This window comes from Oncorhynchus clarkii, chromosome 20, assembly GCF_045791955.1.
Source record: "Oncorhynchus clarkii lewisi isolate Uvic-CL-2024 chromosome 20, UVic_Ocla_1.0, whole genome shotgun sequence".
NCBI classification, from domain to species: domain Eukaryota; kingdom Metazoa; phylum Chordata; class Actinopteri; order Salmoniformes; family Salmonidae; genus Oncorhynchus; species Oncorhynchus clarkii.
Window position 1 is genome coordinate 77402237 of NC_092166.1, and position 59769 is coordinate 77462005.

General features: G+C 40.4%; 2 protein-coding genes across 6 annotated transcripts; one reads left to right on the top strand and one right to left on the bottom strand.

The window, feature by feature from the left end:
- Positions 1–2469: 2469 nt before the first annotated feature.
- On the bottom strand, positions 2470–41018 carry LOC139376934 (myomesin-2-like). The gene is made up of 36 exons (XM_071119946.1): positions 39639–41018; positions 37146–37257; positions 34835–34892; positions 34107–34261; positions 32344–32430; positions 30966–31054; positions 30422–30472; positions 29605–29769; positions 29323–29484; positions 28259–28400; positions 27762–27961; positions 27605–27658; positions 26475–26602; positions 25989–26172; positions 25548–25722; positions 23793–23914; positions 22333–22520; positions 21837–21963; positions 21339–21520; positions 21150–21264; positions 20258–20420; positions 19758–19864; positions 19345–19389; positions 17444–17580; positions 16828–16972; positions 16666–16728; positions 15731–15798; positions 15386–15499; positions 9281–9368; positions 9138–9176; positions 8491–8596; positions 7381–7544; positions 5138–5174; positions 4868–4890; positions 4717–4772; positions 2470–3612 (listed from the first exon to the last, which is right to left on the bottom strand). Exons 2-36 carry the CDS (start codon positions 37235–37237, stop codon positions 3151–3153), a joined length of 4293 nt encoding a protein of 1430 aa, XP_070976047.1. The 5' UTR covers positions 37238–37257; positions 39639–41018; the 3' UTR covers positions 2470–3150.
- Positions 41019–42342: 1324 nt separating this feature from the next.
- LOC139376935 (ribonuclease T2-like) lies at positions 42343–54367 on the top strand. Of its 5 annotated transcripts, none has more exons than XM_071119950.1 (11): positions 42343–42416; positions 42608–42661; positions 50784–50867; positions 51171–51225; positions 51360–51409; positions 51508–51565; positions 51698–51762; positions 51869–51982; positions 52103–52148; positions 52723–52794; positions 53041–54367. In XM_071119950.1, the coding sequence occupies exons 3-11, from the start codon at positions 50797–50799 to the stop codon at positions 53233–53235; spliced, it is 726 nt and encodes a 241-aa protein (XP_070976051.1). In that variant the 5' UTR covers positions 42343–42416; positions 42608–42661; positions 50784–50796; the 3' UTR covers positions 53236–54367. The 5 variants fall into 5 exon arrangements, with proteins under 5 accessions (XP_070976051.1, XP_070976050.1, XP_070976052.1 ...); XM_071119949.1 differs by having other exon boundaries at positions 42372–42429; XM_071119951.1 differs by having other exon boundaries at positions 42375–42416; positions 50790–50867.
- Positions 54368–59769: the final 5402 nt, after the last annotated feature.

Here is a 59769-nt window from a genome sequence, read left to right on the forward strand (position 1 = left end):
GTGCCCATGGGGCTATGTTTCAGACGTGTGGAGCATTACAAAATTAACACTGATATGATTTATCTTCTTTATAGAGTATCAGTTCTGTAAGCCAGTTACTTCTATCAAATAACACTGATGTCTTTCCTGGCATGTGCCAAGTCGAGGGCCTAAATCCTCCATTGTCTGGATCTATCCATCACTATGGATATTAAAAAAGGTTCTGGGACACTTATCGTAGAAGGAAAAAGGTATTAACCCTCGTGTCCTGGCCATATTCCAAACCAGATGTATTTAATTTACTGACCACATAGTCATTCCCTGTGATGACTACACACAGTACAGCCAACTCCCCAGGGGGCAGGTGAACAATACAATACAATAAATCCATTTCATGTTTAAATACAATACATTGACGTATACAGCAAAGCAAAGCAAGGCATAGAATAAGCTATGACTTTAAATGTAGTCAGATCAAAAAAAAATCTGGTCAAGTTCACAATATTAAGACTTTTCATTTCAAAATAGTTTGTCGTTTTGCTGTTGTATTTATGAAAGACGGTTGGCAGCACTCCTTTGTTCTGTATAGAGAAAGTTAGCATATCATCAAAGGGATATCACCCACACTCACTTTATCTGAAAGTGAAAAATGCATCCAATGATAACAATGGCAGTTTCTACTTCAAAGTAATCTCAAATCCTATTTTCTTTACTCTCATGTGCCGAGAACCAAGAGATACTTCTGTTCTAAACCGAACTGTATCACAGACTCAATATAAGTTACTACAGTAGATATGCTCTCTTTGTTTGGGATAATAAGTCAAAGAACACATATGGCCATTTTGAAATCATTGATAATGACCAGTCATTAAAACAATTTAGTAGCATCACACTGTATGGTACAGGAAGGACCAGGTATTCACTTGATTTAAATCAAATTAAGAAAATACATAATAAAATTGTAATTATACATGAATAACATGGATTATATATTTCTTTGGGATTGACCCAGCACTGTTTTGTTACAGGTAGTTAGTTACCAATTGTGTTGTAAAACGACCCAGAAACAACCCAGTGTTAACACATACTTTCTTAGTAAACACTTGGTAAATACCCATTTAAACGGAACCATTAAGAAGAAAGTTCTACCCACAATTCTTATAGATAATTCCCATATTCCAATATTTTTGGTCAGCAATCACTTGTGTTTGATGATTGTGTCTGTTGAAAAAAAGAACCATTCCAAATGTAAAAATGTATGATTTAAACATTTATGATTTAATGTGCTTATCTTCACGTTTGTTGAATAGCCCCTTTGGGAGCAGCAATTACATAAATCCCTTGCTTTTGTGTGTATTTGGGGTGGTAATTTGTACACATTGTAGTTTTGTAATTCATCCACCCACAGCAAATCGATGTATAAAAGTAAGCCACATGATTCAGTGTCTTGACTGGTGGCTCCTATCGGGTTTAGTGGTTGTACATGGGCTGTGACTGTATGAAGCACCAGTGTCACCATGTGGTCATGTGTAATGAAATCGCTATTCAAAACTGTATTTCGAGGAATGGCTACAGTATTATACTGTATTTGACTTGAAATGAAACATTTAGGTTATTGATGGGATTTAGAAAATACAGTTCTTCAGCTTGTCCATTTAGCCCGTTTGCGAGTAGCAATAATCAATATTATTAGCATTTCTCAGGGTAAGACGTTTGAGTGATAGAGGGGAACTACAATAGGTACTGAGTTGATTAATATAAGCTGCTATATAAAACTATGATTTATATAGGAAATAATGTTCAGTGATTAAATATGTGTGATTTAATTCAAGTCACATGTAGAATGATTTCAAAAGCTAAATAAGACCAATTTCCTCCATTTTAATTATTCCAATCAACTCCCAACTCCAGTGTAATGATTACTGGAGCCAGTTTATCACTGAAATTAGAAAAAACTGTGCCGTTGAAAATTGACTTTTTGACAGAACAGGGCTTTGAAGTATGTCAAGCTGAAACAGTTTATCAACTATGAACTTGGAAAAAGGACACAACCCAGAAAGTGTATGATGCAAATAATTAATTGGCTTGCACTCATATTTGGCTTTTTGAATTGCACATACTCAATTAGGTTAGGAGTACACAACATGAATAAAGTGAATTCCTTTCCCGCCAAAACTAGACATGTGATTGTGATTTATTAACAATATCCTTGTGGAGATACTTGATTAACAACTACCATTGAATAGTGGGGAATCTGATGGCAAGTTGTCAGTGGGCAAACAGCCATAGGTGCTCCATATACATGAATTGATTTGTGGAGTTGAAAATAAGAGTGGGCAAAGAGGTAGGGAAAAGTGCTGATGTGATTCAGATAGGCCTATAGCCACTCTAATCGCTTACATATTTTACATTGCGACTGCATTCAGACACCTTGGGTGAGTGTACGCTGGAACCCAACAGTAAACAGCTCAGGGACCACACAGTGAGAAGTGATTTTTGCTCCTTTTTATTAGCACAAAAGCAAGCGGAGACATGCGGCGGCGAGAAGGGTAACGTGATTTATTGGGGACAGTGACTAGAATCGCCGCGCCTGCCGCTGTGGGCTAAGTGGAGGTCCAGCACTTTGGGGTTATCCATCCGTAGGGACAGCCAATACCTCAACATTGCACCAGCTAATTGAAAGTGCAGCTTTTAAAACAGAGATGTAATAAACTAACCATCAAAGCTGGTCAATTTTTACCAAAGCACCCAAAGTGAGACAGAGACAAGTTCATTAGAAGGGACATTCAGCTTAGTAAACCTTGATGACAACCCCCCCCCCCAGTGAAAAATGAGAGACATCTTGTCTTAACGTTGGAATCCTTAGTTGCAACATAAATTTTTGGACTTGTAAATTAATGATATATACCTGATTCTCGATGAAAATAAATTATAAATGCCTATGATATTAGTTTAACTGTCATACCCTATCAAAACACAAAAGCTTGTTTTAACACTGTATAACCAGGGCCATCCCATAGCTTTTTACCAAAACAGAGGCGGGGTGTTGCTATGTTATTGTTTCAATAAAGGATTCAAGCTTTAAATAAAGTTATATTTCATGACTCATGCAAAAAGATCAATCACTTTTCATCGTCTTGTCTCTCTTTGGAATTGAAGTGCTTCGGTTGTTTACTTTCTCCTTGTTGGGGTAGGGGACTTCATGCTACGAGCTGGGGTGGGAGACTTCAGTCCCTTAGGAGAGGTGGGGGACTTGGCACCGGCTGGAGAAGAGACATGGGAAGGAGCTGGGGAAGGGGCAGGGGTGACAACCTTGGGACCTGGGATCTCAATAGGACGTTTAGGTGGGATGATGGACTTGGGCGTTAGCGTTGGTTTGGCCTGTGGAATCGTGTCTCCATGCTTGTAGGCGCTCACAACGATATCCACGGACTCTCCTCCATATTTGTTCTGCACCGTCATAGTATACCTGCCACAGTCTTCCAGGGACACACGCTTGATGGTGAGACTGGCGAACTTCCCGGATTCGAGGGACACCAAGTACTGGTCATCGGTATACACCTCTGCACCATTTTTTAACCAGGTGACTTGAGGTTTGGGGTCACCGCACACTGTGCAGGTCAAACTCAGTGTCTACCAAGCAGGGCAAAGGAATTGAAACACCGTTGGTTACCCACACAGATATAACAGAAGAAGATGGAATGTTGGAGTGCTGTTGTTTGATTTAATCAGAGTTTACTATGCTTATCGTGTCTTGTTAAATCCCTAGTCTCTCCCCTCTTGCAGCCCCAAGGTAAAATAACCAATCACACTACAAACAAGTGTGTGTAGTCACTTTGGAGAGAGGTGCAGTTACAGTGACCTTTACAAGTAGCTCTATTCTGCCATTATGCAAACCATATGACATGTCTACACAATATTCCTATCATATACATCACGCATGTGTTTCATAAGGACCCCAGTTTATGTTTTCCCGCAATATATCATATGCTGTATGAAGTCTGACATGAGGAGGTGCTGTGAAATGCAATATAACTCCATAATCTTCCACCTAAGAGTGATTTTCCAGTGCTGTGCAGTGCTGTAAAGTACTTAAGTAAAAATACTTTATAGTACCTCTTGAGTAGTTGTATTGGGTATCTGTACTTTACTATTTCAATTTTCGACAACTTTTACTTTAGTACTTTCTTAAGGAAAATTATATACTTTTAACTCCATACATTTGCCCTGACACCCAAAAGTACTCTACATTTTGAATGCTTAGCAGAACAGGAAAATGGTCCAATTCACGCACTTATCAAGAGAACTTCCCTGGTCATCCCTACTGCCTCTGATCTGGAGGACTCACTAAACACATGCCCCTGGCTATCCGTAAATAATAAATAAACAAGAAAATGGTGCCATCTGGTTTGCTTAATATAAAGAATTTGAAATTATTTAAACTTTTACTTATGATACTTAAGTATATTTTAGTAATTACATTTAAAACCAAAACTTTTTTACTTTTCTCAAGTAGTATTTTGCTTACATTGACTCAAGTATGACAATTGGGAACTTTTCCCACCACTGGTGCTGTGTATAATGCAACAGTAGGTTACAGGGGACATCAGCTGCATCCATCTGGTTATGGTAGTTGACACTGACCTTCGCAATGTGTTAAACCATGTCTGGTTACCTGTTCTAGTGTTAAATATATTCCCATCATTGTATTCAATCACAAAATAAAAGGTAAATTACCTTCTTCTCCATGATGGTAACAACATCAGGGAGACCGCCCAGCACTTTGCCACGTTCTAAAAATGAAGATATTATATAATAACAATATTGTCCGAATCAGAAAATTCCCACAGAGCCACAATCTAGCATTATAACAAGAGAATGTACTCACTGGCTTCAGCATATGCTTCCTCTCTGGAAAACAAGGGGAAAATGGCAGTGAGTTCATTAGCACAGTGAGGCTTTGTATATTTCACCCCAAGACTGTAACTCCATACACATGCTCTGCATTACCACAATACATTAACACTATATAGGAATTCAAGCTGTGTTTTATCTGAAATGAAGATTAAATGTATATAGTATTATTGACCTGCATACATGTGCATGAAACAACACGGAAATGAATACACTGAACAGAATTATGACGTGATTATCTTACTTGAGAGTTGTGAATTCCGCAAAGGCTTTATCGTAGGCTGTGAAAAAGAAAGAAAAAAATTGGCTTTTCATGCATGTAGTAATTAAACCGCTCTAATTACATTATTTATGATTTATTATAGTTAATATGCACAATGCAATGCAGAGTGCCTGGACACAGCCATTAGCTGTGTAATACTGTGCAGCCGCGTTCATCGACCTTGCCAAGGCTTTCGACTCGGTCAATCATCGCATTCTTATCGGCAGACTCAACAGCCTTGATTTCGCAAATGACTGCCTCGCCTGGTTCACCAACTACTTCTCAGACAGAGTTCAGTGTGTCAAATCGGAGGGCCTGTTGTGCGGACCTCTGGCAGTCTCTATGGGGGTGCCACAGGGTTCAATTCTTGGGCCGACTCTTTTCTCTGTATACATCAATGATGCTGCTCTTGCTGCTGGTGATTCTCTGATCCACCTCTATGCAGACGACACTATTCTGTATACTTCTGGACCTTCTTTGGACACTGTGTTAACTAACATCCAGACGAGCTTCAATACCATACAACTCTCCTTCCGTGGCCTACAACTGCTATTAAATGCAAGTAAAACTAAGTGCATGCTCTTCAACCGATCGCTGCCTGTACCTGCCCGCCCATCCAGCATCACTACTCTGGACGGTTTTGACTTAGAATATGTGGGCAACTACAAATACCTAGGTGTCTGGTTAGACTGTAAACTCACATTAGAATCGGCTTCCTATTTCGCAACAAAGCATCCTTCACTCATGCTGCCAAACATCCCCTCCTAAAACTGATTATCCTACCGATCCATGACTTCGGCAATGTCATTTACAAAATAGCCTCCAACACTCTACTCAACAAATTGGATGCAGTCTATCACAGTGCCATCCGTTTTGCCACCAAAACCCCATATACTAACCACCACTGTGACCTATATGCTCTCATTAGCTGGTCCTCGCTTCATATTCATTGCCAAACCCACTGGCTCCAGGTCATCTATAAGTCTTTGCTAGGTAAAGCCCTGCCTTATCTCAGCTCACTGGTCACCATAGCAGCACCCACCCGTAGCATGCGCTCCAGCAGGTATATTTCACTGGTCACCCCCAAAGTCAATTCCTCCTTTGGCCGCCTTTCCTTCCAGTTCTCTGCTGCCAATGACTGGAACGAATTGCAAAAATCACTGAAGCTGGAGACTCATATCTCCCTCACTAACTTTAAGCATCAGCTGTCAGAGCAGCTTACAGATCATTGCACCTGTACATAGCCCATCTGTAAATAGCCCACCAAACTACCTCATCCTCATATTGTTTTTACTTTTTGCTCCTTTGTACCCCAGTATCTCTACTTGCACATTCATCTTCTGCACATCTATCACTCCAGTGTTAATGCTAAATTGTAATTATTTCGCCACTATGGCCTATTTATTGCCTTACCTCCCTAATCTTACCTCATTTGCACACACTGAAACATATCGCACCTCATTATTGTAATGTTGTTGTGTTTTGCCTGAAATAGCTCATCCTCGCTCACTCATTACTGTTTCCAGCCCACACATCGCATGACCTGTCAGGGACCAGCCCTTGATTATGTTTGTCATCAAACAGTCTGTTGACTAACTGAAGTCTGAGCCAGGATTGCACCTTTGATATTGTTGTTCCTGTTATTTCATCCAACGGATTAGCCTAAATATGCTGCTTGCTTCTGTGTACCCAGCTGCAGAGATGCCCTTTTCTTTGTATTATAAATGTAGAAATCAGTGTGAAACTGGACACTGCATGGGTTACCGTGGCAGGACTACAGTAGAGTGGCCAATAGTTGGTATGTGGTATGATAAAAACTACAACAGTTTTTAGTAGTTGGTCATTTTGATAAAAATGCGCAGTGTTCTCATTACTGTGGTCCAGCTGAAGACTCCACCTCATTGATATACTGCCAGAAAAAATGGTAATGATATACAACCTCCGTTTTTTTCAACATTTAGATGTTAGGTACACACACTAATGAAGACTGGGCTGGGAATCCAATGCATATGAATGAATGTGAATATCTAAAATGGTGAACTCCATTGATCAGGTGTATCATTTACAGGTTACCATTATCCTGGTATTGTTCTTGGGGTTCATACATGCTGAATGTGCTAATATCACTGCGTTCATGTGTTATGCTATTTGCAAGACGGTAGGAGAAGTAGGTTGTTAAAGGACAAGTACGACGGCATATATACGGTCTATATGATCTGGCTTACCGTTTCCAGAGAGGTCGATGGTGCGAGTATAGGTCTTATCCGTATCTATTATCTGGATGTGGTAAAGACCCTTATCCTTGTCTGTGGGTTCAATGATCTCCATAGTGGCCATGGCTGGGGTACCTCCAATATGCACCTTCTCAGAGTGAGAGAGTTTCCTTTCCCTGGAATGGTAAAGGGGAGGAACAGATGGAGCATAATAATTATTGTTTTGGGATTGAAAAAACACTGCTATTGAAGGTATCCATTGTGTTGGATTGAGTAGGCCCCTAAAGAGCAGTCAATGAAAAATTGTATAAACTAATTCACAGGTAGCTCAATGAGGACCTAATTAGGATCATACAAACATAACATGAAATTGTGATTGATTCTAATGAAAATGGTAGAATTTCCTAATTTCTCTCATAATAAGTGTCATTTTCTAGTAGTTTATCAAATAATGACCAGCTGCAGTTGCCTTTCTGGACCATTTGAGCATCATCATTATGTTATTTATGTGCCATGGCCCTTTTGGCAGGCAGGGAGGACCTGAAATTTGCCAAGCTCAAATTTGTGAGGAATCATGGGAAATGGTGAGCTTTGTTCAGTCATTGCGTGTGAAATTGTTGCCGTGCTGTGAAACATGCTCCCCTTGTCTATGCCATGCACGCCAGAAGAAAGAAAAACCCGAAGCAGCTACTTCAAAACGTTCATACAGGGATGAGAAGACCCACGCATGGTTTAGCTGAAACTGGCTTGCCTTACACAAGCTGCTGTAACCGATGACTTCCCACAAGTGTTTTTTTAATTATCCTGTAGCTATTCTGCTAGGTAGGCCTACTAAATATTTCCTTAGGACAGAGCATTAGTGAGAGTTTATATTTGTTTTGTATTGTTTGTGTGTGAAGAAAGGCTCTGGTGTCACTGTTGTTGTACATTTTTACTAAAGAGTCACAATTTTTGACAAAATCTCAAATCATGTTTACATGCCTGGCTCATGTTACGCCTTGGGATAAAACCTTGTGTGGATTCTATTTACATGAACATTTCCATAATTTCGCATTCTCTGCATAATTTAAGAAAAGAAAAGACCCCCACCCCCCCATATTTAAATACTTAGCATATGCTTACACGTGCAGCCAATGGATTTTCATCTCCTCTGTGTAGTATTTCATGTGGCATTGGAGCTGAATGCCTGTTGCTGTGCAGTGAATTGCCAACTCAGTTGCAGAGGATCCTGGTGAGCGAAAAGGAAAACCCAAGCGTCCTTTAGTGTACATATGCTGACATATATGTTCTATACGTCTCTTAAATTAATAATATATCTTCTTAGATAGACACAACTTGGTGACTTGCTGTGGTTTACTAATTGGTTGGCGAGTGCAGGGAATTGGAAATCAGCACAACAAATGCTGTAATGGGGATAAGATTTCAGGCTAGGACGACAGGTACAGATTTGTTACTTCAGCCCAGTTCATGAGGGTAGAGTAACAAGACCCTTGATATGCCCACTGGCTGTGTTATCCGCCTCATTAGTTTTGCTGCACTGATTTAGCTGCACTGAGAAAAACCACAGAACTGTGTGAGGAACACATTATCTGTAATCTAACAATCAAGTCCAACTGATTTATTGCCCTGGTTGAATAATGAGTAGAATAAACTGAAATACGTTTTTAAAAGTATGCTAAAGTATGTTAAAGCATGCTAAGATATGCTAAGTATACTAAAAAAGGGAAGTGGCAATCAAGCCAGCTAAACTTGAAGATATTTGTACCTACCAGCAAGTTTAGAAAGCTTGTTGATAATTTCATCAAAAGCTGTAAGAGAGATGTTGATAGAACAAAATTACATTCAAAGTATGTTCACAGTAAGACAATATATTTCACATACAACATGGTATCATTTTGATAATAGTATTTACCATGGCCAGATATTTCAATTTGGGACTGATGCTTTCCTCTGTCGTCACTGATGGTAGCTTTGTAAATGCCAGTGGAAGCCTTGGAGAACTAGGTCGGATAAAAAAAAACTTTTCAGGAATCAAATTAGAATAGATATGTCTCAAATTAGTATAGATATGTCTCAGTAGATATGTCTCAAATTAGTAGATATGTCTCAAATTAGTATAGATATGTCTCAGTAGATATGTCTCAAATTAGTAGATATGTCTCAAATTAGTAGATATGTCTCAAATTAGTATAGATATGTCTCAGTAGATATGTCTCAAATTAGTATAGATATGTCTCAGTAGATATGTCTCAAATTAGTAGATATGTCTCAAATGAGTAGATATGTCCCAAATTAGTAGATATGTCTCAAATTAGTATAGATATGTCTCAGTAGATATGTCTCAAATTAGTATAGATATGTCTCAGTAGATATGTCTCAAATTAGTATAGATATATCTCAGTAGATATGTCTCAAATTAGTAGATATGTCTCAGTAGATATGTCTCAAATTAGTAGATATGTCTCAGTAGATATGTCTCAAATTAGTAGATATGTCTCAGTAGATATGTCTCAAATTAGTAGATATGTCTCAGTAGATATGTCTCAAATTAGTAGATATGTCTCAGTAGATATGTCTCAAATTAGTAGATATGTCTCAGTAGATATGTCTCAAGTTAGAATGCAGTAGATAGGCCTCAAATTAGAATAGATATGTCTCAAATTAGAATAGATATGTCTCAAATTATAATAGATATGTCTCAAATTAGTAGATATGTCTCAGTAGATATGTCTCAAATTAGTAGATATGTCTCAGTAGATATGTCTCAAATTAGTAGATATGTCTCAGTAGATATGTCTCAAATTAGTATAGATATGTCTCAGTAGATATGTCTCAATAGATATGTCTCAAATTAGTATAGATATGTCTCAGTAGATATGTCTCAAATTAGTATAGATATGTCTCAGTAGATATGTCTCAAATTAGTAGATATGTCTCAGTAGATATGTCTCAAATTAGTAGATATGTCTCAGTAGATATGTCTCAAATTAGTAGATATGTCTCAGTAGATATGTCTCAAATTAGAATGCAGTAGATAGGCCTCAAATTAGAATGCAGTAGAAAGGCCTCAAAATCGAATGCAGTAGATACCCCTCAAATTAGAATGCAGTAGATAGGCCTCAAATTGGAATGCAGTAGAAAGGCCTCAAATTGGAATGCAGTAGATAGGCCTCAAATTAGAATGCAGTAGATAGGCCTCAAATTAGAATGCAATAAATAGGCCTACCCTCTGTAATAGTAGCATTGACCACGTAAGCATGATTAACATCCTTACATTGAGATTAGAATTGTTTTGCTTTAGTCAATTCCGGTTCATACACTGTCTCTAACCACATTTCCATCCACAATTTTTACATGAGTAAAGTCAAACCATATTTTGTAAAAACAGCTGTGATGGAAACAGGAAGTTTCAGTACAATTTTATAAATGCTGACAGATCATTTGTTAGTTCAACATTGGTGCTTTCTTTTTCTGCTGATAAAATGTATCACGCACGAAATGGCAGTGGAAGGCCTTTATGCGCAAATATTGATATAATAACCATCATATCGAAGTATCATTCCGCGATGATATGGTATGTAGTCTACTTCTCCCACTACAACTGGGGAAACCATGCAGTTTATTAGGCTACAGATGAAATAAGTTATGATGAACTTCACAGGGTGATGAAAGGGCACAGTGATGAGCGTGATGCTCCTTTCCAATAAATACCAAGGGTCTTATTCTGATGAGATGGTATTGATGCTTGACTGCCATTTGATAGATAAAAATATTCTCGCTATTATCCATAATAATCTCAACATGTTGACTAGCCTACCCGCACAGCCTACCCGCACTGCATCTACAAGCTGTTGGCTAGTGTGCACACCAGAGTAGACACATTTGCAAAACTATCGCTAGAGTTGTAAATACGATGGAAACACATTGAACTTTACATTTGTATTTGGTACGTCACAATTTAAGCTGACTTTTATCTGCAACGAGTCAGTTTGGTGGAAACACACCACTGGTGAAAAACATTTTTGAATATTTTTTTTTTTTAATATTCGCATGAAAATCTATTGCCAATTGGATGCAAACCTAGCTATTGTCTCAATTTCATATAATTTTTCTCACCACTACTGGCATTTACATGTGGCCAATGTCAAACAGGCTGTATATCAAGCACAGGATCAGAGTAACCTCTTCCATCTCATAGCTTTGTGAGGACATTGAGTAGTACTTTGTGAGTACGATTGCAGGGTGTGAATATTTATAATGACATAATTGGAAGTGACTGCTTTCTATGACAGTGGAGCTTTACTGAGGATCGAGCTGCTTATCTTCTTCCCCTCAGGGTTATTCCTCTTGTTTCCTATAAATGACTGGTGCCCCTAGGACCTCAAGTCAAAATTCACCTCGACTGCACCTCTTACTTCCCTTACATTACATTACATCACATTACATCACGCATGTTTTGCTGGCTGTTTGTCTCTTGTCTTTTTGTGTGAAACAGTGGAGGCTGCTGAGGGCAAAATGGCTCATAATAATGGCTGGAACGGCGCGAATGGAATGGCATCAAACCATGTGTTTGATTTACTTGATACCATTCCACTCATACCGCCCCAGCCAATACCATGAGCATGTCCCCCCCAACTAAAATGCCACCAAAAACCAACATCCTGTGGTATAAAGTAGGCGGATAAAACCAACATCCTGTGAACTGACAGCATGACTGTGTAGGCGGATAGAACCCTCCAACAACACAAACAAGGGTAATACAGTATTAGAGTATTAGTATGACTAACTTTGGCTTGTCCTGATCATGTCTAGATGATATGGAAAGTCACAGGACTGCTCAGAAATGTACTCAACAACAATTCTGTTCTCAATGACTGCCTTGAGATTTCCAGCAATGAAGTCATAGGATGAATGTGCCTAACCCGGTTTACCAGACTGCAAGGTCCTTTTACTGTAGACTACTATCCAAACTACTGGGTTTCCAAGAAATGTAATTGTGCTTCTGCCTATTGTCCACATACAGTAACACCTGCTATTATATGTACAGGTAAAATAATGGAAGCACTTGAGTAAATGAGGGATGCAAAGTATGTTGAAAGCAGGTGCTTCCACACAGGTGTGGTTCATGAGGTAGTTAAGCAATTAAAACATCCCATCATGCTTAAAAGCTCTGCATGGTCAATCTGATGTCTGCAGTGGCTGTACAGAATGGTGTCACATCCCTCGAATAGAGTTCCAGACACTTGTAGAATATATTCCAAGGCGCATTGAAGCTGTTCTGGCGGCTCTGGTGGCTCGTGAGAGCCCAACACCCTATTAATACACTTTATGTTTATGTTTCCTTTATTTTGGCAGTTACCAGTCTTTTGTTCAATCTTTATACAACAGGTGAGTCTAATCCTGAATGCTGATTGGTTAAAAGCGCATTCCAGCAGGTGTCTATTCCATAAATTACCACCGGCTAAATCTATGACGTTAAAATGCAAATATATACAGTATATATTTTTTTATGTTTAAAACATACCGTATACTTGCAGTGAAGCCGCTCAACAGCTACATCACATTAATCATCTAACCAACTCCCACCCAGAGCGACACACAGAAGCAACCAGGGTGGCTGCTGAGGGGAGGATGGCCCTGGTTGCTTTTGTGTGTCGCTCTGGATGTGAGTCTGTTAGATGACTAATGTGATGCAGTTGTTGAGGAGCTTCAGTGCAAGTATATTGTATGTTTTAAACATGGATCGATGGAATACTCAGTACTTTGTTGAAGCACCTTTGGTAGCGATTACAGCATTGAGTCTTCTTGGGTATGATGCTACAAACTTCGCACACCTGTATTTGGGGAGTTTCTCTCATTCTTCTCTGCAGATCCTCTCAAGCTCTGTCAGGTTGGATGGGAAGCGTCACTGACCACCTATTTTCAGGTCTTTCCAGAGATGATAGATCGGGTTCAAGTCCGGGCACTGGCTGGGCCACTAAAGGACATTCAGAGACTTGTACCAAAGTCGGTCCTGCGTTGTCTTGGCTGTGCTTAGGGTCGTTGTCCTGTTGGAAGGTGAACCTGTCTGATGTCCTGAGCGTTCTGGTGCAGGATTTCATCTAGGATCTCTCTTGGTTTCATCAGACCAGAGAATCTTGTTTCTAATGGCCTGAGAGTCTTTAGATGCCCTTTGGCAAACTCCAAGCGGGCTGTCATGTGCCTTTTACTGAGGAGTGGCTTCCGTCTGGCCACTCTACCATAAAGGCCTGATTTTTGTGCTGCAGAGATGGATGTCCTTCTGGAAGGTTCTCCTATCTCCACGGAGGAACTCTACAGCTCTGTCCATCTGGTTCTTGTTCACCTTCCTGACCAAGGCCCTTCTCCCCCGATTGCTCAGTTTGCCCGGGTGGCCAGCTCTAGGGAGAATCTTGGTGGTTCCAAATGTATTCTATTTAAGAATGATGGGACCTTCAATGATGGGACCTTCAATGCTGCAGAAGCGCTCAGAGCTCTACAGACAATTCCTTCGATCTCATGGCTTGGTTTTTGCACTGTCAACTGTGGGGCCTTATAAAGACAGGTGTCTGCCTTTCCAAATCATGTCCAATCAATTGAATTTACCACAGGTGTAGAAACATCTCAAGGATGACCAACTGAAACAGGATGCACCTGAGCTGAATTTCGAGTCTCATAGCAAAGGGTCTGAATACTTAAGTAAATAAGGTATTGCTGTTTTTCATTTTTTATAAATTTTCAAAAATGTCTAAAAACCTGTATTTGCTTTATCATTATGGGGTAAAGCTGTAACTTACCAAAATGTGGAAAAGTCAAGGGGTTTGAGTTCTTTCCAAAGACACTGTACAAAGAAATGTCATTTGAAAAAAGGTCAAACAAAACGAAGTGCAGCTAGTTTGCAGTCTTTCCAGCTTCAATTTGAAGTGATTGTGTTGTTGGCTAGCTTCTCTGAACAACAGCGTCCTGAAGAGATATTACATGTTCTACGCCAGGCAAAACCGCTCCTCAATAGCTCATTGTTATGTATGTATCCAAATAAATGTCACTTAGACAAATGCAGCTACTTTTGTTATTCTTTTTTTTTAACGTTTGACGTGATTCTAAGTTCGTTGTAGTTGGCTAGCTAGCAAGCAGTACGGCAATGGAAAATTTAGAACGAACGTCTGGGTCGCGTCCATAGATACAGAACAAAAAGACTGAACGACTGGGTCGCGTCCATAGATACAGAACAAAAAGACTGAACGACTGGGTCGCGTCCATAGATACAGAACAAAAAGAGAACGACATAGATACAGAACAAAAAGACTGAACGACTGGGTCGTGTCCATAGATACAGAACAAAAAGACTGAACGACTGGGTCGCGTCCATAGATACAGAACAAAAAGACTGAACGACTGGGTCGTGTCCATAGATACAGAACAAAAAGACTGAACGACTGAACGACTGGGTCGTGGAACAAAAAGTGAACGACGCGTGTCCATAGATACAGAACAAAAGGACTGAACGACTGGGTCGCGTCCATAGATACAGAACAAAAAGACTGAACGACTGGGACGTGTCCATAGATACAGAACAAAAAGACTGAACGACTGGGTCGTGTCCATAGATACAGAACAAAAAGACTGAACGACTGGGTCGCGTCCATAGATACAGAACAAAAAGACTGAACGACTGGGTCGCGTCTATGGCAACCGAATCAATAAAATGAACAACCAGCAGGCTTGGGTAGCAACCCTAGATTTGTGTTGGGACTATATCTTGTGGAAGGATGAAATAGTATTAATAAATTAATCTAAATAACGTTTTTTTTAATGAAAATATGTCAATCATTATTTTAATATGTTGGTAACCTCTTGTATAAAAGTGAACATGTCCTTGAAGCCGGTGTTTGGAGGATATATTGGCACAGTTCGACTTCGTCTCGGGCTTAACAACACCCGTGCCAATATATCCTGCAAACACTGGCTTATCGGGCATTATCACTTAATTAGAAGGTGTGTGTCTGTGTGATACAATTACCAGGGAAATAGGAAGCTTGCAGGTTCCAGATGCCAGATTGACTGGCCCTTCAGGGGTAATCTCAACGCCATCCTTAAACCAGTGCAGCGCAGTTTCCTTCTTCAGATTATCCACCTGCATTATGAAACAACAGAACCCATACCCCACAGGTAGGTGAACCAGCCCAAACAAAGACGCATGCCTGCATTACAACAACACCATCTGTCAACGCAGGAGAACAACGACTGAGGTGAATCATGCTGACTGTGTTTGTCGTTTAGATTGGCAGTAGCGATAACTCATGCCATCATTTCCATTTAATCTCTTGGCTTAATCTAATTGTACTTTCGGTGAATGTTTAATTACCTTGCAGATGAGTGCCACAGAGCAGTCATCCCCGACATGGACTGACAAAAACTCACTGAAGTGGGGGCCTGGAAAGAGGGCAAGAGAGACAGAAAGGGTGGGAGGGAGAGAGGGGGGGATAGAGGGAGGGAGGGTGAAGAGCGGGCATATGAAGGTCAGATTTCATCAATTGTTTTGCTAATAACACCCTTGTGTCTTTGTAATATCCTTGTAACAATGGGTGGCTTATGGATTTGCAGGTGTGATAACAGTGTGTGGCTGCCATAAATAATGTCAACCATTTTGAAGGAAAAAACCATTATGATATCAAATCATCATCTTAGTATTTGAAATTCATACCTAATTTAAATATTACTCAAATTAATTTCCCAAACACTAGAGGACTGCATAATGATTTCCCAAACACTAGAGGACTGCATAATGATTTCCCAAACACTAGAGGACTGCATAATGAATTTCCCAAAGACTAGAGGACTGCATAATGAATTTCCCAAACACTAGAGGACTGCATAATGAATTTCCCAAACACTAGAGGACGGCATAATGCATTTCCCAAAGACTAGAGGACTGCATAATGAATTTCCCAAAGACTAGAGGACTGCATAATGAATTTCCCAAAGACTAGAGGACTGCATAATGAATTTCCCAAACACTAGAGTACTGCATAATGAATTTCCCAAACACGGCATAATGCATTTCCCAAAGGACTGCATAATGAATTTCCCAAACACTAGAGGACTGCATAATGATTTCCCAAACACTAGAGGACTGCATAATGAATTTCCCAAACACTAGAGGACGGCATAATGCATTTCCCAAAGACTAATGAATTTCCCAAAGACTAGAGGACTGCATAATGAATTTCCCAAACACTAGAGTACTGCATAATGAATTTCCCAAAGACTAGAGGACTACATATTTTGAAACACTGTTACCGTCTTTCACTCTGACGTACTCGCTCCTTTGGTGTTCTGCGTCAGCGAGAGCTGCCTTGAAATCTACAACCCAAACAAAGTGATACAGGGGATAAGTCCTGGATCTCTTATGGAGCCCAACCCTGGATTAGAGCACAACCCCCACAGCAGACAGGCTCTCACCAGCTCCGATAAGCACCAGAGAGGACTGTCCTCTGGCTTTGCCATCCTCGATCTGAACAGTAAAGGTGCCCTCGCTATCCTCTGTGAAATGATCCAGCACAAACTCAATGATGCCAGCCTCAACGTCATGACTCGCATGATTTGGCTGAGAACACAGAAGAAGACACCAAGAAAGTTTACATGAGAGGACTCTATTAAGTGAATGTTGAGGAATCGTAATGGGCGAATCCAATGATGTGGATATGTTGTGTAATCCACTCTAGTCTTGGCTTAAAAGTCTATTCATGCCATGACATAGTGATGATAGAGTAGAATGAATAGTACAAAGAGAAACAAAGTTGTCTGTGCAAGTCCATTGTGAGTTCAATTACAGTGTTGTGTCTGAAACTACACCCTATTTCCTGTATAGTGCACTACTTTTGACCAGAGACCCATAGGGTCAGCCTCCTAGAACCTCTAGTCAGGAGTTGTGCACTGTATGCCAAAAAGGTGTCTAAAGATGTGCACTAAATAAGGAATGGGGGTCAAAAGTGCACTATGTCGGGAATAGGGCACCATTTCGGACAAAGACAGTATGTCGGTTTAGAGTTGACAGGAATAAGGAGGAGAGTCTTACATTAGTCGGTGAGAGTTCATTGTTGTTAGCTAAGAACTTATAGGTGACAGCAGAGGAGATGTGCTCAGCCTGCAGCCAGAAGCGCATGCGGCCGCGCTCCAGAATCTTGTAGGCCAGCTGAGTCTTTAGAGGGATCACTGTGGAAGCAGAAACAATAATGGAAGAAGGTGATGCAAATAGAGGTAGGTTTTGTGATAGAAATGGCATTTGTTCAAAGGAAGACATTTCCCTTCTCAAAGCATAAGAATAAGCTGTGATGAGCCACATGCTAAAAACGTTGATGGAGTGAGGGCTGACAAAAACTATTTTCTGGGATTAACAGTTGTCTCCTCTATGTGGTTTACATGGAACTACAGTGCCTTGCGAAAGTATTCGGCCCCCTTGAACTTTGCGAGCTTTTGCCACATTTCAGGCTTCAAACATAAAGATATAAAACTGTATTTTTTTGTGAAGAATCAACAACAAGTGGGACACAATCATGAAGTGGAACGACATTTATTCAGTCTCAGGTCTTTTGCAGACTCCATCAGGTTTTCTTCCAGAATGGTCCTGTATTTGGCTCCATCCATCTTCCCATCAATTTTAACCATCTTCCCTGTCCCTGCTGAAGAAAAACAGGCCCAAACCATGATGCTGCCACCACCATGTTTGACAGTGGGGATGGTGTGTTCAGGGTGATGAGCTGTGTTGCTTTTACGCCAAACATAACGTTTTGCATTGTTGCCAAACAGTTCAATTTTGGTTTCATCTGACCAGAGCACCTTCTTCCACATGTTTGGTGTGTCTCCCAGGTGGCTTGTGGCAAACTTTAAACAACACTTTTTATGGATATCTTTAAGAAATGGCTTTCTTCTTGCCACTCTTCCATAAAGGCCAGATTTGTGCAATATACGACTGATTGTTGTCCTATGGACAGAGTCTCCCACCTCAGCTGTAGATCTCTGCAGTTCATCCAGAGTGATCATGGGCCTCTTGGCTGCATCTCTGATCAGTCTTCTCCTTGTATGAGCTGAAAGTTTAGAGGGACGGCCAGGTCTTGGTAGATTTGCAGTGGTCTGATACTCCTTCCATTTCAATATTATCGCTTGCACAGTGCTCCTTGGGATGTTTAAAGCTTGGGAAATCATTTTGTATCCAAATCCGGCTTTAAACTTCTTCACAACAGTATCTCGGACCTGCCTGGTGTGTTCCTTGTTCTTCATGATGCTCTCTGCGCTTTTAACGGACCTCTGAGACTATCACAGTGCAGGTGCATTTATACGGAGACTTGATTACACACAGGTGGATTGTATTTATCATCATTAGTCATTTAGGTCAACATTGGATCATTCAGAGATCCTCACTGAACTTCTGGAGAGAGCTTGCTGCACTGAAAGTAAAGGGGCTGAATAATTTTGCACGCCCAATTTTTCAGTTTTTGATTTGTTAAAAAAGTTTGAAATATCCAATAAATGTCATTCCACTTCATGATTGTGTCCCACTTGTTGTTGATTCTTCACAAAAAATACAGCTTTATATCTTTATGTTTGAAGCCTGAAATGTGGCAAAAGGTCTCAAAGTTCAAGGGGGCCGAATACTTTCGCAAGGCACTGTATGTGGTTTACATGAACCCGCATTACCAGTCTACAACAGCACACACGCCTCTACAGTATATACCCATTATACAAGCAAAACAAAACTACGAAAATTGACCTTTTACCCTGAGCTGTGTATTCCAAATGGTTATTTGATGGGAACCAATTATTTATGAGAGTGAAAATAGAAAATGACCTGACAAAGATCCAACTCTGATCTTTTTTGTGTGTCTGATTAAATCACAATGGGAACATACCAGAGTAGCGGACATTCCTTTTCTCTTTGAAAATAGAAAAGCCATTTAAATCATTCAGAACAAAACCTACCTGGGTGTCGAATACCATAGCTCTTTGCCAGCATTTTCTCCAGCTCTGTAATAGAGGTAAACAAGGGAGAGTGTATTTCAGCATTGTAATGATCCAATATCATCCACAGCGATTCCTTTTTACATGGAACTTCATCATACATTTCGACAGTAACAGTTGTCTGCACTGCACAAGACCAGACATGCATGTCCCGTATCACGGCATCATATCATATTTATGAAAAACAGTGAAAGGCACCACTATTGTTTCTGACTCCAACATCTGCCGTATAACGACATGCTGTTGTGTTGATTTAGATGTACTAGTACAGTATGCATGCATGTATGGACTAAATCTATTTTATACCATGATCCTGAATGAGGGTTATAAATAAGTAACCTCCTGTTTATGATCGACCCCCAGCCAGGGCCTACCTTCGGCATGGATTTCATGGCTGGCAGAAACACCATCAGTGTTAGTTACAGCAACGGAGAAGCAACCCATATCCCCCTGGTCTGGGTGTTTGAAAATAAGCTTAGAGCTAGAAATAAATAAATAAAGACGCACCATTAGATAATATAGAAATAAATAAATAAATAAATAAAGATACACCATTGGATAATATAGAAATCAAAACAGCCACACCATTGGATAATATAGAAATAAATTAATAAAAGACACACCATTGGATAATGTAGAAATAAATACATAAATAAAGACACACCATTGGATAATATAGAAATAAACAAAGGCACACCATTGGATAATGTAGAAATAAATAAAAGGCACACCACTGGATACTGTAGAGCCCAGGAGATACTGAGCACATCAATGTGAGTATATTACACACTTCTGAATCACTACTGATAATTCTTGAACGTTTTGTTTTGTTGAAATATATTTTATCTGTTGACAAGTTTGGTGCATAGCTTACATATTGCCCTCTGTTTTGATGACAATGCCTTTGGAGAAGTCAGTGATTTCCTTGTAGAATTTCTTCCACACAAAGTGGGAGCTCTCTGTAATTTGACAACTTTCAAATGACAGGATGAAGTCACCTGACTCCTCGTCCACTGTGCAGGTCATCTCCTGGGCACCTTTTGGAGTGACAAAGCAAAGAGTGAAGTTGACAGGCAACAGCAATAAACATCTGGGAGTGCAGCATCCTAGAGATGTGTGTTTTGGTACAGTCATAGTAGGGTAGTACAGCATCCTAGAGATGTGTGTTTTGGTACAGTCATAGTAGGGTAGTGCAGCATCCTAGAGATGTGTGTTTTGGTACAGTCATTGTAGGTAGTACAGCATCCTAGAGATGTGTTTTGGTACAGTCATAGTAGGGTAGTATGTTCATTATATGTTCACAGACTATTTCTGCATTTATGTTCTGCATCCTCTGTTGAATGAATACCTAGAGAGTTGTGAAAATGACTTTTCTCTGATCTCAACCAGCCTTGTGCTTGAGTCGCTGATGTCCCTGCAGAATACAACACTGCCCTCTGCAGGTCGCCTGCTGGTCTGCACCTTCTCACTTCAACATCTCTACCGAGCTCCATATGAGTCATCTATTTTTCTCTACTCCCACGTCCTCCCAATGTTCCTTATCGACAGAAGCACAGACTACCCCTCCCTAAGCCCCTCCTCATAACCCTGTCTAGTGTACTACACACCCTGTGGTATTACTCTCCTAATCTAAGTCCCATTTTAATGGGAATCCTGACCCAAATAAACATTCTCTGTGGAACACACTGAACGAATGCTGCTCTGCTCTAAGCCACATTGATGCGCAGCATAGGGAATTGTGTCTGTTTGTGTCTGTCCAACAGTACCTTTCACTGCTTTGGCAACCACAGGGTTAGAAGCCAAGGAAGGCTTGCCGGCACCTTCAGCGTTCGCCGCGCGCACTCTGAACACATAGGACACTCCAACTTCCAGCCCAGTCACCTGAAAACGAGGAGGACTGTCAAATGTGCTGACACATTGTCATAACGCAGGTATTCTAGGAATACCCTCTGTACCTTGTGGTAGCGGTGACTGACAGCGTGGCTCTCGTTGGAACAGTGCCATTCATCTGAGCCTTTCTTTGCAAAGTCAACAAAGTAGCCTGTGATCGGGCTGGCGCCGGTGTAGACGGGAGCCTTCCACTCCACCAACACAGAGTCATCACGGATCTCGCAGAAAGTCATGTCATAGGCTGGACCTGAAATTCAGAGTGCAGTAAATGTGCAAAAATGACAGACAAGCAGTTCTTCATGTCAGACGTAAGTCAGAGCACATACGTCAGACTGTGTAATGTCTATGTGCTTCTGTTTTAACGATTGATGTTGGAAGTGGTACCGGCGATAAGCTTCTGCTTGAATACACCTATTCCATAATTCATGAAAAATTATGAGATATGCATTAATGGTTTAATTATGCAACGGTATTTGCATGTAAAATGATCTTCACTTCTTTGAACTATGCACACTTCATCTTTAAAATATAAACTTTTTTTAGAGAGGTTTTCGGTACTGTACCTGGCTCGGGTATGGTCCAGGCATCACAATGGAAGGCCTTGCTGGGGGCAGAGGGGGCACCAAGACCAGCAAGACTTCCACCATAAACCATGAACTCATAGACTGCACCTGCACTCAGATGTTCAACCTGTGGTTGTGAAGGAAAGTACTAAAATGGTTACAACTAATTGAACTGCAATAGATTCCATATGATCCTACACTATCTACACTAAAGGTGACATCTAGGACCTTAAAGGGTTCTACGGATGTCCCCATTAGGAAAACCCTTTTTGGTTCCAGGTAAAAACCTTTTTTTGTTTCAGGTAGAACCCTCTATGGAAAGGGTTCTACATTGAACTGAAAAGGGCATGGAACCAAAAAGGGTTCTGCAAAGAGTTATCCTATGGGGACAGCCGAAGAACCCTTTTAGGTCCTAGAAAGCACCTTTTGTTCTAAGAGTGTATAATCCTAACCATTACAGATGTCTTTAGATGACTCAGGTCGATCAGATTTGTACCTTGAACAGCCGCTCTTTGATTGGTGGGATGTTGATCTCTCTCCATGTGTGTTCTCCGTGCCTGTGTTTGTCAATGTAGTATTCAACCACCGGAGAGCCACCGGAGTGGACTGGGTGCTTCCAGTTCAGAACCATAGACTCTCCGTCACAGGCCAGCAGAGCAATGTCATATGGAGCAGAGGGAGTCGCTGCACACAGAGTTTACAAGTGTCTTAAACATGTATCATGATTAGGGCCCTGTTTTTTGGGCCCTGTTTTAATCATGTCACATGACCTGGATTGGAAATATTGCAGGGTTCTCTACACTCTTAGAAAAAAAGGTGCTATATGGAACCAAAAAGGGTTCTTCGGCTCTCCCCATAGAAAAACTCTTTGAAGAACCCCTTTTGGTTCCAGGTAGAAACTTTTTGGTTCCAGGTAGAACCTTTGTGGGTTCCATGTGGAACCCTTTCCACAGAGGGTTCTACCTGGAACACAAAAGAGTTCTACCTGGAACCAAAAAGGGTTCTAACTGGAACCAAAAAGAGTTATCCTTTGGGGAAAGCTGCAGAACCCTTTCAGAACCTATTTTTCTAAGAGTTTATGGTTATGGTTGTTAAGGCTTTCGGTAGCATGAATAATACATTAATTTTAGTGCATAATGCCGCCAACTAGCATGTAGCCTAGCGTTTCAGCACGTTGGGCCAGTAACCGAAAGGTCGCTGGTTCAAATCCCAGAGCCAACTAGGTGAAAAATTGGTCGGTGTGCTCTTAAGCAAGGCACTTAACCTTAATTGCTCCTATAAGTCACTCTGGATAAGAGCATCTGCTAAATGTAAATATGATAATTGTTGTTAAAAAACCCTGCAATCCACATAGCTTGGAGTATCGTCAATGAGTTTAGAAATGTATGGTTTGATGAAACAATCTGCAGTTGTTGGTTGAATGTCCCAAAGGAACTCTACGAACCAACGGTTTGTTTTTGACTCAGATTGCCTAAATTATTCACATCATTTGGACATTGAGAAAAGTACACGATGACAGGCTCAAATCCAATAGGCTCCCAGGCTGTCCTGCTGAAACGTGTGAATAGGAAGAATGACGGTCCTCTTCATTTATTGGAGACATTTATTTAATGATACGATGCTTGTGATGATATAATCATTAGATATTCAGCCGACTTAAGGCATCAAAGTTAGATGCCTTTGTGTGTCTTACTTCTGGACAGCTACCAATGGCCTTGAAGAAAGTCTTGACAACATTGCTACAATTTATTCACTGTGATCATTCACAGAGAAAAGAGCCTCCAGCTAAGCACAGTGGGTCGCTAAAATTTAGTATTTGCAATTTTCTTCTTTGTTACTGTTGCTACTGCCATATTGAATGCAGCACTTTTTCCACCTGGTTGGAATCTCGACAAATGACAAGTGTATTCTGTCTGCTGTGTGTGTGTGTGTGTGTGTGTGTGTGTCCATACTCACTGAGTGCAGCTTTGACAGAGAGGGGGGAGGACTCCTGTGATTCATCACTAAGACCCAGCTCATTGATGGCTTGCACACGGAAAGCATATGTCTCACCAGTGGTCAAACCTTGAACCACAAACCTAATCAAAAATAGCAAATTAAGCAAAATCTCAATACATCATTACATGATGAATGAAATCACACTTCAAATAATAAGTACAGTGCCTTGCAAAAGTATTCATCCGCCTTGGCCTTTTTCCTATTTTGTTGCATTACAACCTGTAATTTAAATAGATTTTTAATTGGATTTCATGTAATGGACATACACAAAATAGTCCAAATTGGTGAAGTGAAATTTAAAAAATTACTTGTTTAAAAAAAATCTAAAAAATGTAAAAAAAATCTAAAAAATAAAAAACAGAAGAGTGGTGCGTGCCTATGTATTCACCCCCTTTTCTATGAAGCCACTAAATAAGATCTGGTGCAACCAATTACCTTCAGAAGTCACATAATTAGTTAAATAAAGTCCACCGGTGTGCAATCTAAGTGTCACATGATCTAAGTATATATACACCTGTTCTGAAATGCCCCAGAGTCTGCAACACCACTAAGCAAGGGGCACCACCATCTGAAACTCCAAAACTTCCGAAACTTTGAACATCCCACAGAGCACCATTAAATCCATTATAAAAAAATTGAAAGAATATGGCACCACAACAAACGTGCCTAGGGAGGGTCGCCCACTAAAACTCATGGACCAGGCAAGGAGGGCATTAATCATAGAGGCAACAAAGAGACCAATGATAACCCTGAAGGAGCTGAAAAGCTCCACAGCAGAGATTGGAGTATCTGTCCATAGGACCACTTTAAGCCGTACACTCCACAGAACTGGGCTTTACGGAAGACTGGACAGAAAAAAGCCATTGCTTTAAGAAAAAAATAAGCAAACACTTAGTATTTGGTGTTCGCCAAAAGGCATGTGGGAGATTCCCCAAACATATGGAAGAAGGTACTTTGGTCCGATGAGACTAAAATTCAGCTTATTGGCCATCAAGGAAAACGCTATGTCTGGCGCAAACCCAAAACCTCTCATCACCCCGAGAAACCCATCCATGTTTTTCATCGGCAGGGACTGGGAATTGAAGGAATGATGGATGGCTCTAAATACAGGGAAATTCTTGAGGGAAACCTGTTTGTCTTCCAGAGACTAGACTGGGACGGAGGTTCACCTTCCAGCAGGACAATGACCCTAAGCATACTGCTAAAGCAACACTTGAGTGGTTTAAGGGGAACATTTAAATGTTTTGGAATGGCCTAGTCAAAGCCCATACCTCAATCAAATTGAGAATCTGTGGTATGACTTAAAATTGCTGTACATCAGCGGAACCCATCCAACTTGAAGGAGCTGGAGCAGTTTTGTCTTGAAGAATGGGAAAAAATCCCAGTGGCTAGATGTGCCAAGCTTATAGAGACATACCCCAAGAGACTTGCAGCTGTAATTGCTGCAAAAGGTGGCTCTACAAAGTATTGACTTTGGGGGGTGAATAGTTATGCATGCTCAAGTTTTCTGTTTTTTGTCTTATTTTTTGTTTGTTTCACAATAAAAAATATTTTGCAACTTCAAAATATTTTGCATCTTCAAAGTGGTCGGCATCAAATGATACAAACCCCCAAATAGTCAATTTTAATTCCAGGTTGTAAGGCAACAAAATAGGAAAAATGCCAAGCAGAGTGAATACTTTCGCAAGCCACTGTACAAGACAGAATACATACTTGTTGTTCTTGTGAGGTTTGTGGTTAGCTGAACCCCAGTCCTTGGAGCCTTTTACACACACATCGATGTAGTAGCCAATAAGATTATTAGGCTCCTTGGGTTCAGCCCATTGGATAAGAAGAGATGTATCAGTCTCCCTTGTGGCAACCACCTGACCAGGAGCGGAGGGGACCCCTACAGTAGATTAATAAGGCGTGGTTAATGTCTAAGGCATCTATAACTTACTTTAGATGAAGGACAATTTAATTTTTTTGCTAAATCTGTAATATATGGGTGCAAATGACTTTTTAAACATTTTTCCAGAGTAACTTTTTTCAAATTCTACCCTTGACTATTGCTATGCTTTGCAGGGAGTTTGACATTTAGAGAAAATACTTGAGAACAACCTTGTGGGGGACTTTAAGAGATAGCTATAAAGCCACTGAAGAGGACCTTCTTACCGCGCAGCTCTTGAGTCTGAATGGGCTCTGTGGGCTCAGAGGCTTCACTGCTGCCGTACATGTTTGCAGCCAGCACGCGGAACAAGTACTGTTTTCCCTCAGACAAATCGAACACGGCATAGCGAGGAGATCTCACGGGTACCTGAGTGTTTACCCTCTGCCATGCACCGCTCTCGGCCAAGCACTGTGAGGGAAGAGCCCCAAAGACAACATTTACACTCTGTAACAACATCCACAGATACTGTCAAACGCAATGGAGAAGAAGACATAACCCCAATTCATTATGTAGACCTCAACCATTCATTCGATTTGAATCCTGACCCTACTTGTCATTGCCCTTGATTATTCTATTGAAGTGGGATCCCAGAAAGATTTCATGTGTTTTAGAGGACACAAATCTAGTGATTCCATGTTGAAATGTGTCTCTATTCTGTTGCTGCAAAATGTGGGTAAAAAATAAAGGTGAGAGAGCAGAGAGAGACCAACCTTCTCAATATAGTACCACACTGGGGCCTGGCCCTGATAAGGAGCAGGTTTCCAGCTGAGGACAACATATGTTCGGTCAGTCTCTGAAGCGTACAACTTGGAGGGGGTTCCTGGTACTTTCTTCCCATCTACAGACACAAGACATCACAAAGAATTCACAAACTGTTTTTTGCCCAAGTGGGAGCATTCCCCCGAGTTGTCTATACACATACAGTGCCAGCCAAAGGTTTGGACACACCTACTCATTCAAGGGTTTTTCTTTATTTTGACTATTTTCTACATTATAGAATAATAGTGAAGACATCAAAACTATGTAATAAAACATATGTTATCATGTAGTAAACATTGTTTTGTTTACTACAGGATTCCATATGTGTTATTTCATGTATATAAATATTTTTTTTAAATAATTTTTTATTGAATATTAAAACATACAATTTACTTGCAGTGAAGCCGCTCAACATCTACATCCCATTCAGTCATCTAACAGACTCCCATCTAGAGCGACCCACAGAAGCAACCAGAGTCAACTCAAGGGCACGTCGTCAGATCTCCCATAAGGTCAAAAAAGGGGACCAGAACCAGCAACCTATCAGCTACCAGCCCAAGCTCCCAACCACCAGGCCACCAGCCCTACAAGATCCCCCCCACAGCCCCCCCCCCTTGAGAAAAATAAAATAAAATAATTCCATTATTGCTAAATATTGAGACAGAGAGCAGCTGATTAGTAGCCTAGTGGTTAAGAGCATTGGGTCAGTAACCAAAAGGTTACTGGTTTGAATCCCTGAGCTGACTGGGTAAAACAAACCTGTCAATGTACCCTTGAGCAAGGCACTTAACCCTAATTGCTCCTGTAAGTCGCTCTGGATAAGAGTGTCTGCTAAATAACTAAAATGTAAAAGATGTGACAGTTGTTGTACAGATGTTAGGCATGGTACAATGTGAGGGCTAATGATATGGCAATATTGTAAAGGGGGAGTTGGACCTCCTTTCAGTGTCTGATGAGGTACACAGAAATAAGCATAGAAAAGTAATATCATGACTTCTTAGAAGAACATCAAAGATTTTTGCATCAAACGAGTTGATCGAGATTCAAGGACCCCCATACATCATAGAAAACCATGTAGTACCTTCAACGTCGACGTGGTAAATTACAACGTCAAGTTTTCCACCCAACTTGATGGCTGTCAAAACAAAGATAAAAACAGAAAAGTATATACGTTTCATTTGATTCTAGAGAATACATGAACTCACAAGGTAAAGTTTAAGATGTCATCACCACATTACCATGGAGTCTTTCAAATTCAGTGGGGTCCAGGGCGGCGATGGGGTCAGATATTCTGGAGGGCTTGCTGATGCCGTGTGAGTTTATTGCCCGCACACGGAAATAGTAGGAGTGGCCCTCGAACAGGCCAGGCACAGGATATTTACAGATCTTAATGGGGGAGTCATTGCACTGCACCCAATTTTTAGTTCCAGTTTCACATCTGAAACAAAATGAGGAAAATTGGTTCATCTCCCCAAATCCATCTCTGAAGAGGACATTTTGGCTGATATAGCTACATTATCCTGTCACCAGCTACGAACAGTGGTGGAAGAGTATAGGTTGTAATTTGCAGATTTGTCTCCAATTTTGGAGCCTAGATTGTTATGTGATTATAAGAAGAAGAAGAAAATGAAAGTATATAACGGGTTCCTGATGTTTTTCCTGGTCAGATCATGGCATCTGGAAAAAGTAGCAGGAAATATTCACATTAGATTCCCATTTCAACACCTTCCGTTACCTATCTACAAAGTATCCGATGATGGGGCCTTCAGTGGTGGTGTTGGGAGGCTTCCAGGACACGATGACATAATCTCTGTTGGCGTCATGGATCTTGATGTCCATAGGGGCACCTGGAGCTCCAGGCACTGGGGGAGGACCATCTGACACAGGGACAAAAAGCAAGTCACATCTTCATACTCTGTCAAAGTACATCATGCCATAGCCAATTATTAAGGTCGTCACTAGTTACTACATCCACAAATGGCTAAACACCGCTTATTTCTACAGTTTATTTTCTTTAAATCTGACCTAACCCTAACATTAACCATATGCCTAACCCTAACCTTCAATTAAGACCAAAAAGCACATTTTTGAATTCATGAATTTTTACAATATAGCCAATTTTGACTTTTGGCTGTTGTGACTACTGACAACCCTGTATTTAGCGAGTTGGGCCAATGCGGTTTATGAATTGTGATGCATTTACATGACACTATAAAATTATATGGCAGCCATGTTAGCTCCCCATTGACATTACATGGGGAATATTTAAACAATACTAACTGAATGTCTAGAACTAGAAAAACATTCAAAATTCAAAAATTCAAAATTCAAAAATGATATTCCAAAAGTTGGCTTCACTCTCTATTCTAAAAGTTGGCCTAACTGTAAATATATGGCTTTGAATCACACAATACCTGAAAGTCCCTGTGAACAGAACCATCAAAGGACCAAATCAGCTTTTTTGAAAGATATCAGAATATTACTGACACTACAATTTTTAAAGTAGCTGCATTGCTGGTACACACAGAGGGGGTATAGCTACAAACAGGGGCGCAACTTTGGTTTTAGATATATATATTTTTTTTATCCAGTCGGATAAACAGTCCAAACAGCCTACCCGACCGCTTGGAGGCGTCCGCATGGTCCTAAAGCAAACCGTTGCCTTGTTTTGTATCACATTCCAATGATAAAACTGGGGGGGACAAAAATGCAATTTCAGAAGTTAGTTGGGGACGTCCCCCCGTCACCAGTGAAAGTTGCGCCCCTGGCTACAATTCTCAAAGTTAGTTGTTGTTTTACCTGCACAGGAAACAAATGCACTGTGGACCGCATCTCCCCCCTTTGTAACCATACGGAGTGAGTAGACACCCTCATCATCCTTGTTCAGGTGAGGCAGGGTCAGCTTGGTCTCGCCTCTAGCAGACTCTATCTTCACCCACTTGGAGTCTGACAGCCGATGATCTGACACAAAAAAACAGCAACATTAAAAAGTGAGAACCTGTCAGTAGCTGAAGTTACAAAACTGGCCTAGTAAATCGTCGGTTATTGAGAGCGTTATGATCGTAAGAGAAAATGTGATACCGTCTCTGAACCATTGAGCTTCAGGCTGCAGATTGGTTAGGTTAGGAGTAGCGGTCGTTGTGGCGGCCAAGGTGACTGTGTCTCCCTCTGTTCCAAAGACCGAGCCAAAAGTCTCCAGGAAGGTGATGTTGATCTTGGTGTATTTGATCTCCGGCAACATGGGAACTGCAGAAGACAGTAAAGGAGGACATACTTACAGTATTATGACTCTATTTCAGTAACATCATTATAGAGCACCATGATCACAATTATTTTCTGCAACCATGCAATTACATACACTTTGAAAGAGAGTGAGCGCTCTGAATTATTCTAAAGATATTGTGACAGTCTGACAAAAACGATCTATGTACCTCAGCATATTCATACCACTTAAATAGCACTCTCTGTCTCCTATTCTCTTTTTAAAGAAGACAAAAGGGCAACTGGTGTTGTGATTAATATATACCAGAGGAGGCTGGTGGACGGAGTTATAGGAGGACAGGTTCATTGTAATGGCTGGAATGGAATTAATGGAACGGTATCAAGCACATCAAACATTTGGAAATAAATCAAAAACAACATTCTTCTAACAAAGCATGTTTGAATTGATATACCTTCTACAGTAGTTTATGTTTGTCTCTCACTATAGTACAACACATTGTTGTGTTGAGTACATTGATTCGTATGTAGGCTACATCTTTACAATTCAAGAAGAATGAGGCCCTATTCAAGCAATCCCCAGTGATTGGATTTGCCTCAACGGTGCTCAGAATCTACTCAGAGGATAAATTAAAGTATCAGAGAGAATACACAGGACAGTTGTGTTGGGTGGACTTACTTGTGTAAGGAAGCCATGCATAGGAAGATGAATGTCCTTCTTCTCTGATCCCTGCAGAACAGACATATTATACACACACAATAACTATGCAACAATACAATACACCATCATGTTGTACGATTATGGTATAAATCAAATAATTACACATACGCTTTCCATTTAAAAGGGGCAATCAGCAGTTGCTCCATAAATGTTTGGACTTATAAGTATATATAACTTCTAATTGCCTCATGAGCTTAGTTTAACTGTCGTACCCCATCAGAACCCAAAATATAATCTTGTTTTACGCCAATGTTTCAAAACGTGGTTAAAACTATAATTGTGATTTCATGGATGTTCAGTCCTTGCATCCATAGCTCTGTCTATGAATTGGGGAGATGTTACATTTCTCCAGCCCCATCCCTCAACTTTTTACCGCAACAGTAGTGGGGAGTATGCTTTATTATTGTGTCCACTGCTGATTGGCTGTTTAAATAAGCATTATATTAAAAACAATGCATTGACAAAACATGTATACTGTCTGTTTTTGCCTTTGCAGACTTACTCTTGACAATGACAGAGGCTTGAGTAGAGACCTGTCCATGAATGTTACCAGCCATAGCAGTGTACTGCGCAGTGTCATCAGTTTCACACCTATAGTGAATACCGGAAGAATACATATTGGAAACTGTACATGAACAAACATAAACATCTCAGCAATACTTAAGGCTTAGACTTTTATCTATTTATTTTTGTTTGTGGATTTATTATTTATTTTTGATTAATTTACTAACCACCAAACATAATTTCATGAGTTGAATTTACAGGATGGTAAACTTTCAAAGGATGATAAATCATGTAGATTATGCAAATTGCTGTTGACTAAAATCAATACTGTGAAATATCAAGACACGGTCCTCATTTGAAATGTTTTTATGGCTCTATTAATGCACAATATTGCACAGCAAATAAATACAGAACATTTAAATACTTTTCTAGCGTCGTATCTTGACCTCTAGAACCACACACTCAAGATCATGGCAGACATTATCAAATGTTTTGAACTCAGGACAGGAGAATAATTCTATGCAGGGGACGAAGAAAAAAACAAGTCCATGAATTCTTCAGGAGATATTCAACATGAGAGGCTTTTAAACATGAATGGCAAACATCTGAAGATTCAAGGGGGGAGAGAAGGCTGAGAATAGTGACAGATATCAGACCTTGACCTTGCACACACTATTTTAAAGCTGTCCACACTCACTTTCCCTCTCTGTCTCCAAACCACGGTTGTTCTCTTTGAGTGTGAAAGGGTTTGAACACTGGGAGAATACAGAGTGGCATTTCTTTATTGAGACCTTTCATTTTGATTTGGAGAGGCAAAAAGTGCTTTGAGACTTGAGAGGGGATCTAGCCTTGGTGCCCCTGACACTCTGACAGCGAGGGGATGCAGTGCTCTTTAAGGAGCTCCAAGATCCAATGACACAGAGCTCAGCACTTCGCAATGAACAGCTGACGAGTCCTCAAGATGAGGGCGGCGCCCAAGAGGGCTTTTGACTAAATTGGAAAAGCTCCACAGCTATAGCTCCACCATTCACAAGACTCCCTTTTGTGGGCACTCGTGTGTTAATTAAGTTAACATTAAACACTGGGATTGTGAGTGAAATGCAGGGAGGCCACAGTGAAAATCCCCAATGTTCCAAAAGCAAAGTCATGATATTGTATCAGATTTTTTAAATGGCCGTGATAAGCTACCGTGATGGGATAATGTTTTGTGGACAAATGGATCTAAATAATAAACAACTCAAATCAATGAGAACATGTGCTTTCTCTCATTGTTTTACCACTGACGGTGTGCATCCATTGTGCCTCCTAATGTCTGAAACACATAGATTAGCTATAGCTGGTAAACCCAAAAAAATCCTACCATGAGAATAACTTACTTGGCAATCTCCAGGGTATGAATTCCAACATTGTCCTGCACATTGTATTTAATTGATGACATGTCAATGCTGACACCATCTTTATACCTGGAGAGAAATCAAGTAGAAGTGGTTGATGGTGAATCTTTCAGTTGGATGTGGTAACACAAAAGTGACCACGTGTGCAGAATATTGTGATCAGACTGTGTATTACCAGAGAGGCTAGCTCACTGAATATGCTACTCTGGAAATTCCTTTGGTCTCTACTGAGTTAGGTACATCAGTTTTTAGTTTTTCTTGTATCTTATTTGTGGAACAATCTTCTAAATGTTCTTAAATGTGATGCTCTGGTGCCTCTAGGGTGATTCAGAAGGTTGAATGACGACCTTATTACTGATGAATGTGATGTTCTGGTGCCTCTAGGGTGATTCAGAAGGTTGACTGAGGACCTTATTACTGATGAATGTGATGTTCTGGTGCCTCTAGGGTGATTCAGAATGCTGATTGAGGACCTTATTACTGATGAATGTGATGTTCTGGTGCCTCTAGGGTGATTTAGAATGCTGATTAAGGACCTTATTACTGATGAATGTGATGTTCTGGTGCCTCTAGGGTGATTCAGAAGGTTGAATGACGACCTTATTACTGATGAATGTGATGTTCTGGTGCCTCTAGGGTGATTCAGAATGCTGATTGAGGACCTTGTTACTGATGAATGTGATGTTCTGGTGCCTCTAGGGTGATTTAGAATGCTGATTAAGGACCTTATTACTGATGAATGTGATGTTCTGGTGCCTCTAGGGTGATTTAGAATGCTGATTAAGGACCTTATTACTGATGAATGTGATGTTCTGGTGCCTCTAGGGTGATTTAGAATGCTGATTAAGGACCTTATTACTGATGAATGTGTTTGTTTTTTATGACCATGTTCTACTTTCTGCTTGCATTTTGTATTTATATTTTGATGTGTGTATTTTCTGTCATTTATGTCATTCATGGCTCGTCTGTAAAAGAGACCTTGGTCTCATCATGACTCCCTGATCAAATAAAGGTTAAATAAATAAAGCTGGTAAATTGGGAGCATATTCAGTGTGCAGGCCTCTCTGTTATTTACAAGTTTACTTCTTTAGCCCAGCACGTACGTTTTTAAGGATGTTCGTAAGACCACAAACATTTCTATAGACTGTGTAATCAGTCTGTACCTTTGCAGGTACCTAAAGTGGTAGCAGGTACCTATAGCAGATACCTAAATGTATCTACAATTTCACCCTGTTTATCAATGAGTCAAATCTCAGGAATGGAGAACAAAACACATTTCTACAGAGACAGTGACAAGTTTAACTATGCTGACATCTTAGCCTCAACTGAAATCAAACACCATCAATCATCTGTAAAACATTGACCATTATTTCACTCCCATAGAGGGAATGTGAGAATAGCACCAGGGGAACAGTTTTCCCTTTGTGCTACACTCTTAGAATAAAAGGTGCTGTCTAGATCCTTAAAGGGTTCTTTGGCTGTTCCCATAGGAGAACCGTTTGAAGAGCCCTTATTGGTTCCAGGTAGAATCCTTTTGGTTCCATTTAGAACCCTTTCCACAGAGGGTTTTACATGGAACACAAAATAGATCTACCTGGAACCGAAAAGGGTTCTACCTACAACCAAAAGGGGTTATCCTATGGGGACAGCTGTAGAACCCTTTTGGAACCTTTTTTTCCTAAGAGTGTACACCAATACAATACCATTTGATATCCATAGATAAACAACTTAGACTGAATCCTTACCATTTCACAAGTGGGGTAGGGTAACCCTCGACCGTACAATATAGTTTCACAGGAGTGTGCTCCCAAACGGTATGGGATCGGAGTGTGGTCAGGAATTGAGGACCCCTTATCATAGACTCCTCACGAACGTACTTCTCAACCATCTTCTTCCGCACCTGAAGACAATATGTAAATGTGACATTTTTACAGTATATGAAACCTCATTAAGTTTTCATCAATATCCTTTTCACCATACTGAGCCAAGCTGAGCTGAGGCGACCTGTACTGCGCCTGCCTGTTTATGCATCCACCATACAGATGTAGGATCTTAATCTGAGCCAGTTTGCTACAACAGGAAAATAATCCTGCAGCAACAGGACATTTGAATTATTACATGGATTATAATTAATGGATAAAAAAATCACAAGGGGAAATCAAGTCAGCAAATTGAAATTACAAACTTCACAAGTCTTTTTAAACCTAAAATACACTACAAGTTTTACATTTCCTGAAAATTCTCCTGCAACAGGGTGATCAAATTAAGATCCTACACCTGTAGTTGCTCGAACCGCGCTTGAGAGGATAATGTGAAAAGAAAATATCGGAGCCTGTACAGTACGGTTTGGCTCAATATGGTGAAAAGAGAACAAGTCTTTTTCCGATCTGATACTAAATATTTCCGCTTGTCTTTTTCAAAATACATTTTTAATTATGGTGACATCTCCCAACAAGACAGATAAGGACCTTACCACTCCCTGGATTCTTGTTTCTTGTTTGTGATGATAATCGTCCTCCACAACCTCAGAGCTATATAAACAAAACAGACATAGTCAAAGCATAATTTACAAAACGTAAAAGCAATTCCAAGTTCACTATTTGTTGGGCATTTATGAAGTCAACATAAACAAGTGTAAGCAGCTAATTATGTTCAAGCAAACAAGCATTTAGGACCAAATCTACATTAAGTAAGGCTCACCGCAGTGAAAAGTCTCTAAGCACCACAAAAAACATCTATGTTAAGTCTAACCATAACAACCATAACAACCATAACAACCATAACAACTAAAGGATGTGCCATACATACAGTAAGCATCTTCTCTACATTTCAATAATCAGCTCATTGCTGAGTAAATATTGTTGTAAAGCTAAAAAGCCCTTCATTTGCATCAAAAGCCCTCTCTCTAATAAAATATAATCACATATTTAGCAGATGTTATTGCGGGTTTTTCAAAATAGCTTCATGTTGACAGAATTCTGATTACATTTCTGTCAGATTATCTAGTGTACTATTTCTTGGGGATGAATCATCAGTCTGTGCATACCTGACAAAATCGGTAGTGAGTGTTGCAACCGAGGACAGATGACTGTTACGCGCTACGCTATTCAGCACTAGGTCAGCACAGTCCCGTTTTGTGAGCTTGTGTGGCATACCACTTCGCAGCTGAGCTGCGGTGCCACGTTGAAAGTCACTGAGCTCTTCAGTATGGGGCATTCTACAGCCAATGTTTGTTTATGGAGATTGCATGGCTGTGTGCTCAATTGTATTCACCTGTCAGCAACAGGTGCAGCTAAAATAGCCAAATCCACTATTTTGAAGGGGTGTCCACATACGTTTGTATCTATACTATATTTCAAAGAGGAAATTACAAACTTCAGAAGCCTTTTCAAACTTCAACTACACTGCAATTTTTAAATGTTTTGCATTGCAGGAAAGTTCTCCTGCAACAGGGTGATCAAACACTCTACATATGTACAAACTAATGTGAGTGTCCTGTCTCTAGTACTGACATAGATTTTTTTTTACATTTGTCATTAAGCAGACCCTCTTATTCCGAGCAATTTACAGCAGTGACTGCATATATTTTCTTACTTAATTACTGACTTTATTGTCCCCATGGGGAAATTTTGTTGCAGTGTCATGTTTAAAGAGGCGTTTAAATACAAAACAAAATTGACAATACAACTTTCATAACAGTTACATACCAATAAAACATAAAAAATAAAAAAAGACTAACCTGCTGGCCTTACTGAGTCATTAGGAACATTAGCCCGAGCTATTTAGGAGGGATATCACACATGGCACAAATGATTGTCAAGTTCTGTTTTTCCTGCTGAGCGGTGCCCTGTATCTGCGCCCAAAGGGGAGTCGTTCAAAGTCCGGGTACAGGGGGTGGCTTGGGTCTAAAATGATTTTGTGAACCTTGGGGTACCAGCCTTACTGGTACCCCATGGGAATCAAACCCACAACCCTGGCGTTGCAAGGACCATGGTCTACCAACTGAGCCACTGTTGATCAATACACAACGCACAAATAAACACACCCCTCGTTGAAGGCAAATAAGTTAAAGGTGTATTACAGAGAAAACCGTTCATTGTACATTGGCAGCTGCATTAGCAGCAGCTAATGGTTATCCATAATAAATACAAATACAAATTGCAAGACAGTGTAGCATGTGTCTCCAGTTTACAGAAGAGAATGTGATCCAGTGATGTAATAGCAGTAGGATGGTTGCATAGTTACATGAGATTAGGCAATTAGCAGGGAACCAACATGTTAGTGAGTTACAAGTGCTCTCTCCAGGTGTAAACTTACCCACTGTTAAAAGCCCAGCTGAATACACTAACTGCCATTTGAAACTGTACACCCGGGGCCAGATATAATTTATGTATTTACACCAGTGCTTTATCCTCAGAGGGGAATAAATACCAGAAACAAATAGTAGAGGAAAAACAGTTAACTGTCTTAATTTACATTGAATCTAAATATGCTAAATAAGCTCTACCATTTAAATGCATTATTCGCTCTGGTAAATAGCAGGTGCTTATTATACTCCTGTGCAAAAAAATTGTAAATCTGGCCACCAGTTTCCAAACCACATGAGCTACATTTACACAGGCAGCCTAATTCTGATCTTTTTTTCACTAATTGTCTTTTGACCAATCACATCAGATCTTTTCACATCAGATCTTTTTCAGAGCAGGTCTGATTCGTCAAAATTGGGTTGCCTGTGTAAACGTTTCAAATGAAGCATAGGATTCCTATGGGCCCATCTTCCTTACCTTGTATACTGCTTTGCTACAACCTTAGACTGTGCACTGTGGCAGTCGTGGCATACGTACACGTGCTTGTGTCTGGCAACTGTTGCAGCCATAGTTGATCACTTTTAATGACCTGTGATTGAAATGACAAACACACATACTGTATTATATTGGCTAATAGTAATATAATGGCTACCAATAGACATATAGTAGTTGTATGACAGCAACAAACCATGTTAATGTAGTTTTACAATGCAATGCAACGGATCCATGGCTCTTCTGGCTTTTTGATCCACTGATGCATTTCAAGGCACAATATGCAGTACAATATGCAGTACAGTATGTCCTTAGGTATTAGCACAATGAGACAGATATTCACTAATTTGTTCCCATTGGAAACGACAGGCTGTGGTCTATCTTGGTTTACTTGTAAAAATCGTTGGTATTAGTGCCTGTGAGGTTACAGACACTGGGGGTCAAATTCCATCAAACCTGCAGTGCAAGGGGAAACATTGTGCCTGTTCTGATGTAATGGAACAGTCTGAGTTATGGGTAGGAGAGATAACACCTGTTCTGATGTAATGGAACAGTCTGAGTTATGGGTAGGAGAGATAATACCTGTTCTGATGCAATGGAACAGTCTGAGTTATGGGTAGGAGAGATAACACCTGTTCTGATGTAATGGAACAGTCTGAGTTATGGGTAGAAGAGATGGCCCCTGTTCTGATGTAATGGAAGAGTCTGAGTTATGGGTAGGAGAGATAACACCTGTTCTGATGTAATGGAACAGTCTGAGTTATGGGTAGGAGAGATAACACCTGTTCTGATGTAATGGAACAGTCTGAGTTATGGGTAGGAGAGATAACACCTGTTCGGATGTAATGGAACAGTCTGAGTTATGGGTAGAAGAGATGGCCCCTGATCTGATGTAATGGAACAGTCTGAGTTATGGGTAGGAGAGATAACACCTGTTCTGATGTAATGGAACAGTCTGAGTTATGGGTAGGAGAGATAACACCTGTTCTGATGTAATGGAACAGTCTGAGTTATGGGTAGGAGAGATAACACCTGTTCGGATGTAATGGAACAGTCTGAGTTATGGGTAGAAGAGATGGCCCCTGTTCTGATGTAATGGAACAGTCTGAGTAATGGGTAGAAGACATGGCCCCTGTTCTGATGTAATGGAACAGTCTGAGTTATGGGTAGGAGAGATAACACCTGTTCTGATGTAATGGAACAGTCTGAGTAATGGGTAGAAGAGATGGCCCCTGTTCTGATGTAATGGAACAGTCTGAGTAATGGGTAGAAGAGATGGTCCCTGTTCTGATGTAATGGAACTAGAGCTAGTTAACTGGCAAATAAAGGTTCCATGAATGTTCAGTTATTCCAGTTATTCATACAATACTACAATCTGAACGTCATTAAGACACGTATAACATATGAAGGGGTTCAATGTATATTTCACAAATGATATGGTGTTAAATAAAACATACTAACCCGTGAAGCCTATTGCTGTAGCAGATTGAATATTAACAGACACAAGAACAATCTGAGCACTTGCAAGTTGTTTAAGTGGCAGGACATAAACTTATGCCTCGATCACACCGACAGTGTCATTGCATTCTGGTACCCCAGAAGTACATTAATTTCCAATTGGATGCTGCGTTTGCCTTTCAGCATTACGCTGCAGAGGCAGTTGCAGTGCGTTCTGTGTGGTGCACACATTGGATTTATCTAACGTATGCGTCAAACTGTATGCGTAGATGGCTTGACAGACAGCAGAATGGTAGCAGGTAGCAGAAGCAGAATTATTAACTTTTGTTGCACACATATCCTGATGATGCAGCGCACCATTTTGCGTAAGACTCTGTAGGTGTGATCAAGGCGTTAGTTTTGAATACGTTCTTTGAATATGGACATAGTTGTCATTTCTATGGGCCTATGACAGCCTTAAATTCCCACAATCGTACACAGTTGCATAATGCATCTCAACAATTTAAATAGGTTTAGAATCAAATAACAGGAATTAGCTTTTTGACTTTTCTATCCTATTCCCTATATTCATGTATCTGCCAGGTTGAGCTAAATTATAGTTAGAATACTTCTCAAGTATAAAGCAAAAGTGCTTAACATCAGACATTCAAGCACCAGATATATCAACCCCTTGACACTTGAACTCCTGAGCCACATTTCTCTGCATATAGCAGACATATAGTCAGCTCTTTTTTTATAGAATGACTTTTAAAAGTCCATATAAACTGATTTATTAGCATGCCATCAGAGCAACATTATGAGATCAATAATACAAGTCCCCAAAAATATTAAAAGGAATATTGCTAGATAATATAATTTTATGTCACGTCAAGGTCTAGGCAGTAGGCACTAATTAGGCAATTGGACTAATACATCACCACATTCCGATATAAACAAGTCCCAAGCGCACATTTCTCAAATCAGCACCTGTCGGAAAAATCAAGGAATCTGTAAGGGAAGGCAATAATAGGCCTGACTTACCCCAAGAGATTACACGAGTTGAAAGCAGAGGTGGGTCAGCCGTAACACACTTGGAAGTCACTCGCTGATGAAAACAAAAAATGACCCACAGAGTGCAGCAACTCTCAGCATCCCATTTATGGATAGGCATATGACTATATATAGCTTTTACATCAACCCTCAACATCATTTCTTACTTGCAGTAGGCTAGGCTACATATCATGCAGTGTCGGCGCTTCTTTGCTCACTGTATAGGTTATAAAACATTTATTCCATTTTGCAATATTTACCAAATTTGGCCTGAGCACAATGTGTCCAGTTTACTTAATTTAAATGTCATACTTCTTTCAACTCTAGCCTCTATTTCATGAATAGGCCTACGCTACAATTGTAAGAATTTCAAATAATTGTAATATTTGTAATATTTATTTTAGCGTTAGGCTATCTTAATGCATTCTTGTTTTGCTCTATGCTCAACTGAAGGAACCAAGACGGAACCTTAAGACATACCCTGAAACCTGAACTGTAGCCAGCACTATTTTTAACGGGAGATTGGGTTAGGAGTCAACAGTGTATATTCCTAGGCTAGGCTATTCCTGCCAATAGCCCCAGATCAGAGGCAATGTCACACAGCTTGTTAGCTTTATGCAAACATTATTCATCTATTAGTTAGCTTAAATTAAAACAATAACTGCTCATTCATAGCCTTCTGTCATAAATAACATTGTACAAAATGTATGCAAAGCCTGCCCATTTGTTATAGAAATATTAAAGAGATAAATGCAATTGCAATAAACATTAAAACGTTTTTGTTTGTTGTTTTTTTACTCAACTGTGTGGCCCAGTGTAACGTCATGATAGAAGTCTGTGTTTAATATTCGTGGCGAGTATGCGCGCCTGTGGGGTATATATGGTTCATGGCGAGATGGATTACAGTTTATTTCAAATTGACGTCTAAGGTTTACTTGTTTTGCATTTTAGCAAACCCTAACCCTTTTCCTAACCTTCACCTAATTATCCTAGCCTGATACGTTAATTATCCTAACCTGCTGCTTAAATTCTCCTACACAGCTACGAAAAGTAAAGTCTGGTTAACTACCATACAGGCTGCCTGTTACAAAGATACATGTAACGCCCCACCAAGCAGACCGTCAACCAGGTTGTCATGCTGCGTCACAGAGTTGCTAACTAATCGTCACGCAAATCCCTTCTCAAATCTCACGATTCCAAACCTATACGGCATTACATAGAACACATTAATTATCTCACATCTCGGAAAATATTTGTAATGTTATACTTCTTGTTCACGAAATGCGTGCTAAGGTTGTTGTTTTTTTTTTAGCTTGCGCCCAATTGACTCCATTCACTCCTTGAAGAGGTGATCTTGTCCCAGAATGCACTGCGCGGCCCATTGACGACGCATGGGAAGCGTGCCCTAATACATTTCTAATGGAGTTTCCCATCTTCTCAAAAGTATTGTAACGACCCTGGGGTTTTCAGCGCGGATATCGACTCTGCCGCTTGAGCATGCTTTTGGGGCACAGTCGATAGCGCGCTGGATTTCGGACTAGAAGGTTGAGGGTTCGAGACCTGCTCCTTGCTGTTTCATTACATTGGTGTCAGGTGTCAGACGTTGCTTGCTCCATTGCACTTCTCACATGATCTTGCGTGGCTTCAATTTTCTACACGAGACCGTGCTCGGGACACTCTTTACACAACACTTCGATAGGAAGTGATTTTTGTAGCATTGGAAGGTTAGCATTTTCGCTAACCCTAAACCTTTTCCTAAACTTAACGCCAGTCTCCTAAACTTCTACATTAATTATCATAACCTTCCTCTTAAATTCTCCTAACCTGCTACGAAAAAGTCATTTCGGTATCAAAGTGTCGTAAAAATAGTGTTTCTCCTGACAGGAGACCGTGAGACCAGTTGTTATTATTGAGTTAAAGTAGATTCCTTAATAGAAAATGACTCGAGTTAAAGTGAAAGTCAACCAGTAAAACACTACCTGAGTAAAAGTCTAGAACTATTTGGTTTTAAATATACTTAAGTATCAAAAGTAAATGTAATTGCCCAAATATACTCAAGTATCAAAAGTAAAAGTATAAATAATTTCAAAATCCTTATATTAAGCAAACCAGACAGCACAATTCTCGTTTTTTTATTGATGGGTGGACAAGGGCACACTCCAACACACAGACATAATTTACAAACAAAGCATTTGTGTTTAGTAAATCCGCCAGATCAGATAGAAGGGATGACCTAATAAGTGCCTGAATTGGACAATTTTCCTGTCCTGTTAAGTACTTTTGGGTGTCAGGGAAACTGTATGGAGTAAAAAGTACATACTTTTCTTTAGGAATGTAGTGAAGTAAAAGTTGTCAAAAATATAAATAGTAAAGTAAAGTACAGATACCCAAAAAACGACTTAAGTAGTACTTTAAAGTATTTTTTAATTAAGTACTTTACACCATTGCGTGAGACTCAGCTCTGTTGCAGGAAAACCATTTCACACTTTCATTATTGTTGGCTACTACCAGAGACAATAGAGAAAGCGAGACATCCACACATTTTTTAAGAATAGCGTGGCTATTCTGGTCTACCTATTGCCCCTGCCACCTTGAAGGGCTGCCCAATATCTAACTGGCTATTTTTTCTGGTCAGGCGGGGCAGGTGGGGAGAGCTGGGAAAGGAAAATAAATAGACCCTAACCATTGGTCTTACACCGTAAAGCAAGCTCACGTGAGAGAGGGAACGCCTACTTACACAGACAGGAACCGTGAACATTTTTTCCAAAGGTAAACTGCCTGAGTAAGACATCTTCATTTATCCACCATATTTTCTACAACCAGACGTCGAATCGTAGTGGCTATCTAACTTTAAACCATAAGTGATACCAGTGAGATGTCATATTGCTAATCTATAAAACACTATAAATATTTCCTCATCTAAATGGTCTTGGACAAACTTCTAGTTCTGTATACGCCAGGTTACTGTAGCGGGGTTTTACATCGATCCACAAGAACAAAAGAACAAAACACAGGTAAGAACTTGTTGTGTCACTCGTAGGCTATATTGAAAATGTACCCACATAGTCTAGGCTACGTGTAGCCAGCTGGAGACAGTGTTTGTAAAATAATTAAAGTAACCCATAGCCTTCTATTGTGCAAGCTCAAGTTACGCTCCCCACGACGGTTTACACAGAGTTGCAAAACAGGCTCGATTATTTGACTTGACAGCAAACCGTGGCGCTGATGGGCGCAAATATCAGCTCAATAGTATTTGGCATGCACCAATGTAAAAATCACACAATTTAAACCATTGTAGCCTATACATGTTATTACATATGCTATATAGACTAAAAATAAAGTATTATATAATAAGCTAAAAACATTTAAGTCAGGGGCGAAATTGTGGTGTCGGTATTGGGAGGGGGGGGGGGGGTTGGGCGAATAGTACTTTTTAAAAGCATTTCCTGCAATTCTGCACAGTTTGACATGACTTATCATGCCTCTCTTGAGGGCTATGGAGGGGTATATGGATGGGCTTTTTTGAAAACACAATATAAGTGGAAGGAGAAGTAGTCACCATCACCAATGAAGGTATTTCAAGGCAAATATTAAGGCGTAAAATATGAAGACTGAGTTGTATTATAATGATCCATCCATTGTAAGGACCGACGCTGGAGTAGAGAAGCAGGTATGGGGGAGTCAAACATTTAATTGCAACAGACATGGAACAAGACCGGACCAGCGTCAGCACAAGGACATATGACAATCAATGTTGAATCGGGGAACATACATATATAGCGGAGGTAATGACAGAGGTGAGTGAGTCCAATAATCGCTGATGCGCGACAGGGGAAGGCATGTGGGCGTAATGATGGTGGCAGGAGTGTGTAGTGCTGGGGAGCTCACGAGCGCGGAGGGGAAGAGCCGGAGCAGGTGTGACACACATGCGTATTACTTTATATTAAGAAGACACAAAAGATGAAGACTTGAGTTTTATTATAGTTGGAGTTCGTCTACCTACAGTTGGAGTCGGAAGTTTACATACACTTAACTTGGAGTCATTAAAACTCGTTATTCAACCACTCCACACATTTCTTGTTAGCATACTATAGTTTTGGAAAGTCTGATAGGAAATCTACTTTGTGCATGACAGTAATTTTTCCAACAATTGTTTACAGACAGATTATTTCACTAATAATTCACTGTATCACAATTCCAGTGGGTCAGAAGTAGAGGTCGACCATTATGATTTTTCAACGCAGATACCGATTATTGGAGGACCAAAAAAGCCGATACTGATTAATCGGCTGATTTTTAAAAATGTATTTGTAATAATGACAATTACAGCAATACTGAATGAACACTTATTTTAACTTAATATAATACATCAATACAATCAATTTAGCCTCAAATAAATAATGAAACATGTTCAATTTGGTTTAAATAATGCAAAAACAAAGTGTTGGAGAAGAAAGTAATATGTGCCAATATGCAATATGTGCCATGTATGAGCCATGTAAAAATGTGTGCCATGTAAAAAAGCTACAGTTTAAGTTCCTTGCTCAGAACATGAGAACATATGAAAGTTGGTGGTTCCTTTTAACATGAGACTTCAATATTCCAAGGTAAGAGGTTTTAGGTTGTAGTTAATATAGTATTTATAGGACTATTTCTCTCTATACCATTTGTATTTCATATACCTTTGACTATTGGATGTTCTTATAGGCACTATAGTATTGCCAGTGTAACAGTATAGCTTCCGTCCCTCTCCTCGGCCCCTACCTGGGCTCGAACCAGGAACGCATCGACAACAGCCACACTCGAAAAATCGTTACTCATCGCTCCACAAAAGCCGCGGCCCTTGCAGAGCAAGGGGAATAACTACTCCAAATCTAAAAGCGAGTGACGTTTGAAACGGTATTAGTGCACACCCAGCTAACTAGCTAGCCATTTCACATTGGTTACACCAGCCATTAGGCTGATAGGCTTGAAGTCATAAACAGCGCTGTGCTTGCGAAGAGCTGCTGGCAAAACGCACAAAAGTGCTGTTTGAATGAATGATTACGGGCCTGCTGCTGCTCAGTCAGACTGCTCTATCAAATCATAGACTTAATTATAACATAATAACACACAGAAATACGAGCCTTTGGTCATTAATATGGTCGAATCCGGAAACTATCATTTCGAAAACAAAACGTTTATTATTTTAGTGAAATACGGAACCGTTCGGTATTTTATCTAACTGGTGGCATCCCTAAGTCTAAATATTCTTGTTACATTGCACAACCTTCAATGTTATGTCATAATTACGTAAAATTCTGGCAAATTAGTTTGCAATGAGCCAGGCAGCCCAAACTGTTGCACATACCCTGACTCTGTGTGCAATGAACGCAAGAGAAATGACACAATTTCCCCTGGTTAATATTGCCTGCTAGTAGTAGTTATAGTAGTAGTTATAATCACTAGTTATAACTAGTGATTATGATTGATTGTTTTTTATAAGATAAGTTTAATGCTAGCTAGCAATTTACCTTGGCTTCTACTGCATTCGCGTAACAGGCAGGCTCCTTGTGGAGTGCAATGGTTAGAGCGTTGGACTAGTTAACTGTACGGTTGCAAGATTGGATCCCCTGAGCTGACAAGGTAAAATCTGAAAATCCGTTCCTAGGCCGTCATTGAAAATAAGAATGTGTTCTTAACTGACTTGCCTAGTTAAATAAAGGTATAAAAAAAAAAAAATTCAGATTGTTATGAAACTTGAAATTGGCCCTAATTAATCGGCCATTCCGATTAATCGGTCGACCTCTAGTCAGAAGTTTACATACACTAAGTTGACTGTGCCTTTAAAATGCTTGGAAAATTCCAGAGAATGTCATGGCTATAGAAGCTTCTGATAGGCTAATTGACATCACTTGAGTCAATTGGAGCTGTACCTGTGGATGTATTTCAAGGCCTACCTTCCATCTCATTGCCTCTTTGCTTGACATCATTGGGAAATCAAAATAAATCAGCCAAGACCTCAGAAAAAAAATTGTAGACCTCCACAAGTCTGGTTCATCCTTGGGAGTAATTTCCAAATGCCTGAAGGTACCACGTTCATCTGTACAAACAACAGTACGCAAGTATAACACCATGGGATCACGAAGCCGTCATACCGCTCAGCAAGGAGACGCGTTCTGTCTCCTAGAGATGAACATACTTTGGGGCGAAAAGTGCAAATCAATCCCAGAACAACAGCAAAGGACCTTGTGAAGATGCTGGAGGAAACGGGTACAAAAGTATCCACAGTAAAACGAGTCCTATAAGGCCGCTCAGCAAGGAAGAAGCCATTGCTCCAAAACCGACATAAAAAAAGCCAGACTACGGTTTGCAACTGCACATGGGGACAAAGGTTGTACTTTTTGGGGAAAAGTCCTCTGGCTGATGAAACAAAAATAGAACTGTTTGGCCATAATGACCATTGTTATGTTTGGAGGAAAAGGGGGGAGGCTTGCATGTCGAAGAACACCATCCCAACCGTGAAGCACGGGGGTGGCAGCATCATGTTGTGGGGGTGCTTTGCTGCAGGAGGGACTGGTGCACTTCACAAAATAGATGGCATCATGAGGGAGAAAAATAATTTAAATATATTGACGCAACATCTCAAGACATCAGTCAGGAAGCTAAATCTTGGTCGCAAATGGACAATGACCCCAAGCATACTTCCAAAGTTGTGGCAAAATAGCTTAAGGACAACAAAGTCAAGGTATTGGAGTGGCCATCACAAAGTCCTGACCTCAATCCTATAGGAAGTTGTGGGCAGAACTGGAAAGTGTGTGTGCGAGCCAGGAGGCCTCCAAAGTGCCAGCTCTGTCAGGAGGAATGGGCCAAAATTCACCCAACTTATTGCGGGAAGCTTGTGGAAGGCTACCTGAAACGTTTGACCCAAGTTAAACAATTTAAAGGCAATGCTGCCAAATACTAATTGAATGTATGTGAACTTCTGACCCACTGGCAATGTGATGAAATAAATAAAAGCTAAAATAAATAATTCTCTCTACTATTATTCTGACATTTCACATTCACATTAAAATAAAGTGGTGATCCTAAACGACCTAAGACAGGGAATTTTTACTAGGATTACATTTCAGGAATTGTGAAACTGATTTTAAATGTATTTGGCTAAGGTGTATGTAAACTTCAAACTTCAACTGTATGTGTGTGTGTATATGTGTTAGTGCCTTCTGAAAGTATTCAGACCGAACAAACTGTCATGGTCCAAACACACCAAGACAGTTTTGAGGAAGGTACGACAACACCTTCCCCCCCCCCAGGAGACTGAAAAGATTTGGCATGGGTCCCCAGATCCTCAAAAAGTTCTATAGCTAGCCTCCCGGGTGGCGCAGTGGTTAAGGGCGCTGTACTGCAGCGCCAGCTGTGCCATCAGAGTCCTGGGTTCGCGCCCAGGCTCTGTCGTAACCGGCCGCGACCGGGAGGTCCGTGGGGCGACGCACAATTGGCCTAGCGTCGCCCGGGTTAGGTCGGTAGGGGTGTCCTTGTCTCATTGCGCACCAGCGACTCCTGTGGCGGGCTGGGCGCAGTGTACGCTAGCCAAGGTGGCCAGGTGCACGGTGTTTCCTCCGGCGCATTGGTCTGGCTGGCTTCCGGGTTGGATGTGCGCTGTGTTAAAGAAGCAGCGGCTTGGTTGGTTGTGTATCGGAGGACGCATGACTTTCAATCTTCGTCTCTCCCGAGCCCGAGTTGTAGCGATGAGACAAGATAGTAGCTACTACAACAATTGGATACCATGAAAAAGGGGTAAAAATTCAATTCAAGTTCTATAGCTGCACCATTGAGAGCATTGTGACCGGTTGCATCACCGCCTCTTATGGCAACTTCTCGGCATCTGACCGTAAGGCGCTACAGAGGGTAGTGCGTACGGCCCAGTACTGGGGCCATGGTTCCTGACATCCAGGACCTACATATTAGGTAGTGTTAGAGGAAGGCCCAAAAAATTGTTAAAGACTCCGGTCACCCAAGTCATAGACTGTTCTCTCTGCTACCCCACGGCAAGTGGAGAGCCAAGTCTAGGACCAAAAGGCTCTTTAAGAAATTCTACCCCCAAGCCATAAGACTGCTGAACAGTTAATCAAATGGCCACCTGGACTATTTTGTTACTCTGCTGCTACTCACTGTTATCTATGCATAGTCACTTTACAAATTACCGCGACCAACCTGTACCCCCGCACATTGATTCGGTACTGGAAACCCCCTGTATATAGCCTCATTATTGTTATGTAATTTTCTTGTTACTCTTTGATTATCATTTTCTTTTTACTTTAATTTATGTGGTAACTATTTTCTTTACTCTATTACTTGAAATGCGTTGTTGATTAAGGGCTTGTGAGTAAGCATTTCACAGTAAGGTGTGTTGTATTCGGCGCATGTAACATAACAATTGATTTGATTTGAATTCAATTGATTGGACATGATTTGGAGAGGCACACACACACACAAGGTCCCACAGTTTATAGTGCATGTCAGAGCCAAAACCAAGCCATGAGGTCGAAGGAATTGTCTGTAGAACTCAGAGACAGGATTGTGTCAAGGCACAGATCTGGGGAAGGGTACCACAACATTTCTGCAGCATTGAAGGTCCCCAAGAACATCATTTTTAAATGGAAGAAGTTTGGAACCTCCAAGACTTTTCCTAAACCTGGGCGCCCGGGCCAAACTGAGCAATCGAGGGAGAAGGGCCTTGGTCGGGGAGGTGACCAAGAACCTGATGGTCACTCTGACAGAGCTTTAGAGTTCCTCTGTGGAGATAGGACAACCATCTCTGCAGCACTCCACCAATCAGGCCTTTATGGTAGAGTGGTCAGGCGGAAGCCACTCCTTTGTAAAAGGCACATGACAGCCCGTTTGGAGTTTGCCACCAGGCACCTAAAGACTCTCAGAACGCTCAAGACCTCAGACTGGGGCGAAGGTTCATCTTCCAATAGGGCAATGACCCTAAGCACACAGCGCAGGAGTGGCTTCTTGACAAGTCTCTGAATGTCTTTGAGTGGCCCAGCCTGAGCCCGGACTTGAACCCAATCAAACATATCTGGAGAGACCTGAAAATAGCTGTGCAGCGACGCTCCCCATCAGGATATGCAGAAAATAACGAGAAAAACTCCCCAAATACAGCTGTTCCAAGCTTGTAGCATCATACCGAAGAAGACGTGAGGCTGTAATTGCTGCCAAAGGTGCTTCAACAAAGTACTGAGTAAAGGGTCTGAATACTTATGTAAATGTGATATTTCTATATATATTTTTTTTAAATAAATTTGCAAAAATGTAAAAAAAAATCTGTTTTTGCTTTGTCGGAATGGGATATTGTGTGTGTATATTTATCAGGGGGGGAAAAAACTATTTAATCCATGTTAGAATAAGGCTGTAAAGTAAAAAATATATAGAAAAAGTCAAGGTCTGAATACGTTTTGAATACTGTGCTCTGACCTAATGAGAATGGGTTGGCCAATCATATTTCAGGGGTGGGGTTGGTGCTACCCCAGGCCAGACTAACGCATTTGGGGCCCCGTGGCACCTTTCAAAAAAATCCTAACAATATAATTCCCCTTTGACGTTATGGGCTATTGTGTATATGTCAGTGATACAACATCTAAATGTAATCCATTATCAAATTCAGGCTGTAAAACAACAAGATGTGGAATAAGTCAAGGGGTGGGAGTACCTTCTAAAGGCACTGTATATACACTACATGGCCAAAAGTATGTGTCCACATTCCACTACATAGCCATATACTATGGGTGTCCACATTCCAAATTAGTGGATTTGGCTATTTCAGCCACACCATTGTTGACAGATGTATGAAATAAAGTACAAAGCCATGCAAAATACATAGACAAACACTGGCAGTAGAATTGCCCGTACTGAAGAGCTCAGTGTCTTTCAACGTGTCATCGTCATAGGATGCCACTTTTCCAACAAGTCCGCTTCTCAAATTTCTGCCCTGCTAGAGCTGCCCCGATTAACTATATGTGCCGTTATTATGAAGTGGAAAGTTCTCGGAGCAACAGCGTCTCAGCCGCAAAGTAGAAGGCCACACAAAATCACAGAACGGGACCGCCGAGTGCTAAAGCACGTAGCGCATTAAATATAATCTATCCTCGGTTGCTACAATCACTACCAAGTTCCGAACTGGCCCCGGAAGCAACGTCGGCACAAGAACTGTTCGTCGGGAGCTTCGTGAAATGGGTTTCCATGGCTGAGCAGCCACACGCAAGTCTAAGATCACAATGCGCAATGCCAAGCGTCGGTTGGAGTGGTGTAAAGTTCCCCGCCATTGGACTCAGTGAAAACACGTTCTCTGGAGTGATGAATCACGCTCACCATCTGGCAGTCCTACGAATCTGGGTTTGCCCGATGCCAGGAGAACACTACCTGTCCCAATGCATAGTGCCAACTGTAAAGTTTGGTGGAGGAGGAATAATGGTCTGGGGCTGTTTTTCATCGTTCAGGCTCCTTAGTTTCAGTGAAGGGAAATCTTAACCCTACCGCATACAATGATAAATTATTCTGTGCTTCCAACTTTGTGGTAAGTTTGGTGAAGGACCTTTCATGCTTCCGCATGACAATGCTCCGTGTACAAAGCGAGGTCTGTACAGAAATGGTTTGTCGAGATTGGTGTAGAAGAACTTGACTGACTGGCCTGCACAGAGCCTTGACCTCAACCCCATCGAACACCTTTGGGATGAATTGGAACACCAACTGCGAGCCAGGCCTAAATGCCCAAAATCAGTGCCCGACCTCACTAATGCTCTTGTGGCTGAATGGAAGAAAGTCCCCACAGCAATGTTCCAACATCTAATGGAAAGCCTTCCCAGAAGAGTGGAGGCTGTTATAGCGGCAAAGGGAGGACCAACTCCATCTTAATGCCCCTGATTTTGGAATGAGAGGTTTTATTTTAAATAAATTATTGTGGGGGACGAATCAACCTTTTCTGAATATCCCCTGTGGTAATTCCACCTATGATTTAAGTTGCATATGCAATTGAAGTTTTAGGCGTTATAATTGTAAGAGTTAGCCTAACAACAAATATATTAGGCCTACAGATCATGTCAATCCAGCTATGGTCCAAAATCGACCTATCCTAATGGTATGTTTTCTTAGTTTCAGCGTAAACATGAAATCTTTGGCGCTTGTTGTCCTGCTGTGTCTTGGCTGCGGTCTGATGTCTTCCTCATTCGCGTCGCCGTAAGTACTGGTAGGCCTGTCTGTCTGGTTAATGCACTGGTAGGCGTATCTGTCTGGTTAATGGCCTCTGCATCAAGCCCTTCATTCCAATGTAAGTAGTATTTTTGAGGCACAACTGCTCATAGGTCAGCGTGAGGCAGCTAGGACTGATCCCCCAACCTTCCAAACCCAGGACACTTTAACCACAGGGCCACTGAGTTGGTGTCATTCCGTAGCAGGTCTCAATGCAAATTCAAGGCCATTAAATGAGTGAGGCACTTTGATCATGCTAATGTTACTATTTTATTAAATGCTTTATTTCAGGCATATGTGGAGTAAGTTGATCCTGACTCAACACTGGCCAAGCACATTTTGCATTGTAAGCTACTTTATGGTTTCATAGCATAATAAACTCTACGTATCATGTGATCATCTGATTGTATAATTGATACGGTGGCCTTAAGTGTCCAGATGTGCCACCTTGTCTGACAAAATAAACATTTTGATTTGCAGATGGAACACTGTGATCCCAAATTTGACTACTGGACTTTGCATGGACTGTGGTAAGGATGACCTAATAATATTCAGTAAAAAATAAAGCACTGACTGTCGTGGACTCTGTTATCTTTGTACACATTTGACCAATGTCTGTGTCTTACAGGCCAGATAAAGGCCAGGAATGCAATTCATCTTGGCACTTCAATGTAACTCTAATCCAGGTATGTTCTGCTGCGGGAAAAAACATACATTTTGCTTATTCATGACAAAAAAAAATATTTTGAAGTCAAAAGTCAAGTGTTTATAATTTTAAAAAATGAAGTGAAATGTTTGATCGTGACTATGTTTTACAGGACCTACTTCCAGATATGCAGAAGTGGTGGCCGGATCTTATAACTCCAGCATCCTCTGAATTCTGGTCTGTTCTAATTTTGTATAAATACTTTACTCCAGGTCATTGTTATATTTTCAGGTAAGAAGATTTTTCTAAACAAATGTTAGCACATTTGATCTTCTATTTACAGGCAATATGAATGGCAAAAACATGGAACGTGTGCTGCAAAAGCAGAGTCCCTAAACAGTCAACACAAATACTTTGGCAAAGTCCTGGAGCTGTATCACACGTTAGACCTTGATGGGTAAGTGTACTGAATTAACAATAGAGTATCCTCATGAAACATATGGGATAATATATGGTCTGTATACCCTGAAGCCTGATTTATGTTTCTACTAGTTATAAATTCTTTGTATGTCTTCAGAGTGATGAAGAAATTTAACATTGTGCCCTCTGAGACGTACTACACTGTAAGTACATCATTATTACTACATTACCAAGGACAATGGCATTTTGCACTGATATTAAATTGCTGTATGTTTAAAGTTAGACTTAAAGAACGGCAAGTATTTCTGCGTCATATCAAGAAACATACTGTGTTAAATGAAACCCTGTGTTATGGGAAACCCGCCATAGTTTTTCATTTACTCCAAGTCATTTGACTTACTGTTCCTGTTTACAGATGTAGGATCTTGATTTGAGCCAGTTTGCTACAGAAGGAAAATAATCCTGCAGCAACAGGTCAATGTGAATTATTATGTGTAATTAATGGACATTTTTGTAAGAGTTGATACATTTTTCGTAAGGGAAAAGTCAGAAATTTCAAAGTGGAATTTACAAACTTCAGAAGCCTTTTTAAACCTCAAATACACTTCACATGTTGAAGTTCTTGCATTGCAGGAAAGTTTTCCTGCAACAGGGTGATCAAATTAAGATCTTACATCTGTACTTAGCTACTGTCAGTGAAATGACTGAGATGTGTGCATGCATCCAATAGCATGTGATGAATACTCATGGTTAAATGTACTACTTCTGTGTTTTTAGTTTGACCACATCGAAGGAATCATTCTCAACTTCTACAGTGTGAAACCAAAGATTCAGTGTATTCACCCAAAGGTATCATGTGTTTTAAATATTTTTATTTTGGTCAAATGCAAACTCAAGCACAACTAGTTATTGAATTTGCCTAAAGGTTTTCTTTGAAGAGTAGAGGACTATGTGGATTGCGTACAATTTTGTATTTAGAATAAATTTTCTTAATCATTCTACATAAATAGTATTTGTTTCACACAACTAAAATGTTCAATCATGAATCCTAACCCTGAATCGAGAACGTATCACTAAGTTATTTCTTGTTCATAGGGTGGGAAGGTGCAAATCTTGGGCCAGATCGAGATCTGCTTCAACTCAGACTTCCAACTTGCCAACTGTGAGCATTCTGAGACAGACACTCTGAGACTAATTGACTTCCTCAATGTTAAGGGCACAGAGTTTAGTGTATGTGACCATGCCACACCTGTCTACTACCCTCCCCTTAAGGGGAAGCCATCAATGTAGTGGCTAGTGAGGTCTGGTTACTCTATAGTCAATTATATCTCACATGGAACACACTCTTCGAAATAAGGGTTCTTCGGCTGTCTCATAGGAGAAACCTTTTTGGTTCCCTTCCTCGGTTGAAAGGGTTCTACATGGAACTCAAAAGGGTTCTACCTGCAACCAAAAATAGCTATTCAAAGGGTTCTACTATGGGGACAGCTGAAGAACCCTTTAAGGTTCTAGATAGCACCTTTTTTTCCTGAGAGTGTAGATATAAGGTTCTACTAAGTGTGAGTTAGCTCAGAAATACTATTCTAAAGTACTAAAAACACAAGTGTTTCCAAATTGAATTTGTCTACAACTATTTTCATGTGTTCTGCTTGATTCTTAGAAGCAGGTTGATCATGTTTTAACTCAGGGAATAAATTAGCTTTTAATGATAACACTCCTGAAGGCCTATACTTCCTATATAATGTTTTATAAATCATTTATACGCAAATGGCATACTAAGAGTTATATAAGGTCCTTAAATCTTGTGCTTTGCCAAATGTGTCATACAAATATATAAAAAATGTTTTATTGTCACATACAACAAATAGGTACAGTGAAATGTGTTGTTTTACAGGGTTAGCCATAGTCAGCTATTTCACCTTGTCGCTTCAGGTATTTGAACCAGCGACCTTTCTGTTACTGGCCCAACGCTCTAAACCCTAATGCCACCAGTAAAATAGTATGAAATTAGCTTTTAAATTATTATTTAAATTGTTTAAAGTATGGTCCTACTTTTTGTCAAACAAAATCTAAAATTTAATGCACAGTTTATAAAGAAGTCTGTTCACTGTCTCCATTACTCTTGATATATGTTTTGATGTTAAAAGTGTTGAGTAATTAAGATTGTGTATGGTGGTGGTTAAAACGCATTGGTTTACATTAGTAATGCCATCTCCATAATTTGATGGAATGATGATCATGATTTAATCAGATATACTGTACTTATTGTATCTGAAACTGATGTTGTTTCTGCTGTTAAGTTAGTTAGATTTAATTTCAGTTGTGGGATACGCTTTGGTTTTAAATGGTGGCTTTGTTTGATATGGTTCCGATCCTCTGTAATTTTTTACTGACAATTAATTAAATACATGTTTCTATTGCAGCAGTTGTACATACTCTTTACCCCTGCAATTTGCATTTTAGTGAATCCACATATGCACATTCAACTACATGCCACAAGAGGTCAGGAAACGTCTACACAACACCAATGGCCAACAGAGGCAGTATACCTGTCTTACATTGTCTAGCGTTGTTCAGTCTGTTACAATAAATTACACATTTAAAGAAATGTTATATCCACAAAATGTATTACATGATATAAAAAACTCCATGTCCAGGCACTCAAATGCTGAATGAGTTTGACTTAAAATCATGTATATTTATTGTCACACACTCTTCACCATCTTAACTGCAGCTGTATAGTCAGTTTATTAGAACAAAGACGATGATTGCTACTCAATCTTAACTCTCCTGAGCAAGAAGATGTCTAAATCATTTTTGTTAATGAAAGCTATTTACTATAGTGGTAGAATAGCAATGCTGGTGGTGTATAGGCTAGTTATCCCATACAGTCAGCCTTGATCTTTCCTCTTGACAGTTTACCTTGTGTGTATGAGATTTTTGGGCTGTTGGAGTACATGAGACATTGTGCTTTTTACAGACCTGGGCCTCATGCAAGGCCTCATGCAAGGCATGGAAACATACTGAAGAGCTTCATCTGTTAGTGGCTGGTGGTAAGTAAAAGCTTATTTTCGCAAGAAGTATTTAAACTTTTTTAAATAAACGGGATTTATCAAAATCCTGGGACGGAATGTATAAATATACACACAATAACTTGTCTAACTTACATCTCATCATAGTTGAGTATTTCCCTTGCAAATGTGAACTGCAAGTTTTAATGTTGTATTACGGGCCTTGGCTGTCAGATATAATTAACATTATGTGTGGTGCAATCAGTTTTATGTCAACTGTTGTAGTAGGATAAGAGGAAAGTGGTTATAGCAGGGGTGTAAAACATACGGCCGGCGATGGGTTCCAATCCGGCTCGTGTGTGGTTTGAATATTTTTTTATTAAAATATATTTTATGGGAGGTCTTATGGACACAATATACTTTGAAATGACTAAAACCAAATCGAAACTGTATAAATTATAATGGTTCTACATTCATGCAGTTTCTGTGTTCAGCTCACTAATAATAAACTAAATAAAACTAGACAGTAAAGGAGCACTGAAAATATAACCAAATGCGGCCCCCGGGTAAAATTAGTTTTACACCCCTGGGTTATAGTGTCAATGTGAAATCTCATTTGCCAAGAACAGGAAAAATCAAATAGGTGTAGGGGAAGCAACGGCTGCCTCAGTTGGTATTAGACACACACAGTGAGATCCATGCATCACTCCCTTGATTCTTCCTGACTGAAAACTATCAGCTGCATCACTGTTACCTAATTGGTAACCAGGCCCATTTGAAATACATTTCATTTCATTCCTCTTCTCTCCTCTCCTCTTGAGAGGTTCATTGTCTTATGTCCTCAAGGCAATGGAGACAGCATGGGATAGTCACACACACAGGAGCACTCATGGCCTCATTCCTCAGCTCCTCTATAGCCAGGGTGGTTTCCTCTTGGTAACGGTCCTAAGCCACATCTCATCTCGGTAACGGTCCTAAGCCAGATCTCATCTCGATAACGGTCCTAAGCCACATCTGATCTTGGTAACGGTCCTAAGCCACATCTGATCTTGGTAACGGTCCTTAGCCAGATCTCATCTTGGTAACGCTCCTAAACCAGATTTTTGTTACGTTACAGCCTTATTCTACAATGGATTAAATAAAAACAATCCTCATCAATCTACACACAATACCCCATAATGACAAACAAAAATGTTTTTTATTTTATTTATATAAAAACATAGGTTGTTTACATAAGTATTCAGACCTCTTGCTACAAGACTCAAAATTGAGCTCAGGTGGATCCTGTTTCCATTGATCATCCTTGATGTTTCTACAACTTGATTGGAGTCCATCTGTGGTAAATTCAATTGATTGGACATGATTTGGAAAGGCACACACCTGTCCATATAAGGTCCCACAGTTGACAGTGCATGTCAGAACAAAAACCAAGCCATGAGGTTGAAGGAATTGTCTGTAGAGCCCCGAGACAGGATTGTGTCGAGGCACAGATCTGGGGAAGGATACAAAAAAATGTCTTCAGCATTGAAGGTCCCAAAGAACACAGTGGCCTCCATCATTCTTAAATGGAAGAAGTTTGGAACCACCAAGACTCTACCTAGAGCTGGCCGCCCTGCCAAGTTGAGCAATCAGGGAGGAGGGCCTTGGTTAGGGAGGTGACCAAGAACCCGATGGCCACTCTGACAGTGCTCCAAAGTTCCTCTGTGGAGATGGGAGAACCTTCCATAATGACAACCATCTCTGCAGCACTCCACCAATCAGGCCTTTATGGTAGAGTGACCAGACAGAAGCCTTGCCACTCTACCATAGCCTGGCCAGACAGAAGCCACTCCTCAGTAAAAGGCACGACAGCCCGCTTGGAGTTTGCCAAAAGGCACCTAAAGGACTCTCAGACCATGAGAAACAAGATTCTCTGGTCTGATGAAACCAAGATTGAACTCTTTGGCCTGAATGCCAAGCGTCAAGTCTGGAGGAAACCTGACACCATCCCTATGGTGAATCATGGTGGTGGCTGCATCATGCTGTGGGGATGTTTTTCAACGGCCGGGCCTGGGAGACTAGTCAGGATCGAGGGGGAAAGATGAACGGAGAAAAGTACAGAGAGATCGTTGATGAAAACCTGCTCCAGAGCGCTCAAGACCTCAGACTGGGGAGAAGGTTCACCTTCCAACAGGAACATGACCCGAAGCACCCAGCCAAGACAATGCAGGAGTGGCTTCGGGACAAGTCTCTGAATGTCCTTGAGTGGCCCAACCAGAGACCGGAGTTGAACCCAATCGAACATCTCTGGAGAGACCTGAAAATACCTGTGCAGTGACGCTCCCTATCCAACCTGACCGAGCTTGAGAGGATCTGCAAAGACTGGGAGATACAGCCCAAATATAGGGGTGCCAAACTTGTAGCATAATACCCAAGAAGACTCAAGGCTATAATCACTGCCAAAGATGATTCAACAAAGTACTGAGTAAAAGGTCTGAATAAATATGTTAATGTTAAATTTCTAAACACTTGTTTTTGCTTTGTCGTTATGGAGTATTGTTTGGAGATTGAGGGGAAAACTATTTTATCATAACAACGTGGAAAAGGTCAAGGGGTCTGAATACTTTACAAATGCACTATATGTTTTTCCAGCAGCATACTATGATTTATATTGTCAAAAGCTGCACTGAAGTCTAACAAAACCACTCCCACAAATGTTTTAATTATAATTTTCTCTCACCCAATCAGTAATTTGTGTAAATGCCATCCGTACATGGTGAATGTCCTTCCCTATAAGCGTGCTGAAAATCTGTAAATTTATTTACTGTAAAATAGCATTGTATCTGGTCAAAAACTATTTTTTCCAAAAGTTTACTAAGTGTTGGTAACAGGCTGATTGGTCGGCTATTTGAGCAAGTGAAGGGTGCTGTACTATTCTTGGGTAGCGGAATGACTTTTGCTTCCCTCCAGGCCTAAGGGAGCACACATCTTTGTAAACTTAGATTGAAGAGATGGCAAATAGGAGTGGCAATATCGTCCGCTATCATCCTCAGTAATTTTCCATCTAAGTTGTCAGACTCAGGTGGCTTGTCATTGTTGATAGACAACAATACTTTTTTCACCTCTTCAACAGTCACAAAATTACAATGCTTGTCTTTCATAATTTGATCAGTTAAGCTTGGATGTGTAGGTTTGGCATTTATTCCTGGCATGTCATGCCTAACTTTGCTAATCTTGCTAATGAACAAAATAATTAAAGTAGTTGGCAATATTAGTGGGTTTTGTGATGAATGAGCCATCGGATTTAATGAACGATGGAGCTGAGTTTGCCCTTTTGCCCAAAATTTCATTTAAGGTGCTCCAAAGCTCTTTGCTATCATTCTTTGTTTCATAGTGTAGTCTCTTCTTTTTATTCAGTTTAGTGACATGATTTATCAATTTGCAGAACGTTTGCCAATCGGTTATACAGCCAGACTGTCAAGACCCGGTTATGAACTCAGGTCTCCGGTGTGAGAAACAGTCACTTAGCAAACTGAGCCACTAATAGTCAGCAGAACCCAGAAGATGAGGCAGGCACAGCAGTACTTGAGACGGTGTTTTAATAAAGTAAACAGGAAAGTTCTTCAAGCAAAAATATAAATCCACAACGTCAAAAGTAATTCCAAGAGAACAAAGGTAATCTTCCAAGTCAAAAGGTAAATCCACAAGGTGGTAGGTACAGCAGAAAAAAGCCTCAAATGATAATCAAAAATAAATAAACAAGAACAGAGTTCCACAAGAGCGTCCAACTGGCACAACAAATTTTCACAGCATCGCTGGGTGCTAACATTCAAACACAGAGCAAAGAACTGAGGAAAACTAAGGGTTTAAATACAATCAAGGGAAACGAGGCACAGGTGCAAATAATAACTGGGAACAAGGGAAAACGAAAGGGTCAAAAAGCACAATGGGGGCATCTAGTGACCAAAACCGGAACAACCCTGGCCAAATCCTGACACAGACTTTGTTGCCGTTCCTTTTGCCTCATCCCTTTCAACCATAACATATTTTTCAATTCCTCATCAATTCACCGAGATTACATTTTTTTACAGACATTTTCTTAATGGGTGCATTCTTATTAGTAACTGGAGAAAGCAGTTTAATAAATGTGTCAAGTGCAGTGTCTGGTTGCTCATCATTACACACCACAGACCAGCAAATATTCTTTACATGATCAGCATAGGAATCACTACAAAACCTCTTGTAGGACCTCTTATACACAATATTAAGTCCAGCCTTTGGAACTTCGGTATTCCTAGATATGGTAATATTGTGATCACGATAGCCGTTGGATTTGGATACTGCTTTACAGCAGATTTCTCTATCATTAGTAAAGATGTGGATGATTTCATTCTCTATAGCCAGGGTGTTTTTCTCTTAGTAGAGGTCCTAAGTCAGATCCAGTCAACTGGCTTTTAATCAGTGTGAATTCATGGGAGCTAGCACCAGAGATAATGGTAATGGCTGATAGCAATTCTGTCTGCCGTTGAAAGTAATCATTTTGTCATTCACTCATCTGTGGTAGATGAGAGCTAAGATCCTGTGTTGTCTGCCCTTTTTCCTGTGAGGGCAACTGGGCCGAAAGGAAGTCATTTCACCTTGAGTCATCGCTGTTTCTCCCTGACCAGAGCGAGCGGTGAAAGTAAGGCTGAGTTCGTCTTCGCCTCGTTGACCGAAGACGAAGGTCCTTATGAAGAGCTCCTGAATACACCAGAGGATAGTATAATGGAACAGTATTTGTGTTTTATATGGTGAGTATGTGATATCCTTTATTATGAATGTAAGAAAAACAAGT

Bases quoted from the DNA above. Each gene is read 5' to 3' on its own strand.
- LOC139376934 (XM_071119946.1), bottom strand. From the start codon at position 37,237: ATGGCTGCAACAGTTGCCAGACACAAGCACGTGTACGTATGCCACGAC. The intron at 29,770-30,421 runs GTAAGTCCACCC...TGTCTTCTGCAG, and splicing joins TGCATGGCTTCCTTACACAA to TTCCCATGTTGCCGGAGATC. The intron at 19,390-19,757 runs GTAGGCCCTGGC...CCTCTATTACAG, and splicing joins CCATGAAATCCATGCCGAAG to AGCTGGAGAAAATGCTGGCA.
- LOC139376935 (XM_071119950.1), top strand. From the start codon at position 50,797: ATGAAATCTTTGGCGCTTGTTGTCCTGCTGTGTCTTGGCTGCGGTCTG. The intron at 51,763-51,868 runs GTCTGTTCTAAT...TTCTATTTACAG, and splicing joins CCAGCATCCTCTGAATTCTG to GCAATATGAATGGCAAAAAC. The intron at 51,983-52,102 runs GTAAGTGTACTG...GTATGTCTTCAG, and splicing joins CACACGTTAGACCTTGATGG to AGTGATGAAGAAATTTAACA.